General features: G+C 39.3%; 5 protein-coding genes across 16 annotated transcripts; 2 read left to right on the forward strand and 3 right to left on the reverse strand.

Moving 5' to 3' along the window:
- Positions 1–1,836: 1,836 nt before the first annotated feature.
- LOC307008769 (L-threonine 3-dehydrogenase, mitochondrial-like) lies at positions 1,837–14,551 on the forward strand. 5 transcript variants are annotated; one of them, XM_079631910.1, is made up of 11 exons: positions 1,845–1,908; positions 1,998–2,021; positions 3,150–3,181; positions 3,524–3,717; positions 3,948–3,990; positions 5,831–5,901; positions 6,100–6,249; positions 6,339–6,511; positions 6,642–6,732; positions 11,128–11,397; positions 11,995–14,548. In XM_079631910.1, exons 4-11 carry the CDS (start codon positions 3,534–3,536, stop codon positions 12,132–12,134), a joined length of 1,122 nt encoding a protein of 373 aa, XP_079488036.1. In that variant the 5' UTR covers positions 1,845–1,908; positions 1,998–2,021; positions 3,150–3,181; positions 3,524–3,533; the 3' UTR covers positions 12,135–14,548. The 5 variants fall into 5 exon arrangements, with proteins under 5 accessions (XP_079488035.1, XP_079488034.1, XP_079488036.1 ...); XM_079631909.1 differs by lacking the exon at positions 3,150–3,181 and adding an exon at positions 2,476–2,542 and having other exon boundaries at positions 1,837–2,021; positions 11,995–14,550; XM_079631911.1 differs by lacking the exon at positions 3,150–3,181 and having other exon boundaries at positions 1,862–1,908; positions 11,995–14,551.
- Positions 14,552–15,096: 545 nt separating this feature from the next.
- Positions 15,097–23,180, reverse strand: cUnh8orf74 (chromosome Un C8orf74 homolog). The gene is made up of 4 exons (XM_079631913.1): positions 23,089–23,180; positions 22,611–22,800; positions 18,061–18,458; positions 15,097–15,355 (listed from the first exon to the last, which is right to left on the reverse strand). The coding sequence occupies exons 1-4, from the start codon at positions 23,131–23,133 to the stop codon at positions 15,173–15,175; spliced, it is 816 nt and encodes a 271-aa protein (XP_079488039.1). The 5' UTR covers positions 23,134–23,180; the 3' UTR covers positions 15,097–15,172.
- Positions 22,813–41,303, forward strand: rp1l1a (rp1 like 1a). 3 transcript variants are annotated; one of them, XM_079631906.1, is made up of 4 exons: positions 22,813–22,985; positions 31,643–32,300; positions 33,345–33,522; positions 33,810–41,303. In XM_079631906.1, exons 2-4 carry the CDS (start codon positions 31,665–31,667, stop codon positions 40,604–40,606), a joined length of 7,611 nt encoding a protein of 2,536 aa, XP_079488032.1. In that variant the 5' UTR covers positions 22,813–22,985; positions 31,643–31,664; the 3' UTR covers positions 40,607–41,303. The 3 variants fall into 3 exon arrangements, with proteins under 3 accessions (XP_079488032.1, XP_079488031.1, XP_079488030.1); XM_079631905.1 differs by lacking the exon at positions 22,813–22,985 and adding an exon at positions 24,007–24,159; XM_079631904.1 differs by lacking the exon at positions 22,813–22,985 and adding an exon at positions 27,998–28,158.
- Positions 41,304–43,880: 2,577 nt separating this feature from the next.
- LOC307009291 (tyrosine-protein kinase Src42A) lies at positions 43,881–53,305 on the reverse strand (the record flags this gene model as incomplete). The annotated part of the gene is made up of 9 exons (XM_079632948.1): positions 43,881–46,886; positions 47,366–47,497; positions 47,574–47,721; positions 49,263–49,318; positions 49,468–49,623; positions 51,576–51,735; positions 51,834–52,000; positions 52,172–52,293; positions 53,019–53,305. The coding sequence occupies 9 exons, from the start codon at positions 53,303–53,305 to the stop codon at positions 46,693–46,695; spliced, it is 1,422 nt and encodes a 473-aa protein (XP_079489074.1). The 3' UTR covers positions 43,881–46,692.
- On the reverse strand, positions 53,192–69,305 carry gckr (glucokinase (hexokinase 4) regulator). Of its 6 annotated transcripts, none has more exons than XM_079632945.1 (20): positions 69,168–69,305; positions 68,865–69,020; positions 68,681–68,749; positions 65,496–65,564; positions 65,239–65,312; positions 65,090–65,156; positions 64,586–64,639; positions 61,818–61,912; positions 61,631–61,736; positions 61,365–61,483; positions 60,769–60,867; positions 60,501–60,598; positions 60,287–60,363; positions 59,950–60,046; positions 59,598–59,695; positions 57,156–57,236; positions 56,923–57,072; positions 56,514–56,625; positions 54,532–54,624; positions 53,192–53,320 (listed from the first exon to the last, which is right to left on the reverse strand). In XM_079632945.1, exons 1-20 carry the CDS (start codon positions 69,180–69,182, stop codon positions 53,286–53,288), a joined length of 1,764 nt encoding a protein of 587 aa, XP_079489071.1. In that variant the 5' UTR covers positions 69,183–69,305; the 3' UTR covers positions 53,192–53,285. The 6 variants fall into 6 exon arrangements, with proteins under 6 accessions (XP_079489071.1, XP_079489072.1, XP_079489068.1 ...); XM_079632946.1 differs by having other exon boundaries at positions 56,491–56,625; XM_079632942.1 differs by lacking the exon at positions 53,192–53,320 and having other exon boundaries at positions 53,752–54,624.
- Between the last annotated feature and the right edge of the window lie 86 nt (positions 69,306–69,391).

A 69,391-nucleotide genomic window follows, 5' to 3' on the forward strand; every position in this document is an offset into this window, starting at 1 on the left:
ACATGTTGTCTTCTTGAGTCTCTCCATCTTTGTCTGACTCCGTTTTAACATTAAAGGCAGAACAGTTTCTGTCATTTTAGTGTGTCTGCGTGAGGTAATCGCAGCTGCTAACACCCACAAGCTCTTGAAACCCCGCCCTCTGCAGCAGCTCATTTGCATTTAAAGGGCCAGGCACAAAACGGTGCGTTTTTGCGAACCCTCAAAAAGTGACAACTTTAACATGCTATATATAAATATCTGTGTGGTATTTTGTGCTAAAACTTCACACACACACACACACTCTGGCCCTGGGGATATCAGAGATTTATTTTACATCTTGTGAAAAGGGCATTTTACCACCCCTATAAAACAACACATATTCACCATATAAACATTTAGATCTATTTAAAGACGGTGCACTCATATTATGGGAGAATGTGCAACACACAAAAACTGCAGAATAAGTCACACCTTCTAAAACACTTCAAGTCAAACACACCTAGTACTACGTTTAGCTCCACTTTTAGACATACACTCACAAACTCCCCGAAGCACTTCCCCTCGGGGGAATCCCCGCCACCAATTTGAAGTGCATTAAATTTCGTCAAGTGAGCAAGGGAATTTTATTTGGATGGATCCTCGACCCCTTGCTTTTGACCAAGGGAGCGAGTCTACTCAATGGGTGTTCAGTGATCAGGGAGTCAGCCATGGGCTGTCTCGATTGCAAAATCCTTCCGGAGCACTGGAACATTTGCTTAAAGAAACAAATCCCACAACACACCGCAAAACTCAGGGAGCTTCAATGCTCACCATGCTCCCTTCCCGTAAATTACGTCACATTTCTGAAGGACGTTTCTCAATAAATAATAATAATAATCCATTACATTTATATAGCACTTTTTTGGGTACTCAAAGCTCTTTGCATGGAAGGGCGAATCTCCTCAACCACCACCAATGTGCAGCATCACCTGGATGATGCGACGGCAGCCATATTGCGCCAGAACGCCCACCACACACCAGCTTACTGGTGGAGAGGAGACAGCGATGAAGCCAATCAGTATATGGGGATGATTAAGAGGCCATGATGGACAGAGGCCACTGGGCAAATGTGGCCATTATGCCGGGGTTATACCTCCTGGGATTTTTTGTGACCAGAGAGAGTCAGGACCTCGGTTTTACGTCTCATCCGAAGGACGGTGCTCTTTGACAGTATAATGTCCCCGTCACTACACTGGGGCGTTAGCACCCACGCAGACCACAGGGTGAGCGCCCCCTTCTGGCCTCACTAACACCTCTTCCAGCAGCAACCTGGTTTTCGCCCATCCAGGTACTAACCAGTCTCAGCCCAGTGGGAGACCAGTCTTGGGCTACAGGGTGATATGGCTGCTGGCAAATAGAGCGACACGTGATAAAGAATTTGAAAAGACACTTTTAAAAAAAATCATATGTCAGCATAAACATCACTAGACAGGTAGTGAAAGAGAGAGAGAGAGAGGGGGGGGGACTATTATGGATATAATACTATTTTGAAAGCAAAAAGGTTTTGTGTTTGATCATCTGACAATAGGCCTATACATTTAGAAAAAATATGAAACTAATAAATGAATAAAATTATGAATATATAATAGTGAAAAAGTTTGTAAAATCTTTCTGTAAAATAAATATAACTTGTTTTGATTCTTTTTCATTTTGTTTATTTTTAATTTGATATTTGTGTGTAGCTTTTAAAATGTTTCGGGTCCACTGTAATTATAAAGCTAAGATAATTTGGTAATGTAAGCTTAGAATGTATACAGTGTAAAGTGGGCGTGTCTCGGGTGGACTGACCAATCACAGCAGACTCTCCATGAGACTGTCTAAGACCTGTAGCTGATGCAATACTGATGGTGGATGAACTTGAGGTGTCTGTCCGTGTCCAGTGAAAGACATGTACACCTAAGCCTGTTGAACTTTAATGTAGTTTTAGTAGCATAGTAAGCATACGGTTCCCTTACCTGTTTCTTTTCCATTTATTCCAGAGGATTAGGGCGGTGGTATAAAAGGTGAGTAAATCAAAGTTTCTCTTATCGATGGTTTCATCACGTGATCGCAAAATTCAGCATTAGACTGACGTGATTTACGGCAGGAATGTGTTTTATTGTAACGCCACGCGTTAAATGTTGATCATTCCGCCAAACTGAGACATTGCAATAATTCAAGCGATACACGTAGCAACCAAAAGTGAAATGTATCCATCATCAGATAACCGGCTGTGTGTTGTTACAATAGAAGCAGTTTGTAGATAGGCTACTGGTGTTGATTGGTAAATAGACTGTCAGTCTCCTCCCAGTTTGTGTTCATGAGGCACGTTAGGTTGCAAAGTGCACTAGTTTAAGGAAACAGAGATGTGAGTCCAAACTACAAAACTAAGTATAATTCATAAAAGTTGTGAACTGAACAAAGAAAATAAACAAAGAAGAATCTGTCCATGGATTTAAATAATGTCCTGTTTGACAGCCTCCAACAATCGCATTGCTGTGACCAACAGGCAACCTTCATGCAACGGAATTCATTTTAATTTAACGTAAGTTATTTAAAATTATTTTTTAGACTACGAAAGGGAATAATGTGACTTTTGAAGTGGTGATTATTTAAGTTTTATGAACTAAATAATAATCTAATGGATTTGACTTTGGTCTTAGTTTTTTTTTTAGGCTGTTATAGCCATGACCAGAAGGTGGCAGCACCGGTGTTTTTGATTTTGCCAAGATATATTCCTGGATCAACATATTTTGTTGATCCTAGAACAACATTCCTGTCCTAAAATTTAGTCCTAACCCTATCCCTACATCTAAACATAAACCTACTCATAGATAAAGACCCTATAATCAGAGGGAAATGATTATAACACTGATGTAGAAACACCTAACCCTGGTTGTAAGCCTAAACTTCACATAAACTGTAAATTGTCCCTCAAATCTGATTCCAACTTTTCACTTGGTGAAACCACGTTCGCCTTCTTCAGCCACAGGTGCTTTTATGCCCTTTTTATGATATTGCTTTTTAGTCAAATTAACAGCTTTGTAGGTTTTTTTTATGAAGAAGTTCACATTAAAACTATTCATTATTTATTTCTTACAATATTCAAATATCTTTTATGAATAGATGTGATTGTTGTATTCTTTTCCCAGACCCAGGCATTCAGTCTTAAACAATGAATATGGTAATTAATTACATGCTTAAAACCCGACGATCTAAGATAAATACTGTTTTTACATCTTGTATGAACATTAGCCTTATAGTTTATATATAAAAGTATGTCTGTCCCTCTCTGTATTATTTAATCATATGTTTTTAGGATGCATATCCTATAATGCAGCTGTAAAATGACCCTTAGCAAGACTATCAAGACTATTATCATAGTATTTTAAAATACTATTATCATTTTAAAAGCTTTTGAAAAATGCAAAAGGAGAAAATGCTTCAGATTCTGAACTTGACACTGATTTTGTGACTCTTTTGGATGTGCATTTCTGATGTGCTGTGTTTGTGTGTGTATTGGCAGTGAGTAGGAGATGCGGTCCTGTGTTAGAGCTGTGAGTGGGACGGCCCGGCGGCTTCACGTGGCTCCAGTCTGTGGCTTTCAGCCTCTTGCTGTTGTAGCTCGCAGTTTCAGTTTCTCTCCGTGCCAAGTCACATCCGATGCCAGTTTTCACTCAGTGTCCTCTGGATCAGACCATCCCAGAGTTCTCATTACCGGTATGAGTGCAGGAAACAAGTGGCTATTGTGTAATGTTCATTTGTTTTAAAGATTTTGTGTGTGTGACTGTGTGTGTTTAAGCTTTGAGGCCTAAATGGATGTTATATAAACCTTTAGATGTCACGTTTCCCTGGTTACCACATTCTGAAGCATGAAATGTAGTCTCCATGGTAACATATGACTAATGATGATTTTTAATCATATTTTTTCTCTCTGTTTTTGATTTTAGGAGGTCTGGGTCAGTTGGGAGTGGGTCTAGCCAAACTGCTCAGGTGAGACTGAATTAGCGCTGTCATGTTTCTCGATTAAATTCGAGTGCTCAATTTTAAAAGACCCTCCATTGCAATTTACCCGTGTCGATTAACTGGTAAAATACAGGAAGTGGTGCAGTCCACAGATGAGAATCCATGAACCGCATTATTAGACCATTTTTTTAAGGCTGCACGATATTAAAACCATTTAAATATCATAATATAGCAGAGTGCTATTGTGAAATCACAAAGACTGCGATTCGGTTAAATAAATATACATGAGTGCAGGTTATGCGTTTCTTCCCGTGTCTCAGAGCGGCTGCGTTCACAGTAAATGCTGCTCCACACACAAACTCAGTCTATTTTTAATTTATACAAATACGCAAATTGTTATTCATCATCACGATTTCAAAATAAAAGTTTACACCCTCGCGAGTTTGCATGTTTTGATGTCCACAAGTTGGCTGTAGCATTTCTATCGTAAAGGCCAAATATTAAAGATTTAAATGGACATTTGAATTAAATGTTGTTTTGCCAATAATAAACAAAGATTTGATTATGCTGTAAAGTGTAACAACAACAACAATCACCAGGTTGTTGGGCGCCCTCTGCAGGTATTTTTTTTATAATACATAATGTACATACAGTAAATTGATTTGGTTTGTATATTACATTATGTATTTTAACAGTGTTGTTCAATAAAACCATCTGATTACTTGCTTTTGATAATTCATTTTTTTTACCAATTATTATTATTGACATTTTGTTATTATATATGCTTTTTAAGCAATTTTAAAGGCTGTTGTTCACTAAGGTCTATTTTTATCACCTCAGAAAAAATAAAGAAGATCCCATTATTTAATTCACCATTAAAATGACCAATATTTACATTACCAAAATACTCATTATTGACAGCCCTAGACTGAACGCTTTCAGAAGTTTTGATAATGTTCACTAGCTTTGGTCAGAGTTGACAGATTTGTATAGAAAATCTTGTAGTGTTTGATGGGAACAGTTTGTATTAAAACATTTTTAAAAAGCTTTTAGAATGTGAGTGGGAGGAGATCATTAGTTTGTTGTTTTTATTTGTAATCTGTCTCCTAGCAAACTGTGAGTTTGTTGTGTTCGGAATGACGTTGTCTGGTAGTGTGTGACTGATCCTCAGTTGTTTAGTGTGTGATGCCCAGTTTTTCTCTCTAATAATTTTCAAAGTTTGTAAGAGTATGATGCCTAGTGTTTTAAAATGTGTCCAGATTTTAAATGTTGTGTGGTGAATTCCGGCCTTTAGATTGAGACCACCCCAGCTTCTGAAGCCTTTTAAATAAATAAAAAAATTAAATTCTCTAATTGCGCCGAGTGTCACGATTAGATCCAAGGAAGATGGAGATAATTAAAAGGTAACAAGTTTAATAAATAACTTGTAAACAACGCACAAAAAATACCGGACACTAGACAGAACACAGACAATAACTTAAATACACAATGGCGATTAACTAAACGATTAGCAGCTGTGATGAATGTGATTAGTGTCCATGGTGACTGATCGGTGGCGGGAAACACGGACAAGGAAACACGTGTGTGGAATGAAAACAAACTAAAAGTCCATGACCTGAATATAACTGAACATAATGTTGACAGCGAGGAGGGAAGAAGTTTCCTGTGGATTCACGAGTGAGGATACACAGGTGTCGCCTTCCTTCGCATCATAAGGGGGTGGAGCTAAGATGCAATGGAAGGAAGCGAGGAAAGGAAACGAGGATGCACAAATAGGAAATGAGTAGCACCCCTTGTTTACTGCACTCTTTGATTTTGGTAGTATTAAATTGTTAAATATGAGATTTTTGTTTATCTTTTGTTACAGGAAGGAGTTTGGAAAATATAATGTAATTCTGTCTGATATCAGGAAACCCCCAAATCATGTTTACCAAAGCGGTAAGGGTCAATATATTCACTTATTGTGGGTAGCATCAGTTCTTCTCCATTTTGAGTTGTATTTTAAATTTGAACACACTTTATTTTAGAAATATTTATAGATTAATATATATATATATATCAAACAAAAATCTATTATTATATTTATGTTTTTAAATAAAATGATGTTAGGCTTTTAATTGTCAATTTTGACTTCAGGTCCCTTTATATATTCCGACATTTTGGACTACAAAAACTTGCGTGAGATTGTTGTAAACAACCGCATCACTTGGTTGATACACTACAGCGCCCTTCTGAGTGCAGTCGGAGAGGCCAATGTGTCCCTCGCTCGTGACGTCAACATCACTGGTTAGTTTGACATCTGTTTTATTTGTATCATTTTCACTTTTTAGTGGTAAGGTACATAGAGGTTTCTTTTCTAACTTCCTCATCTTTAGGGTTGCACAACGTTCTTGACATTGCCGGAGAACATGGGCTCCGTCTTTTCATCCCCAGCACTATTGGAGCCTTTGGCCCCTCCTCCCCTCGTAACCCCACCCCTGATCTGTGCATCCAACGACCACGAACCATTTACGGAGTGTCCAAGGTTCACGCTGAGCTAATGGGAGAGGTCAGTACATATTTGAGAACACCTGCAAATCCTAACATTTTTTAGGGATTTTAAGTTTTGCATGATAATAATCTTTGGTTATTATTCACACTGCATTATTCAATTCACATTTCTTTATTGTATTTTCCAGTATTATCATCACAGGTTAGGTCTTGACTTCCGCTGTCTCAGATACCCAGGAATCATTTCTGCAGACTCTCAACCTGGTGGAGGAACTACTGGTGAGCGTATCTCCTTTGGAACAGTGTTGTTGTTGTTGTAAACTCACACTTTTAAATAAAGCTGACAAGGATGTAGAGTTACATTCAAGCTATTTAAAGGCATGAATACATTTTTTCAAGGAAAATAACGCTTAAATATGTCATTTTGGTGATCAAAGATAAGTTTTTAGGGATAAAATTATTGACCACAGGGGGACTTTAAAAAAATTAGAAATGTTGCCTTGGCAACTAACTGAAATAAAGTAATTACTACTAAAGTATTAAAAAAAAATTTGAAATAAAAATAAATTAAAGATCAGTAGAAATAGCCCCCAGATCCAGAGCCAAGCCAGCTGCCTTCCACACCGTGCACAGAGCCTATGCCAGAGCCCACCGCAGACAAAGAGCCAGAGCTTGCCGCCATGCCAGTGCCAGAGACAATGCCTGAGCCAATCATCGCCCTGGAGTCTGGTCCCGCCCAGCGCCAAATCTGCTGAGTCTCCATTGGTCCCGTCCAGCTTAAAGTCTCCTGCGTCTCCAATGGTCCCCCCTGGCCTCCCTCTCCCACCTCCTCTACGAAAGAGAGCCAGTCCTGCGGCCCCGCCTCTACTGGCTCCCTTCAGTCCCTCGGCTCCCCCACTGTTGACTTCATTCTGCTGCGTGGATCTGCCTCGGGTCTTCCTGTCTCCAGCTCCACCTTGGCAAGGGTATCTCCTGGCTCTGCCTTCAGCTGCCAAACTTGTCACTCCACCCCGGCTCGTCGACCAGTTGGCTCCACTTTGGCACCTCCCTCCATTGTATCTACCTGGGACCATTGTCCTTATGGCTCCCCTGGGCTCCTTTGTCCCTCCGGCTCCGCTTGGTAATTCATCACTCTGCCTGTGTCACGGACTTCCAGTCCTTCAGCTGCACTTCGTCCCTCCACCCCTTCGGCTCCGTCAGGCTCTGACTCCAACTTGGTCCTCAGTCCCACCGACTTAGTTGGGACTGAGGACCAAGCTCAGTGCCTGGCTCCGCTTCAGCATCCTGATCTATCGGTGTCACTTGGTCTCATTGGCTCTTCGGCTCCGTTTGGGCTCCCACCTCCCTCAATTCCGGTGTGGGCCTTCGTCATCTGGCTATGCTCTGCGTCCCAACCTAGATCTTCCTGCTTCTGTCTCTTTCCTGGCTCCCACAGTCTTTGTTACCTTGGTTTCTCCCGCTGTCTTATCCTCCTTAATCCTACCTGGTGCCAGCCCCTGGTCCTCCTCCAAAGCCCCCTCCCTCCACAGTTGGACTATTATTGCCGCGAGGTTGCACCTTCTGGGAGGGGGATCTACTGTAATGATCTCAGTCTTTTCAGTTTCATTGACCCTCATTTATGAAAAGTGCGTACACCAAATTTCCAGCGTGCACCTGGCGTACACCCAAAACCACGGTGACTTTGCGATTTATCAATATGGTTGTTGGCGTACGGCACGCTCAAATCCTACGCCAGCTCAGGAAGTGGTGTACATGTACGCACGTTTTGAGTTAGTGCTGAAATGCGCAGAAAAACAATTCCTAACACCACAAAACGCACTGACAAACTAAAGATATGATACATTATGACTCACTGTAAAAAACAAACAAACATAGAAATTATAAACTTCAGTTATTTATTTTTGTGAGTCCGTGAGCACGGACTGGGTTCAGTAATGAAAGGCTTTCAATGACCAAAACATAATTCAGACTGACAAAATAATTAAAATGACATTCTTCTTCTTTTAAATAATAATAATACAAATAATAATAATAACAAAGACATTCTTCTTCTAAATAACAATAATTTAATAATTTAACATTAATAATCAAAATCGTAATACTAATAAGAAGAATATTACAAATTGTCATGCAATTATTCACATCATCATCATCACTATTGTACACCCCATTACATGTGACGTCATGCGAAATTCAACGCTAATAGTTTCAAAACACGTGCTGTAAAATAATGCATTGTGATAGGTAATTTGCTCAACCAACCAGCGATTTAAACTGGATTTCCACCGGAGAAGTTTCTCCTCTTTGCCGTCTTCCGTGTGTCCATGGCGTAAAATGAGGGCGTGGGGGAGGCGGAGACGTGAATATATAGGGTTAATCTAATGACGATCGTTTTCAGCCGCGGCATTTATCAAGGGCAGGTATTGCGTACACCTGAATTTCAAAGGTACGCACAGCTTCATAAATCAGGCGGTGAGAGGAGTGTAAGCATAATCTTACGCCAACATATACGCCCGTTTCAACGCAAGATTGATAAATGAGGGCCATTGTGTTTCGGTTTAGTTTTTCCTGTCCGATTAGACTGTGTTCTTTTTGCAGCTTAGTTCCCTTAGTTACTGATTAACTGTTCATTTAGTTACCTCATTATCTCCGTATATTTAAGTTCTCAGTTTCCTCATTGTTCATTGTTCCGTGTCATTCTTAGTTTATGTGGTTGTGTTATATGCTTTATTCTTGGTAATCTCCTGCGTGTTTGGTTTTAGATTTATAATGAGAGACTTTTCTGTTTATGCTCCTACGTCATGCGCTTCATTACAGCCACACACTGGCTGCATCTGAAAACGTAGGCTGCTGGCAATGACTTGCAGGCAGCGTTTGCGCACAAAGTGACCTCACGAAACTGATTTCGGACAGACTTCTGAGGCAGCGTAATGGTTTAATGATCTACAGCAAAATAGAGCGAGCTTTGGTGAAAACTAAGAGAATATTTAATGACTGCAATAGTAATCAGTCCCTCCAGAAAAACTCCTCCAGAGTTTTTTTGTGATTGTTGCGGGCAAAAATCCTTGATTATGCGGCACGTTTTCTTAAAAAATGCAATGGAATATGCGGGGTATTTATGCAATTTTATGCAATGAAATTGTGGGAACTTGCAAAAATTGCGGTTTGATGAAGCCTATTCGCTAGGCTACTACTTTAATGTAAAGAGTAATTTCTTATTACTTCCTATGATAAGCAAGCATACTACCTCACATAAAGTGCTGGAAATATTGTTTTATATTAAAACAATGTTTTATTTCAGACCTTAATAAACACATGGCTCAAACTTACAAAACATTGATGAGTCGAACAAGTTCTGTAGCTTTACAAAATGAATATGCTACAACTTCTGTAAAAATGACAAAGTGGCAAAGTGGTTGTCCAGCGTCGACTTCCGCCTGTGGTCCAACGTGCAGTTGCACGGAGTACAAAATAATTTGCCCCCACTGTCATGTAACGCACTGGGAAACTGCTTTGCACGGCCTTTTGCGCTTATATTTGTTGGCAAATGAGAATGATTTGCGGGCTTCATCATGGTTTCATCAGAATTGCGGGGTTTGCAGCTTTTCAAAGATGTCGCGCAATTACGTCACTTCATAACGTTCCCATGGCAACAGGGCAAATGGCTGCGCTTGTGTGAAGTAAACGCAACATTTTTCAACTTTCTGCTAAGATATGTGACTTTTTGCAACGAAAATGCGGGGATTATGAAATCATGCAAGCCCGCATATTTTGCACGTGGAAATCTGCAATGTATGCGGCGAAAGTGCGGCGTATTTGAAAAAATGCGCCCCCCGCATAAATATGCGGCCTTTGGCTGATTATGCATTGAATCATGCGATCGCATAATCTTGTTTTTCTGGAGGCACTGAGTAATTTCTCGCTAGAAATTACATCGTAGGTGGAAACCGTTGATCAAAAATTTACATTTACACACAAACTGACGACCAGCCGCAACTTTCAGAAGCTATCTTTATTTTTTTAGCTCAACTCACAGAATGGAAAGCACAGGATTCTGGGATATCAAAGGCAATGAAGGATACATATATTGGTCCATTGGTCATCACTACGACACACCCCTTACGGCATTAATCCTGGCTTTTGTTGACACAGGGCGCGTTCCGGGACTGATCCCAGCAATGTTACTAGGTCCCCAACCCGGGATCGATCCCGGTATCAATCCCGGGACGTGTTTGCGTTCACACAGAAGGCATTCTGGCAATTTCGCAGCAATTTCCCGGGATCAACGCGTTGTGTGAAAGGGGCTTAACATTGCATTCGGACGTGCCTTTATGCCTTCCGACCTTGAAATGCGTCCTCAGAAGGCAGTATTTATCAATTTTCGGACACAGCCACTGTGACACCCTCATAATCTTTAATCAAAATAACTTCCCCTCCCCCTCTTGCAGCGTCTCTTCTCTGATGACAAAATCAAGTCCTGCCCTACATTTTTCTTGTTGGAGAAGCCGTTTCACTCGGATACACGTCACAATAGAAAGAAAAAATTATATCAACTTTGCTTTCATGCTGACTTATAATACATGGTATAACAGTGTATGATTAATAACACTGGTCTGGAAGACTAATGCGTCTATGTAAACCCTTCACCTCCATTTATTCTGTCTCTTCTCTCAGACTATGCTGTCCAGATCTTCCGCGATGCTGTGAAAACGGGCAAATTTGTGTGCAATTTGAGGCCTGACACAAGACTCCCCATGATGTTCATTGAGGATTGTCTGAAAGCCACACTGGAGGTTCTGGAAGCTCCTGCTGAGGTACTCGGTATGCGCACGTACAACATCAGCGCCATGAGCTTCACTCCAGAGGAACTGGTACAAGAAATCAGGAGGCACCTGCCAGACCTGCAGGTCACATATAAGATTGACCCAGTTCGACAGGCCATTGGTAAGGGTCTGACACATCAGTCGAAATCCAATTTAAAATTCTCTTAAATATCAATTGTGGTTGCATTTTTTTAAGTTTTGAATATTACCTTTCATGTAGTTTGCAAAATATAAAGGTCTACCATGTTTCAAAGAGCACGACAAATAGAGTTATTGTCTCCTAAATGAAAGAATCGATTCTGAACTGCCTGACACGAGTTGTCAGTAATTTCATTCTTACTTCCTGCATGAACCTACATAGATTTGTAACAAATTTGCATAATGCAAGCTTCATTGGCTGCCAGGAAATGAGGGGTTTAGAGAGACCACATCCTTGATTAAACCGTTTCAGACACTGAGAAAAGAGGTGATGCTGCCATGTATATTATGAGAAAGTTAAAGTGTTTTTTGACCTTGGATGCATGTAAACTTATCGTAGCAGACTTCAAAACGAAATTAGGAACATTTAAAATAGCATAATAGTGGCACTTTAAGCAAGCATTATGATATTTGGTGGACATAAAAAAACACATTCAGCAGACAATGCAATTTTGTCCCTTTTTATCTTTCCAAGCTGAACACAGGTCAGTGTGACATCTGTGTTTGTGTTTTCTTCTAGCTGATAGCTGGCCAGAGATCTTCGATGACACCAGTGCCCGCAGTGACTGGGGCTGGAAACACGACTATGGTTTGCCAGAGCTGGTTCAGGCGATGCTCAACTTCACTGGATCAGACTCCAGAATGTCTCAAGCAAACTAATCTCCATCTGCCATCATGTGTTTGAAGTTTTTGGGGCCTAATGGAAGGAATGGTAATTGGGCTCTGTAACTCACTGAGATTACTGAAAGTCAATCTGTCTGCCTTTTTTCATATGTAGAAGCATGTACCGTATTTTCCGGACTACAAGTCGCTCCGGAGTATAAGTCGCATCAGGCCAAAAATGCGTCATGACGAGAAAAAAAACATATATAAGTCGCACTGGACTATAAGTCGCATTTATTTAGAAATTTATTTGACAAAATCCAAGGCCAAGAAAAAGTTATTTAAACAGACTTTAATTTATTAAAACAGAAGGCATTTAAGTTATTCAGCTACCGGTACACAATAGCACACAGAACAACAGGCTGAATATGTGTCCGGTATGTTGTTAACGTTACACATTAACAGTTAGCTACACAATTGCATAAAGAACATACCTGAGAGGCTGAATAGGATAAATTAACATAACAAGCCAGCGAGTCCAACAGTTATCGGTAAAGCAAGTTCACCAAGCTCCCGCGATCTTATTCCACATCACTGAATCCATTGAATTCTTCATCCTCTGTGTCGCTTCTGAACAACTCCGCTAACTCCGGAGGAAGATGAAGCGCCATCTCCTCTTCTGCGGGGCTGTCGTCAGAGTCGGCATCAGTTCCGGTTATTCCAGCCTTTCTGAATCCCGACAGGATGGTTTCGGTTGTCACTGAAGTCCATGCTGTGTCGATCCATCCAAGGACTTGCTGGAAAGTTTCATGGCGCATCCTCCCGGTTGCCGTGAAGCTGTGCTCTCCATCCACCATCCACTCCTCCCACAGGCGACGCAAGACTGCCTTAAAGCTCCGGATCACTGAGATGTCGAGTGGCTGGAGTACTTTGGTTAAGCCTCCAGGGATGATGACAGGGATGGAGTTGCAAGCTTTTATTTTATCTTTGAATTGTGGAGAAAAATGACCATCGGTGGCAATTTCGATCCATCTCCACAACATGCCTGCACCACTGTGAAGTGTGATTTTTCATGACCAGTTGTCACTATATTCGCACTTTTCTGCCCTTTCTCTGCGACACTTCGGCCCATGGGGATGTCAAATGTGAGGGGGATCTCATCCATGTTGATAATATGATCCGGTGACATGTTGTGTTCAGTTACCTGCTTTTCAACGAACTCATGGAAACTGTCGATCTTAGCTTGGAAGTCTGCTGGCAGTTTCTGACACAACGTTGTCCGTGCTCTGATAGAGAGGCGGTTGCGTTGCATGAAGCGGTAACACCAAGAAGGTCCGTCTGCAAAGTAATTTATATTCATCTCCTTGGCAACTACCAGGGCGTGTTTTAACGAGTGAATTTAAACAATAATAATCTGGGGCCGTCAGCGATCCTGTGACGAGTAAATCTTGGTAATTTTTATATATAAGTCGCACCTGACTATAAGTCGCAGGACCAGCCAAGCTATGAAAAAAAGTCCGAAAATACGGTATTTGCAGTTTTCCTGGTAAAGTAAACCAAAGATTTACATGGTTCAATTATATCCTTAACCTCCCCAATCAGCTTAATAATTAAAAATCTTGCTGATCATACATATTTTATATTATTTAAGCTTTAAATTTGTTTTGTGGACTATTTGTTTTGTAGCAAGCAGTGTGAAATAATTAGCTTTGGATCTTTTATCAGGATATACTGAACTCTGGACAATACATTCTCTATTTGTACTCCTAGAATTATTTACACTACCATTTTTTTTTTTTAAAGAAATGTATACTTTTTTTCAGAAAGGACACATTTGATAAATTGTGACAGTAAAGGCTATTTAAAATAAATGCTGTTCTTTTTTAACTTTTCTAGTCTTCAAAACAATAAAATGTTTCTTGAGCATCAAATCAGCATATAAGAATGATTTCTGAAGGATCATGTGACTGAAGACTGAAAATTCAGCTTTGTATCACAGGTATAAATGACAAATATATCAAAATACCGGTAGAAAACAGTTATTGTAAATTGGAATAATATTACTGTATTTTTTATCCAATAAATGCAGTCTTGGTGAGCATAAGAGACTAGAAAACGAAGTAGTTTGTACCAACCCCAAACTTTTTGAATGGTAGTGTTATGAGATGATGTATACGTGTGTGAAAGAATGAAATGTAATTTGTAATTTCATAGTATAAAAACAACAATCCTAATTATGGTGCTATTTCTAAAAGGCATTATTAGCCTTAGTTGTATAAAAATAACCTCATCATGGTACTTATACTGTAGCTGAATTTGTTTTTTTGTTTGTTTTTTCTAGAACATTTCATTTAATTATACAGACTTGACATTTGTAACTCCAGAATATATATTTATGTATCTTTGATGGTTGGTTTTAGTTTTTAATGTTGGGCTGTAAAAGGATTAGTGATTAAATTAATTTAGTAGCATTTGAGAATCACTGTCTTCTTCATTACTATGTGATACAGTAAAGTATCAAAAAATGTTATTCCAAACCTCTATGACTTTCTTTCATTACAAAAGAAGATATTTTAAAGAACGCTGGTGTCCAAACTGACTTCTGTATGGGCAATATTTTTCTTTTGTCTTACAGAAGAAAGAAAGTCATACAGGTTTGGAAAGACATAAAGGTGCTAGACAGAATATTTCTTGTCAGGTCAACTTTTCCTTTGAGCCGTATAAAACAAATTTAGCTTGATTTTGGTCTAAAGAAATTGCACATAAAATGTTTTATTGTAGTGAAAAGTCACTGCCAAACTGTTCATATGCTTAATGAAATGCAGTCAATAAAACCAGAGCTGCCACTGGTTTTCCATGGCCACTACTTATTTCAAGGAACTCGTTTAGATGTGGGCACGAATCTCCTAATTTATCACTCCATTTGGCAAACATGAGTGAATTGGGTTGTAAAAATCAACCATATTAGCTGCACTGTGGATATGGCCTCTACAGACAGTACACACAACATATACATAAAGAAGGTATTCATCTATTTTTATTATATTTCATGAATATCTCAAAATATACAACTTTTATAGAACTATATTTCAAATTCACTTCTTCTTTGACTTTGTAGGAGTTGCCACACTGTGCTTTTCAGGGGAAACTGGTTGATTTGCGAAGTGCCTCAGTTTCATCTGCAGAAGGTTCTCGGTGAGACGGGCTTCCTTCATCAGAGACGCCATTATAATTTCTCCTTGCGACTGCAGAAAACTGCGCAGCAGCTCTTCTACCTCCTAAAAGAGAGAATATGAGTCAAAGAAAAGTTGTTTTGCGGTTAATTCTTTGAACCCATCTTTCATTTTATTCCCACTGAGTTCATTAAAGTCCCCCTGTGGTAAAAAACTAAATAAAAAACCCATCATGTGCAAGTCAAGTCAACCATGTGCAAATTCATAAGTCAACACCATCACCATTGCTGAGTATTTTCTCCTTAACTGAAGTGAACCAAAGACTGTCTCCTAATGCGGTTTGAAATCGCTGGTGTTTCTGACATCACAAACTACCTTGTAACCAATCACGTCAACGAGTGGATCTCTGAGCTGGTGTGAGTGAGTGGAGGCGGGACTAACTTGCATATTCATAGAACCGCGTATACTAAATGAGGCAAGGGTGTAGAGTTATATTCAAGATATTTTAAGGCAATGCAAAACAAATTTTCAAGGAAAAAACTTTTAAATATGTCATTTTTGTGATCAAAGATTAGTTTTAATTTTAAAATGGTTGACTACAGGGGGACTTTAAGCACTGAAGCCTCGTCTACAAAAGAAGATAATGGAACATTTGTGTAATTTGTTACTAACACTCATTTGTTATATTTAGTAGTAGCAAGGTAAGCAGTAACTCTTTATTTTTTTAACTCATATATGAACCCATTTAACCATGACTGGGGCTTCGTCCGAAATCGCATACTCTCAAGTAGGCACTTTCATTTTGACTTCTAAAAACGTTCTATATAGTATGAATGTATAATCTGTATAACTCTTAATGTATAATACTACATTTGCTTATTTCTCCGTATTACATTCTTCTTCCCTTATATTTTCTTTTTTCTTTCTCCTTTTCGCTCTTTCAATCATGAGCGCCCTCTAGCACAATTGCACAACATTGTTTTCCAGTGAGAGAATAGAGAGAAAAGTGCTGGGTCTCAGAAGTAAATATCCCATTTATTTTCTCCCCAGAGAAATTGATTTTCATCGACAGCATATAAAGCTTTCAAGGCAGACCTACCACAAGCTCTGAGGCTGTTAAGCAATGATATACGCTTCTGTAGAGGCTGCAATCTTAGTACATGTGTTCATTTTTATAAGAAAAACCAAAGCTGTTGAAAAAGTGTCCAAGGCAGTTGTGCTCAACTGGGTTAAATAACAGAGCGGTGCTCCTTTAATCCATCTTATCTGGTAACTGCTGACAGCCTGCAGCTCCTTAAGATATTAAGCAAGAAGTGATCTTCAGTATGAGGGTGATAACCATAGGACAATGCGCAACAGAAATAATCCTTTGTTACTTCTGTCAGTATGAATTATTACAGCCTTCACATTTCACATTGTGCAATAAAAGGGCAAACTTTGCAAAATAAGTTTTTTAGGTCAGTGCCGGTGGAAGCCCTGCGGATACGCATCAGAGCCGCTCGCCAATAGCTTGGAGATTTACTTTGATGGTTTCTCAAAAGGTAATAGTGTGCCAACAGCTACAGGGCAGCTTAGGATCATAATCCTGTTTTATATCACGGCTGAGCAGGAAACAACATTTCAGGTTGCTTCGGAGACACTGTCCAAACAATATGTCTACTTGATATTTATTCCTTTTGATAAACATGTCAATGAAATGTTTAGAGGCAAGATATCACCATTACTTTTCAAAGCAATCATACTTATTTTTACCTGGTGGATGAAGGCCGGTAAAAACAAAATCCCACAGAGTAACATTTCTAGAGCAATTTCTAGATACGAGAATATCTAGATATCTCCTTCATATGGAGGGCTGTTTAAACTGGCCTGCGAAGACTTCTGGAATGAAATCTTCCAGAAGATACTGTATAATATAATTTCCATCATCTCTTTGAGTTCCTCGATTTCTGCTTCTTATCATAAATCATCAGTTGTATATTATGTCAAAATCATTGATTTTAAACAATAACTTATAGGCTAAACCTTTAAAGATAGCTTTACTGTGAGCTACAAGGCTGTTAACTGATAGTACAATATTTTCTCTCCTGTTGTAGTCGTCAGCCCGCATTATTTCAACTTAGTTTTAAAATAATTGTGTTTAACAGTGGAATCCGTGGTGAAAAACTACATGACCCATGATGCTATTCAGAAAATTCCACCAATTAGAGAGTCGAAACAAGCGTAATGCACCAAAATATATCTTTAGCCCCGCCCACTCCCAGGAAACACTGTGGATGACGTAATCAAATCGCTCTCCCTACACTCTCAAAATAAATATATATGCATATTTTACAATAAACTTATAATATATTGTTTTTATATATAATCAACATTTAAAATGTTTACGTTTTATATTTCTCCATCATTTTAAATTAGATCATGCTGTTCCCTCACTAGAGCTGTAAAGTACACAGTCTTGTAAATTTGTATTTTTGTAGCTGATTGGATTGTTTCATGGCTTATAATGCTTTGACATAGACTTTTTTGGAAATCCCTATGGGAGAAATTAATGGGAAAAAATACTTCTGGAACCAATGGTGCTGAAAAGGTGGGCGGACACTTCTGCACTCTATTACTATTTGCTTTCCAAAGAAACATGCAACCATTCAAACATGTTTGCCTGGTGGATGATAAACCAGGTGGAAAAATCACAAGACTTAGAATTTCAAGATATGAGAATATAACAGAGACCAGTAATATAAAAAACCCAGTTCATAATCATTCAGAACATCCAAGCAAATTTGGGTCTTTATACTGTAAATATTTTGTACCTGTTTGCTCATCCGGCCTTCAAATGGAAGACCGTTTAAACTGGCCTGCAATGTTGCCATCATCTGGGCTTCGGCCTTCTCTTTGAGTCCCTTGATTTCTGCTTCTATTTGGGACTGAGCCAAACGCAGGTCTTTCAGAGTCCGCTGCTGTTCCCACTCCACAGCGTCTGAACCTTCACAGAGGGGCTGCGGATGAGGTGGGCTTTCAATCTCAAGCTCGCAGCTGATGTGTTTAAGACTCGTCTCGCCGTTTAAAAATGCCTGATAAAGCCACTGATGAGGAACATAAGTTTTCACAATGAAGTCCAGGAGAACAGCATGATGAGCAGTGGAGAGACGAGGCTCAATCTGTGATAAATGATCCTTGATGAGGCAAATGACATCTGATGGCTTCAAACCTAATAGAAATATTAAAAACAAAGATTATCTCATTAATTAATCAAAGACTACAAATGATAATAAACAGATCATCTTAAGAGTAGTTATTCTACAAAGCAACCTCTTTTTTTCTAAGATTAGGACGAAAATGTGTAAAAGATATATCTATCTACTGTATCTACTCATCTAACTACATACACTCCAGTATATTGACAAAAGTATTGGAGCACCCCTCCAAATAATTGATTCAGTTGAATAAAATCAAGCACATTGGCATGCAGACACTTCTACAAACATTTGTGAAAGAATGGGTCGCTCTCAGGAGCTCAGTGAATTCAAATGTGGTACCATGATAGTAAGTCCATTCGTGAAATTTCCTCACTACTAAATATTCCACGGTCCACTGTTAAGGTCCTTGGACACTGAATCCCGAAATTCGTGTCCGAAATTTTCGCACGTAAAAAAAAAAAAAATGACCTCACGTTATGTCAATCACGCTTACACACTGCCTCCGAAACTTTCCGTCCATCATAAAAACAATTCGGAACGGGTTTGATTTTATGCGTTTTTCGCATCAGTAACAAGCATTTGAATGGTGTTTTGACAATTCAGAGACACCGAATGATGGATACAAAAGGATACGCTGTTTACGGTAAAGTTTGGCGGAGGGGGGATTATGGTGTGGGGTTGTTTTTCAGGCGTTGGGCTTGGCCTCCAGTAGAAGGAACTCTTAATGCTTCAGCACAACAAGACATTTTGGACAATTTCATGCTCCCAACTTTGTGGGAACAGTTTGGGAATGGCCCGATTCCTGTTCCAACATGACTGCGCACCAGTGCACAAAGCAAGGTCCAAAAAGACTGGGATGAGCGAGCTTAGTGTGGAGGAACTTGACTGGCCGGCACAGAGTCCTGACCTCAACCCGATAGAACACCTTTGTGATGACACTGCAAGCCAGGCCTTCTCGTCCAAAATCAGTGCCTGACCTCACAAATACGCTTCTAGAAGAATGGTCAGAAATTCCCATAAACACACTCCTAAACCTTGTGTAAAAAGCCTTCTCAGAAGTGTTGAAACTGTTATACTGTAGCTGCAAAGGGTGGTTCAACTCCATATATGTATATGTAAACCCTGCGGATTAAGAATGGGATGTCATTAAAGTTCATGTGGATGTAAAGGCAGACGTCCCAAAACTTTTAACAATTTAGTGTATCACTCTCTATAAAACACTAAATCTATCAATCAATCAAACAACACACACAATCAATCAATCTATCTATCTATCTATCGATCTATCTATCTGTATATCTATCTATCTGTATATCTATCTATCTATCTATCTATCTATCTATCGATCTATCTGTATATCTATCTATCTGTATATCTATCTATCTATCGATCTATCGATCTATCTATCTATCTGTATATCTATCTATCTATCTGATTATCTATCTATCTATCTATCTATCTATCTATCTGTCATGATTAGTGTTCCCTGTCTTGTCTATTAGTTTTCCCAGGTGTCTCTTATTTTCCCACGCCCCCTTGTTATCCTGTTTAGCTCGTTTGTCTCTGATTATTTAAGACCTGTGTTTCTGTCCTGTCCTTGTGAGTTCTTGTTTAATGTTTAACGTTGATGTTGGTTGTTCTCGTTCCCGAGTCCCGTTATCCTGTTTTCTAGTGTGTTAATAAAACGTGTGCTGCATCTGGATCCTGCCTCTTCTCTGCTTCAGCCGCACCGGCGTTACAGAAGAACTCACCACAACGTGATCCAGCAGCCATGCCTTCCTGGAATCCAGACGTGCAGATTCTCCGTCTCCATCAGGAGAATCGCTCCATAGAGGAGTACGTCGCGGAGTTCATGAGACTGGCGCCTCTCGCGCAAATGAGCACCCAGTGCTTGAAGATATTCTTCCACGGGGGATTATCAGACCCACTTCGGTCACAGATGCCCGGACCTGATCCTTCCGTGACTCTGATCCAGTATGTCGAGTGGGCTCTTTCTATGAGCGGTTCGTCGTCCGCAGTGGGCTTAGCGGAGGAGGTACGGGTGCTTCACGTGGGCTACATTCAACCGGTGCTTCTCACGTGCTCGGCCAAGCCTACGCCGCGGGAGGTTCCCACCGAGTCCGCGCTGCACGTCAGCCCAGCCGAACCCGCGCTGCACGTCAGCCCAGCCGAACCCGCGCTGCACGTCAACCCAGCCGAGACCGCGCTCGACGGACCAGAGCTTTACGTCAGTCTCGACGAACCCAGTGAGTCAAGTGCATCCTGTGAGTCTACTGAGTCAAGTGCATCCTGTGAGTCTACTGAGTCAAGTGCATCCTGTGAGTCTACTGAGTCAAGTGCATCCTGTGAGTCTACTGAGTCAAGTGCATCCTGTGAGTCTACGGAGTCAAGTGCATCCTGTGAGTCTACTGAGTCAAGTGCATCCTGTGAGTCTACTGAGTCTACTGCATCCTGTGTTTCTACTGAGTCTACTGCATCCTGTAATGAATCAAGCCCAGTGAAGCGCCGTCGCAGAAGGAGGAGGAGGACTCGTTGGGCTCGCCAGGCTCCGGAGGGCGTTCCCAGGCGCCTCGCCCTGCCGGCCCCGCCTCTGCGCCTCGCCCTGCCGGCCCCGCCTCTGCGCCTCGCCCTGCCGGCCCCGCCTCTGCGCCTCGCCCTGCCGGCCCCGCCTCTGCGCCTCGCCCTGCCGGCCCCGCCTCTGCGCCTCGCCCTGCCGGCCCCGCCTCTGCGCCTCGCCCTGCCGGCCCCGCCTCTGCGCCTCGCCCTGCCGGCCCCACCTCTGCGTCTTGCCTTACCTGCGCAACTCGGGCTTCGGGAGCCTTTTCCGGTGGCGGTTCCCAGCCTGGAGGTCTTGGATTTCCCCAAGTATTTTTTGGGGGGGGGCAGGAGGTGCCCTGTGAGGGCCATGAAGGATGCTTCGCCCTGGAGGGCCATGAAGGATGCTTCGCCCTGGCCGCCGTCACGTCATGCTCCGCCCTGGCCGCCGTCACGTCATGCTCCGCCCTGGCCGCCGTCACGTCTTGCTCCGCCCTGGCCGCCGTCACGTCTTGCTCCGCCCTGGCCGCCGTCACGTCTTGCTCCGCCCTGGCCGCCGTCACGTCATGCTCCGCCCTGGCCGCCGTCACGTCTTGCTCCGCCCTGGCCGCCGTCACGTCATGCTCCGCCCTGGCCGCCGTCACGTCATGCTCCGCCCTGGCCGCCGTCACGTCATGCTCCGCCCTGGCCGCCGTCACGTCATGCTCCGCCCTGGTCTCCCACGCTCCATGGCCCAGGCCCGCCTTGCCTGTGTCCTGGTCCCGTTCCCCTGCACGGGCCTGGCCCTCCGTCCCTCCCCCAGGATCGCTTTCGCTCTGCCCCCCGCCTGGTTCGTGTTTGGAGCGTCTGGAAGCCGCTCCTTTGTGGGGGGGCTATGTCATGATTAGTGTTCCCTGTCTTGTCTATTAGTTTTCCCAGGTGTCTCTTATTTTCCCACGCCCCCTTGTTATCCTGTTTAGCTCGTTTGTCTCTGATTATTTAAGACCTGTGTTTCTGTCCTGTCCTTGTGAGTTCTTGTTTAATGTTTAACGTTGATGTTGGTTGTTCTCGTTCCCGAGTCCCGTTATCCTGTTTTCTAGTGTGTTAATAAAACGTGTGCTGCATCTGGATCCTGCCTCTTCTCTGCTTCAGCCGCACCGGCGTTACACTATCTATCTATCTATCTATCTATCTATCTATTAGGGCTGCACGGTTAATCGAAATTAAACCGAAATTTAATTATTTTTAATTAAATAAATGCACAGTGTTAGTGAACAGCAGCTCTGTGATCAGTAACTGCTGCTCCATTACTGATAACACTGCAAGTTTGAGTCACTTGATAGGATTTTTTTTTTTTCCAGTGTGCAGAATTGTACAGCAGAATAGTTTTTTAAAATATATAATAGACAACATCAAACTGAACGCAAAAGTACAGTAAATGCAAAGATATCCTAATCTCAGTAATTAATTCGAAAACATAGCAATAAATAAAAGTGTTTGCGTAATATTTAATTTATTTCACTACAAACAACAAAACATAAAATGACGCGCGCATGGACTTTTGGGCGTCCCTGTGATCACGTGATAAACAAGTAATCAATAAAAAGCATAGCAGAGGGGACCAAAAGGGACATTGTCAAATGACCCACCTTTGAGTTTCGGCAGGAGATCTTTGGTGATATTTGCCACTTGTGCTACTGTTGACCACGACAGTCCTCGTGTAATTGCTAACATAACATTCTCATACACAAACTCTTGATGTAAATACTGTCGTTTATCGTCACCATCAAACTCTGTCCAGTAAAAACAGCTGCTCAGACGTTCAAGACCGTCATCTCTCTGAAACAACACACATCAGATATGAGGTTTTAGACAACAGGTCCTGTATGTGTGTGTGTGTGTGTTAATGCGCACAATCGTCCTTCACAGTCAGTGATAGATTTAACATTACTGTATCGTGACTTCGGATGCATCACGCGCATCTGCTTCGTGTTTATCGCCTCTATCAACAAGTGCGCGCGCAGGTAAGAGCCATCGATTTTATATCGCGCTGTTTATTTTAAGAATAAATTGTGTTTATTTGTGTAAGAATGCCGTAAAGTCAAAGGCAAATAGCTGCAGGTTTACCTTCATCCTCGATATCTCCTGTAATGCGTGTATGGAGGCCATCATGAGACGACTGCTGTTGTGTTTGTTGCCAGGGAAACCCACAAGATTTATGTTCTGTTAAATAAGACACACGCGAGCTTATATGTAAACTTTAGACACAACAATATTGTGATATTAATATGAATTATTTGATAATACTGCACATATTAGACTCAATATCAAGTCATTTTGATATTGACATTGTTTAGCTATGTATAGGCTATTGTTATCAGGAATAAATTACACTGAGGTATAATATTCATAATTTAATACATGTGATTAATATATAATAATATATTTAATTTGAAATTGAATTGACATGTTTGCACCCCATAACATAAGGGCATATACAATTTAAGAATGTCATCACTGATTCACTGATTGTCATAATTTTACCATGATGATAGCCTATATATAACTCAACATATAATTGTTTTAATAATGGTTTTGTGTGTGGCAATCATGTTGTATTTGTTTTATTTAAATAATGTGGTACATTTATATTAATGTGAGTATTTTATCATAATGTAAAATAATAATTATTATTATTATTAATCATATTGTTGTTTGATATTTTGCTAAGGACAATATTTAGATTTTTTTGTAATAATGTGATTAATTGCATGCTATCTGCCTTGGTAGTTTTTTTTATAAGAAAAAATGTCTAACATGACAACGTATATTGTCAACATATGCCATGTAACTTTTTGTTGGTCAGCGCAGGCCAATAGTTTTCTATATTTGTGCATTTCTATGCCTAAACCATGAGCAACAGCTAATTTTTGGAGATCTAAGAGTTAATTCCGTTTGGCACAGATGGCCACACAGTATAATCCTCTTTCAGAGGAGTCCCACTTCTCCTCCTCCTCTCTGGATGAAGGTCTGCCTGTGATAATTAGCCTAATGGAATGAATGACTGTGAATAGACAATATGCAGCTGTGGCATGTCCGGGGTTCGTCGTCGTGGGTGAAAAGTGACTTTCTTCACAGGAGGGAACGCCATGCTTTCATCCTCACCTGCGTGAGCCGGAGGAAGGAGCGCTCCTTTTTGTAAGAAAAACTGTTGAAATTTCTAAATGGATTACTTTAAAAGTATCGACAGAGCTTGGAGGTTTGGTGTCGGAGGATTTGGCAGTCGAGGCGAATGAACCTGTGCCTACAGGGTTAAGCCAATGTATGGAATTAGGAAAGAGAATCAAGATGGCTCTATGTTTGGTTAATAAAAGCTCTGTTTTTGCTTAATGATTTTAGTGGAACATGCAAAAAAATTAGGATTTTCTTACTTAGTACTGTAGTTTTGTCATGTCTTCCAATACAAATATCCAAATGAATCAAATATACATTTACTTTAAATGAAAACTTGATTACGTCTTTTTTTTCTGAAAAATATTTTAAAATTAAGTGAGTTTATGCTTAAAACATCAAAAATATCTGCCACAGGGGTATAAGAAAAATAATTTAGTTTCCCTTTTAAATTAAAGGGTTCGTTCAACCAAAAATGTCAAAATTTACTCACCTTCATGTCGTTCCAAACCCATAAGACTTTCGATCATCTTCAGAACACAAATTAAGATCTTCTTGATGAAATCTGAGAGCTTTCTGTCCCTCCATTGACAGCTACGCAACTACCACTTTGACGCTTCAAAAAGTTCAGAGATTGTTTTGGCTTTACAGCAGCTCTAGAATACAGTTATTGTCCAGCTAAAGTTAGTTTTCATTGATTCACTTCCTCGCAACGATCATTAGTTATTAACTTAGGGGCCGCTAACACGACCCCGTTTTAACAGAAAACCTCTAATGCGATCCGGCCGCTCATTTACACAAAACAGTGCCTGGTGTCTCGAGAACGCAAACCATGAAATAGGTTCCAAGGTACAAGCCTTGAAAAATGCATAATACAGAATTATTTATCGCTTCTGCATAGATAGCGATAAATATCCCACGTGAACCGGAATTATCCCAACAATGTTTTATCTGTACAGAGGAAAAGGGAAGGGAGGGAAGGCTTCACAGGGGAGAGACTAGTTGACACTTCAGGACTGCGTTGTCGTCGTGTCCAGGCGCTGGTCCTTCATCAGATCCGGATACGGCCTAGATCCGGCGGACTGCGGTGAACCCTGGGAGTAACAGAGAGACTAATTTTAGCATAGACACCATCCTTCTTATGATGTAACAAGTACATCAGGATTTATTGGAAGTGTTCCCGGTGAACCACTGGAGTCACATGGACTATTTAGGGCACCGATGGTGAGAGGATCCTATTGGAATTGCTCCGTTTTTTTTATGTTTATGTCTTTACTACCTTTCTGGGCCTTGAAAGTGGTAATAGCATTGCAGTCGTTCTGGGGTCAGAAAGCTTTTAGATTTCATCAAAAAGATCTTCATTTGTGTAGGAATAAGGGTCTTATCTAACTAATCGATCAGTCATTTTTTAAAACAAATACAAATATATATACTTTTAACCACAAATGCTGTCTTGCATTTACGCATTACGTAATCACGTTGGAAAGGTCAGTACCTGACGTAGGCGGAAAATGTGGGGTAGGGCGAATAACTCATTTAAACTCATCTAATTTTTTCCTCCAACTTCAAAGTCGTCTGACATCGTTGTTTTACCTTTTTTTCTTTCTTTTTTTTATAAAGGGCGTTTGACTTAGTCTTTGCACATTCTCTTTGTAAACACTAGGTCGGTACTTCCGTCTACGTCACGCGTGACCTTTCAACATGATTACGTATTGTGTGACGCATCACAGCTAGTGCAAGACGAGCATTTGTGGTTAAAAAGTGTATAAATGTAATTGTCCCTTTGAAGCTGCATTGAAACTGCAATTTGGACCTTCAAATCGTGGTCATTCAACCTGTTGATAAACGTTGAAGTCCATATGGAGAAAAATCCTTGAATGTTTTCCTCAAAAACAAAAAACAAAAAAATTAACTGAAGAAAGAAAGACATGAATATCTTGGATTACGTGGGGTTGAGAAAATTATCAGGAAATTTTATTTCTGATTCTGAACTAATCCTTTATTGACATAATTTAAATTTTTGGGTGAACTAGCCCTTTAAGTTTATTTCTCTGACCCCATTTGTTCTTTTGTTAAGCTTAAACTCATTTAATTTTGAACTCAAAACAAGTGATTTAATTATAATTTTGCATCTCAAGTAAATGTACCTTGATTTAAGAATGTTTAGAAACTGTACAGGAGATTAAAAAAATACTGAAGAAGACAGTCATTTTTTTGCAGTGTGAAGTAAGAGATCTAAGCTAAAATAGGGAAATGCAATTATATGGACTACAGACTGAAGTATTATTTGTGTGAAAGCTGATAGGTTTCACAAAGATGTTACCAGCTTCATTGCTTTGAATGTCAGTAGTTACAAATGCTATGAGTGTAGGCTAGCCGTCACATTATATAAAGAATTTCTTATTATGTAGTCATATTTACAATTCACATTACAGAATTGTTTTATGTTGAAAAGTGACTAATATCTAAGCCTTTATATATTAATTAAGCGTTAACGATCTTGGTTATTATATGCCTTTTATAGGCATTATGGAAATAATTTTTTGCTAATTATTTAAATGATCCTAAACAGATCTGTTAAAGTTGTTTTTGTGTCCCCTCCTTCTTTTCCTACATATCCCATGAGACTTAAACGTGTCTCAGTAATCTGACAGCGTTGTATTGCAGGTTTCTCCCAATGGGCTGCCAAGTTCTCACTTACTAATTGTGGAAATCATGTGTAGCACTTTCAATCGTTAATTTAACCTTTAGAGATTTATAATTAGTGTAAAAAATATACACCTCTCAGAGGTGTTTTGTAATTAATTAGCTCTAAATGAGCTCTGTGCTTGGCGTGCCATTGCAAGAATTGGCAGTGTCGCAATCAAACATACGTTAAAACATCCGTATTAATGTTCCCTCGGCTTGCGCGTAATAGTGGGTCACTTAAGAGTACAGAGGATGTGCTGTCTTTTCCTGAGATTACAGTAAGCCTGTGCTTTGGCAGTACTAGAGTGAGCAACAATCACTCATGTTCTGTTATGGTCAAATTTAGTTTTTAAATTACTTTTGGCCAGTAAGCTATAGCCTGGAACACCCTAGCAACGCCTTGGTAACCACTCCGAACACCTTAGCAACTTTATAGCAATGTCTTGGCAACCATTGACAATACCGGAGTAAGAGTAAGCAGCCATAGGCACTATTTACATTCACTTTCATCTCAAGGTGTCCTTAGAAACTGAAAATAAATCAGTTCGAATTAAGTACCATGCAGTTTGATATTATTAGGAGCATTCATTTTCAAACCATGAGGAAGGTTCATCCCAAATATTCACTATGCCAATTATTCTATCAAGAGTTCAAATCTGCTATGTTGTCATTACAGATTATATATATATATATTGCCTGATTTGTATGTCATATCTGAATTTCATGAAGCATGTTAAGAACATATCAGGGTATATTTCGCCCCCAAATATAATAAAAGAAAATTTAAAATATAATTATATAATTTAGTGCTGTCAAAGCGATTAATCGCATCTAACATAAAAGTTTGTAAATAATGCATGTGTGCGTGTCTGTGTATATGTACGATTGTTTCACATGAATATACTAACAGGAGTGACATGTTATGCCAGTCATCAGATATAAGCAGTAGAGAAGTGAATTTGACAGCAGATGTATTTTCCACCTCTGTGTTTGTGGAATAAAACAGCCTGCCATCTGGGGGTCAAAAAGCAGACGTCTCGTTGGTCTGCGCATCTCTGTTTATGCAATCCTGGTGTCGCTGTCATGTGTCTTACACTCCCCTATGAGTTCAGTGAAATCTCAAGATGATTAAAGAAGCTTTTCGTTCTATCCTTAGCTGCCAAAGGCCCTGATTAGTGGCCAGACTGTTTGTGGGAGGGCTTGTGAACTTGTGTCACTGTAGCAGTCGTGTGCTTGGATGCTACCTGGAACGCTGCTCTGTATAGTCAGATTTTATTGTTATTTTTAATTTTTTATACAGTTTTTTTAGCATCAGATATGATAATGTATTCTATAAATGTAAGTATATTGTTCATATTAATATACATTTCATATACTATACTTTTTTTAGATTGAGCTGGGCTACAGAACTAATGCTATTTTAATCGTCTAAATTGCAGAAATATATCTAAATATGCCTAAATATATATATATATATATATATATATATATATATATATATATATATATATATATATATATATATATATATATATATATATATATATATATATTATTGATAAACCTAATTCTTTAGTGAAAACATGAGCTTGTGGCAGTATGTCATGGCGTTTGTGGTCAAATATAGATAAATGATCTATGTTTTATACTTAAAACATAGAATATGTCAAGAATCAAGATACTGTCATTAAATGTTTTTTTTTCCTCCAGGTACACTTTTTATTTTATTTTTATTTTGTTATAAGAAATCTGGTAAAACTCTCTTTGCTCTCAGTTTGATACACAAACTTTGCTCAGAGATGATGCGCTTGAACTTCTTTAAATGTTGGATTAAAGTTGCCTGTTAAGGACTAAGTACTAAATGCAATTTAAGATAGTCTGTAACTGTTTCTCAACGTGCATGAGATTAACCTCTGAACTGGGGCCTAGTTTTACTGTTGCTTAAACTACATAACATCACATGTCATCTAAAGTGTAATAGTTTAATACAAGTTTGACTGCGTCCTCATGGCATGACTGGATGTATCACAATATCTGTGTTTTCTGTAATACCATTGTGTTCTTTGGTATTTTGGAGTACAATGATAATGCCATGGTTCATTGTATGAATATGCTAATCATACAGTACCATGCTACTCCCACATTATTTTGTGATGCTGATGTCTTTAGGATGGTTCTTTGCCTCCACATCGTGCTGTAAAGTCATTTAATGTACAGTTAGCCGTGGATTATCCAATACTTAAACTATCCAATAGTGACATTTTATCAACTATATTTCTGAATGAGAGATTGAAGACTGAATACCTGTCTTAGCTTGAGATACCCGACATATTTTAATGTCCTTTCACACCAAAGATAACTATAATGATAACAATAAAGACAGTAAGACACTGTTCAAAAAAAAAAATCTAAAAAATAATAGAATAGCAGAGTTCACACCACAACTTTAATGATTACAGAAAAGAGAAATGATATTGTTGAAATCCCTTTCAGAAAGATTTTTTTCAGCTGATGAACGATATAAACATAACAGCCAATCAGAATCCACCAGACTTCAAAGAACTTAAGCATTTAAAGCAGAAGAGGACGCTTAAGTTATAATAAACTGAATGATAGGACGCTAATATAGTTATCTGCTAACACTTTATTTTAGGGTCCAATTCTCACTATTAACTAGTTGCTTATTTGTATGCATATTATAGGGTATTGGGTGTTTATTAGTACTTATAAAGCACATATTAATACCTTATTCATGACCATATTCAACATCCCTAATCCTACCCAATACCTAAAATTAAACAACTACCATACTAACTATTAATAAGCAGTATTTAGGAGTTTGAGGCAAAAGTCGTAGTTAATAGTTAGATAATTGTGAGAATTGTACCCCTGCCCTAAGCTAAAGTGTGACCACGACCAGTTATCATTATAGTTAGCATTCTTAGTGTGAACGGTGCTTTAGGTTTGATCTTGGTGTTCTGTTCCTAGAAGAGTTCTCAATTGACCTTTCGCAATGACCCGCCTCCCTTAGTTACTGTCGCTATGTCCGACAAGCTACGCCGCTCTCATGCCACACCATGTTCTCACGCAGTGAAAAATACATCGCAGAGCAGAGAGGAGACTGACAACACACTGACAGACAGGACAGACCAGGTTACTTCTTGGTTACTTTTGACATTAAACGTATTAAACAAAGTCTCACCTTTCAAATTTGGTCATTTTTTTAAAGAAATTTAAACAATAAATACCGTTTTGTCGCTCTTTAATGTGTCTGACAGATCGCTGTAGAGCATCAGTTAAAGCTGTTCGTGAACCGATCATCTCTTCCTTCTAGTTAATTTATAGCATCAAATAAACATGAATGAACATAAGAAGGAATGTTGTTTTAACCGCGGAAAGGCGTCCGTACACTGCGTTTTTCAAGTTCAAATCCTCCCATGTTAATCTAACTAACTCTCCTGTCTGCTTTGTCTGACAAAATGGCGGATGGCGATGTATGATTGGTCAGATCACCTGTCAGTCAAGCTCCCTGCGAAGGTTCAATTATGTTTAATTCACTTTGTCTCACGTTTCTCCTATTCCTTGGCAGAATAGATTTTAGAATCAAATAGAATAGAGGCATTGAGTCATTGTTGACATATGGCAAGACTAGAGCCATGAAATTAATGTGGATTTGGTCTTGGAAGATTTTGATGAGAAATGTTTGAGTTTAGATTAAATATTCTGATTACAGACTGGTTTCTTGGCAAATCTGAGCACAATTTAAAGTCCCACTCCGATCATATTTTGAGCTATTTTTAAACATTCCCAGTGGTCTTTAAATTATGATTATGCCATTTTTAGCCAAAATCTCAAAACCTGTGCCGTTTTCTGGGACTTCGCTTCAGCAGAGCGGCAGTAGCTCATTAGCAATTCGCCTCTGCGTTGTGGGCGGAGCCGTTGGCACGGAGAAGCATTACAGTATTATATATACACGTTAATTATTATTATCCGAAGTTAATCAAAGTTATCACCGATCACCGATCATTATTTCACTCCGAGACGTCGCGGTAAAAAACAGCTCGACTTCGTCTCAATATTTCATCCCTCCCACAGTGATCAATCAGGACACATTTAGTATCAGTGGATTGCTCGGAATTTCGGTATTATTATGATGCTAATGTCACCGCTATATCTGAAAAACTGACTGAATCTCTCACGAGTGATGGGCTTGACACACGAGAGGACAAACGACTGCGACAGGCGAAACTCGTCGCCACCCGGCGTGTGCAAGTCTACTTGGACGAGCGCGGAATTTCACATGCACGAATGTCGCCTGTTGCTTGGCTGGAGGAGGCTGGCTGCCCTCTCTCTTTATGTAATGATGTAATTACTGACGGTATCAGTCTGTGCTCTCCAAACTTTAGTTTTGACGATTGATAGACGGTGAAAAGTGACTTATTTGTGACAGTATGTGTTCCAATTTGAGTATGAGCTCGTGGCCCCGCCCAGTGGAGTTACTACGTCATAACTCCAGTCTATTTTAAACGGCATTTTAGCGTCTGCTACTGATTCACAGACATTTGAATGTAGAAATACTCAGAAATACAACTTTGAGCTTATTTTTCTCAAGATATGTCCTCTAACATCAGAAAAATGCCACAAGAACATGTTAACACCTAGAAAAACATGATTTTCATCGGAGTGGGTCTTTAAGACATTGTTGAAACCTCTTCTCAAACCCTACAACAGATTTAATCAAATTTCTTTCTAAATGTATGGGCTTGAATTTGATTGTGAGTTACAGATAATTTCATTCACATTTCCAAACTCTTCCCCACAGCTTGAACTGACGTGGAGAAGAGATGCAGAGGGTGGCCCCAGGCTCCTTCGACGCCGATAGCCATTTTCAGAATGAACAGTTTCCTCATCCTCCAGCGTCGTCTTTTGGCTCCAGCGTGAAATTGGCCAGCCCAGCCAAGAGAATTACCTTCTACAAGAGTGGCGACGCTCAGTTCAAAGGGGTCAAGATGGCCATCCATAAACGCAGCTTCAAATGCTTTGATGCCTTATTGGATGACCTTTCGCAAAAGGTTCCTCTGCCTTTTGGTGTGCGTACAATCACGACCCCCAGGGGCACCCACAGCATTAAACATTTAGAGCAGTTTGAGGACGGAGGCTGTTACTTGTGCTCTGACCGCCGCTACGTCAAGCCAATCAACATAGAAGCTGCAGGGAAAAGGCCTGCAGTCTGGCACCACCACAGCCACCCACATAATACTCGCCGGAAGCCCTCCCGACCTGAGGAACCCCCCTCGGGACATCAACAGCACCATCGGCACCCCAAAAGGATTGTTCTAGTGAAAAACAATGACCCTGCTATTAGGCGATCCATCATTCTGAGCAGAAGAACTGCTCGAAGTCTTCGCGTCTTCATGGACGAGATTTCAGAGCTAATGCAGTGTCACGTCAAGAAACTTTACACTCTGGAGGGACACAAGGTCAGGGAGGATTTCATTTCTTCAGCCATTCTTTAATTAGCCGGGTCAAGTATTTTAGGAGGCAGGTGTCAGGTCAGGACAGACCTGCATGCCCTGGGAAAAGTTGTTCTAGCTACTTACAGTATCTAAATGTATCTTTAAGGGGTAGTTCACCCAAACAAAATATTTGTGAACTCTCATTTTGTTTCCCACACATATGCTTTTCTTTCTTCTGTGAAACACAAAAGGAGAAATTAAAGTATGTTTACATTGTTCTTCCATATAGTGACATTCGGCGCTATAAAAGATAAAAACGATCCTTAAGACTTGTTTGCTAGTGTTCTGAGGAACGGACCAACATTTTATTAAAAAGTCATTATTTACTGAAAAACTTGCCCTCCACCATAGCTCTAAAATCTTTTTCATGCATGCACATATTCTGTATTGATGGCAATGACACCAGTTGCCAGTGGTTTTTGCGTGTCTCATAACCAAACGTTTGAATGTGTGTATGCACTATTTGAGCACTACAGGGCAAGAGTTTCAGCGAATAATAAATGTTTATAACAAATTTCGCTATAGTTGTCCTTTTTGGAGTTTGACAACCCCATGCAATGCTCATGTACATCAGTAAAATAACTTTCTGCAAAGCATCTCCCTTTTGTGTTCCATGGAAGCCATACAGGTTTGAACAAATATTAAGAAGATGAGTAAATGACACCAGAGTTCTCATTATTGGTCGAACTATTTCCTATACCATTTAAAATCAGCATTTTGTGTTTAATTGGTTAATTTACATATTTACATAAATTAATATGCTGCTATTGTCATTGAAGAGTACCATTATGTTTGAGTTTTTATGATTGAAGGTTCACAGTTCTAAAATGAATCTATTAGTGAAACCGTGTTAAGCATTTTAGATCAGTCACAAATAAGGTTACATTTCAGATAAAATGTTGATGTTAGTAGGTAGATGCCTATGTAGACAGTGATAGTAAGTATTTGTCTCCAAGTGGATTTGACTCATATGTATTTTGTCTTATGTTTATTCACTGCTCTCCATAGATTGACAGTATTCAGAGTCTGATGCAGTGTCCTAGTGTGCTGGTTTGTGTGGGTCGAGAACCCTTCAGACCGTTGCTTATGGATAGCTTGAAGAAGCTCTCAGATGAAAAGCTTCCAGGAATGCGCACAAGGTCTCACTCTAGTATCTGCAGCGAAGGTCATGAAAGCAAAAAGAATGGTAAATATTTTCTCTTATTGTGTACACAGTTCGGGATAACTATCGTTTATATTTATTTGCTTTAGGTGAATCATCATAGTGATTAACAACCCATCTGCCCATGCACGTCTAATAATAGACTGAAGGTGAAACCGCCATCCACCACCAACTCAAATGCAGTTAATGTATTATCAGCGCTGGTGAATCAAGAGCATGTTTCAAATATGCGTCGGTATAGTTGCTTGTTGTTGAAAAGATGTGATTATTCTTCATTTATTAATATTTGTTCTTTTATTTTGTTTTAACAGTTAACTTTGGCCTGGAGACAAAGAAAAGCATTATCCATCCAAGATCCGACTCCAGTAATAGATCTACAAGATTCTCACTTTCTTCAGAAAAGTCATATCAGAATGGATTATGCATGACACCAGGACAGTCCGGCTGTGTCAGCACCTGTCCTTACGTTAAAGAAGCCATAGTGAATGATGACATTGAGAAGAGAGTGCTTGTTAACAAAGACGGCAGCCTTTCTGTGGAGATGAAGGTTCGCTTTCGGCTTTTCAATGATGAGACTCTCCAGTGGTCCACCGAGATCAAGAAGTCATCAAAAAAAGGGAATGACTCTGGCTTTGTAAAAGACGGCGATTATCTTCAAGCTAAAGCTGAGTATTCAGACCCAGACTCCATCTCTGCATCTGAGGAGACTGATGAAGCCTTTGCAACAAAGCTGCATCAGAAGCATCTCGAGGAGTCACTTCGTCAGAACTGTTGCAACCACTGCCAAGAGTACGACATCTGGAAAAACCCCATGCACAAAGACCCGGGGGCCTACAAATCACCCAGTTCCAGTGGATCAACTCATAGAGTTGTAAGCAAAAAGTCATCGGTGGATAGTACGCACACAATTTCTCGCTCCAGTGAGGAATACACTGAGCATGTGGTGGAAAAGGCCTTGTGCTTTCAGCAGACAATGGAGGAAGGGGACACCAGAGTAGAATACTGTGCTGTGAGTCATTGCTGCAATCGAAGTGAAGTATCATGTGCTGGAATCACATCAAAGAGCAAGAGATCTTGTGAGGACAGCTGTGAAAGTCACATTAAAAGTAGATGTTCTCATACAGAGCCTGAAATCTCTCCTATGCCACATTGTGCTGTCACTAAAGTCATGGAAGAGCGTCCGATTTCTGCAGTCAGCAATTCGTCCAAAGTGCTTGAGTCTTTGAAAGAAGATCAGAATGATGATGATTATGATGAGCTGCCTCCAAGTATCTCGAGAGTATCACACTGGTCTCAAAGTGACCATCTTGAGAGTGATGATCAACCCAATTGCGTTCATTGTTGTGGCCACCAGACTTTACCAAGATCTTATTTATCCCCCAGACCTCCTAGTAAAGAATCAAGCAGTGTTGGTCACTCACTGAAGCTCAAAAAGTATAAAACCACTTTTGCAGCACCAGTAGAGCAAGACGGGATGAGTACAACATCTCCAGTTTCAAAAGTCTCCTCCAGATCCCATCCAAGTCACTGTGGAGCCATAACCCCAAGTTCAGTTTCATCTGCTTGCCAGCACAGGCCTGAGGGGAGGGCTTGTAGTTCAATTTCTAGACATAGCCAAGCATCTTGTAAATCTAGAGACAAAACAAACAACCCTGAATCCAATACATCAGATCCTCTGGAGGTATGTGATGGTGACGCTGAAAACAGATCTTTAAGTGCCACGTCAGGTGTGTCGAGAAGATCTGGCAAGTCAGCTGTATGTTCATGCTGTGGTGTGAATAAAATACTGACTGAGAATCCAGAGGGGAGTGAACCAGAGAAAGCTGATTCCATATTGTTGAAGTCAAACAAATCTGCTGCATCAATTTCAAATGTTAATGAAAACTGTGAACCTGTTAATAATACATTGGAAGTGGAAGTCACACGGGAACGCTCTGAGTCTGCACTGTCTAAAAATTCAAATGTCTCTTCTACTTCAAAAACCTCCAAAAGGTCCAACCGCTCTGCTCATGAAATGTGTTCTGTTGGGAAATCATTGAAATATGAACATAATGAAACAGAAAGTGTTGAAGAAAGAACCAAAAGTGCCATGTCAGCAATGTCAGCCAGGTCAGACTTTATTATTTCCGAGAGAGAGCCCACACCAGCCTTGGTCCTGACAGAAAGCGATGAAGCTGGTGAAAAAAGCCAAGAAAGAGCTGTCAGTCCAATGTCTGCTCATTCAAATTTATCAGTTGCATCGAAAACATCCCACAAATCAAAATCTGCACATTCAGAGAAAGCTAAAACGCCTAAATCTTGTAGTCCAAATGATTTAGAGGAAGTGCCATCAAAGTTACTTAATTCTCAGGGTGATAAATTAGAAAGTGCTGCTACTCAAAATCATACTATGTCAGATAATCATTGTGAACAAGACACAGAGTTTCTTCAACAAGTGAGATCAACTAGTGCCATGTCTAACAAATCAGACCGATCTTCTGAACATCCATCACATACATCAGAGCAAACAACTAGGTCTGTCAAATCTTGTTGCGACTTACAAGACAAAGCCACTCCGAAGTCCATCAGTTGTGATATTCAGTGTGAGCCGGAGACTGAAGTAACCACAGAGGAAAGACTATGCAGTTCACTGTCCAAATGCTCAAAAATTTCTGTAAAGTCAAATGCATCCTCAAAGCATTCACACACAGAGTCTAAATCTAAAGAAAGAGTTAACAGTGCAATGTCTTGTAAGTCCTGCAAATCAAACCACAACTCTTCAGAAAACACAGTTCCCTCTGTACCAAATCATGTAACACCTGATGAATGTGCAGCTCCAAAAAGTGAGTCAAGGAGAGCTACCAGCACAATGTCTCAGACCTCAGAAAAGTCTAATGCCTGCTCTGAAAGATCCGTTAAATCCGGCGCAAAGAGCCCTGCCTTCCAGGAAGTGGATAATGGCAAAAGCATGACACAAAATGCCTTAACTGTGAGCACTCCATTGCCTAGGACAAAGAGGTCTCCATCTCCTAGATCAAACCATGACACTAAAATTAAGACTAATAGCCGAGCAACAAGTGGGATGTCAGTAAGCTCTAATGTATCCTCGCAATCCCAAAGATCCAGTAAATGTAATTGTCACAGCTCCTCGAGTTGTAATTTGAGAGAGACAAATCCTGAGAAGCAAAAAGAGGATGCCAAAGATGAGAGCTTGTCAGGAAAATCAAAACTGTCAGCTAATTCTCTTATCAATAACATTAAGTCTTCAGGCAACCAGTTTGATGAACCTCTAAGCCCAACATCAACAGCGTCTGTTTCTATCGAACTAGGAGAAGAGCACAAGGGTGATGACTTTGATGAACGATCAAACAGTGGCATGTCAGCCATCACAGAGGACAGTGGACATAAGATAGAGAATGTAAATGGAGTGGATGCTGAGGAAAGGCCAAATACAGAAGTGTCTGTGAATTCTGCAATTTCAGATAGACCCAAAAAGTCCCATCACATGAATTATAAGACTTCTGTTCAAGCCCTCTCGCCTGTCTCAGCTGAAAGTATTATGTCAGCAGAACTGAAGAAAAGCAAGTCTGGAAGCCAGTTAAATGAAAACAACATCAGAGTGCCCTCCACTTTGTCACTGTCATCTTCACAAAGTAAGACACCCTCCAGAGTTTCACAAGGAAGTGCTAAAAATACAGTTATGAAAGGAAGAGATTGTGAAGCTCTCAACAACACCAATCATGCAGAAAGGACTAAAACATCCTCAAAACATGACCAAATTGAAACAGCATCTGGAAAAGCTACACCAGCAAGTGACTGTTTACATTCTTCAAAAGCCTCTGAACATTCAATGAAGTCTAAAAATGGCCAAAGTACTAGAGAGAATGAAAAAAGATCTAAATGTTCTTCCCAATATTTGGAAATAAATGGACTGAATATAAAATATAACTGCAATAATGATAGGGGCATGGTTAAGTCTCTTAAAACATCATCATCAGACAGAAGATCTGTGAAAAATGATACATCCAGGCCAAATTCAGCGGTAATGTCTGATATTTCCCAAAATTGTATAAGTCTACCACAAGAGATTCCAAACAAGAAAAAAACATCAGTCAAGCATCCTGATTTCTCAAGCAACAGTGATTTATCTCAGGCACTTTCAGCAGCAGATTTGTTGAGAGATATTATTGGTATTGAAAGACCAGTGAGTAGAGGATCAAAGTCAGTTGCCTCCAGCAGAAATGTTGACAAGGTAGAAAATAAAAGCCAAAAAAGCAGCAGGAGCAAGCATGAGGAAGTCAGCATCTCATTGGAGTGCAACAACAAGGAACTGATGGCGTCATTCTTACCGAACGCTTCCCCTACAGAAGTTGTGAATGACTGGCTTAGGAAGATTCCCATTGAAGGCCATGTTTATGAAATGGATGTCGAACTTACTGAATATATGAACCTGGCTCAAGCTGACGAGGACACTTATCAAAGGGAAAAAAATGATGCACCAGAAAGCATAATTGAGGTTGAGGAACCTCAGGAGGACCAAGCAGGTGAGAATTATATTCAGCAGGAGACCAACAACAGTTGCGGTGAAAAAGCACAATTGGAAACTCATGAAATGGATCCCGACCCTGAAGCATTAACCAAACAAGGCAGTTTACAAAAGCAGTGCCATTCTTCTGTTCAGGTCATGAAGGTTTTACTGGGTCCAAAACTAGACAGATCCAGTAGTTTACCTGAAGTCTCCCCTGTTTATGGCAGAAAATTAAGCCAGTCTGCTCAAGGGCTGTTGGACTGCCTTGCAAATTTACGATTAATTGACTCCGACTCTAAGAATGAAAAGCAACGTAAATATAATGAAATCATGATGATCCTACAGTCGCTCTGGCTCCAAAAGCCCTCTGAGGATGAACAGACAAAGCAGAACACAAAGGAACATCACTTCGCAGAGGATGAATTTAACCCACGGTCTTCATCTGGGGTTGATGTTGGCAGCGGCTCCACCGGCTCTGTTAAAGGTAGCATGAATGGCATAGTAGGAAAAATAGAGACCACTCAAGGCACAATACCACCAATTGCCGAACAAGAGGCATCAGTGGAAGATAAAGATGAAGAAGAAAATGAGGAAAAGTCTACATCTCCTGTATGTGAATGTTTAGATCCATCCAAAGTTCTCTCAGATCCAGTAACTCCAGACATTGCAGAGCGAGTACTGGGGAGTCCAGTAAATACACAACTACATGATGACAAAGAAAATGGCATATTGCACGAAGAAGATGTTGAAAGCAGTGATGATAAGAAAGAATCAGATGAAACACCACAAACAAGCTCCGGGAATGAGAGTAACACAATGAAATCTCAAGAAAATACAAGCTCAGGAACTCCACCGTCTGTTCAGAGAGCTCCGCTTATTAAAAGAGTTTCACAGGACCCAGATCCTGTTTGGGTACTGAACTTATTAAAAAAGCTAGAAAAGCAGTTCATGTTACATTATGCAGATGCCATGGCAGAGTTCAAAGTGAGGTGGGATTTGGATGACAACGAGATGCTCAATACAATGATCAGCGAACTGAAAGAGGAAGTACACAAACGGATTCAATCGAGTATTCACAGAGAATTGCAAAAAATCCAAAGTCGGGCTGGTAGGGGTCCGAGACCTCCAGGAAATACTCTATCGAGAGAGTCTACGGTCCAGACTGACCAGCGACGCAAGCGTCTTCGGGTCATGCGCAATAAGTCCATCACCATGTCTAGGAGTGAGGAAAACTACACTGCATCTGGTACTGAAAACAGTGATCAACGCAGTGACGATGAATACTGCCCATGCGATGCATGCATGAAAAAGAAAATGGCGGCAAGGCAAGCAAGCTTGCAGCAAGCTCAGGCTTTGACTTTGGCTCCAGTTATGATGGAATTTGATCTGCGGAAAATTTTACAAATGAAAAAGGATCCAGCCAAACCTTTAGAATTGAAGCTGGAAGAACAACGCACAACCAACTTGACTGAAGAAAACAACTTAGAAGTGGTTCATGAAGAGGTAGAAGATACGAATGATGATACCAGAGGCCATGATGTTGAGACGGCAGATCAAGAAGAGCCAGATGGTGATCTCATTGCAGTAGATGGTGAAAACACAAACAACATAAAATATGTTTCTTTAGACTCTGAGAAAGGAGATCAAATTGAAGCGGAAACAAATGACAATAGAGAGTCTGATGATGTGGAAGGTGGTGAAGATGAGGAGGAGAAAGAAGGTGAGCATGCGAAAGAAGTGGTAAATGGTGACACTGAGGGGAAAGAGGAAGTAGAGTTTGTTGAGGAAGTGACTGAAAAAGGAGATACAGAAGAGGATGGTGAGGAGAAAGACAGTCTTAAAGGAGATGCAGTAAATTCAGAAAACAGTGATATGGATGCGGAGGTGGAAAAAGAGAATGAGATGACAGAAACTGGTGAGGAAACCGAATCAGGTGACAACGGAGCAGAAACTGAGACTGGGGAAGAGAGTACAGAAGACAAGTCTGCAGAAGATGGTACTGATTCAAATAAAGATAATACTCCTGAAACTACTGAAGGTGAAAAGTCAGATGAGACACCAAATGAAGAGTCTGACAGTGAGAAGAATGCTGAGGGAAGCCAAGATGGATCTGCAAAGGACGATGCCGAGGAAGATGGGACATCAAACACAGGACAGGACGAGGATCAGCCTGAGGAAAAAGCCAATGTGCCAAAGGTAAAGATCGAGGTTGAGGTCGAAGGAGACACAGAAAATGAAATGGACAAATGTAGCTCTGTTGAGGAAGATTTGAAAAATGATGATCAAACTGATGAAACTGTTGCTGTTATCTGTGAGAGCACACTAGCAAAACAGGCAACAAGAACATCAATGGAATCTCAACCAGGATCCGTGGAGAACTGCACAAATCAGACAGCGCAAGCTAAACTGAAAGATCTCCAGAGTTTCATGGAGAGTGTTGAAAGTCAAGGAGACAACATGGTTGTGATTACTAAACAACCACCATACAAAGAGTCACATGGACAAGGAAACCTAAAGAACATGTGCAATGGCTTGACTGAATGGCAAGTGTCTCCTAAAATAAGCAACAGGGCCAATAAACAAAAGAATACGAAGGATTGACAATGATGTTATGGCGAACCATAAAGAATATTAATATTTAATTTGATAAACCCTCAAATAAAGCACTTTATTTTGTATTGCTAATGTTCCTTTAGATGGGACTTAAAGGGCACCTATTATGACATTTAAAATGTTCCTAATGTTGTTTAGGGAGTCCCCAACAACAGTTTTACATGCATGCAATGACAAAAAACACTTTTGTTTTCGTATAATATGCATTTATTTTTACCTGATTTGCTCACTGACTCCCAAATGAATCGTTCAACGACTCGTTTTTCAAACCCCTCCTTTGCGCGACGCTAATCTGCGTTGATTGGTCAGATGACCAGCAGTGTTTACATAGATAATACTTATTGTTTAACACGGAGTACAATGATGCTTTTATCAATTAAATTGTGTTATAATAATTATTATAGTCCACTGCTTTGTAGTTTGTAGTAAAAAACTAAAAATAAGATAAAGAATGTAATGTTATGTTAGCGAGCATAGCAGAGTTCATATTGTAAAAGCACAATCAGTCTTTGTTTGCGTTAGCCCGATGCATAAACATAACGTTTTTACAAAAATAAAAAAAATAAAATGCAGTTACGTTACTACGAAGTATTACTCTATTCTTTAAGACAACTCCGAAAACAACGACAAACACTTCACATATCTCAATACAATTGTCATTGAAGACCTAGAAGCTAAACGGTGCTTACACAACAAACAAAATAATTATTAAGCATGCTACATAAAACATAAAAGCAACAATTATTAATAACACTTACAGGTTGTGATACGGAGGAGGAAGCTGATGCAAATACACTTGGAACTGAACCTTCCTTCAATATCAGCCGCCTCGCGAATCCAAGTTTGATTGCATTTAAGTTGGTAAAGCAATCGTCTTGAAAATGGCGCGAGCAAAGCACAAGGCTCGGACTATACTTCTGTGGTATAGTTGTATATATGAATTGTAGCCACTTAGTCTTCAAATGCTCCTCCTTGGGCAGATCGCACTTCAGAACGCAGCTTGTGTGTGTGTGTGCGCGCGCGCGCGTGTGTGTGTGTAGCGTCTTGTCGCCGTGATGTTTTCAAGTTTGCCTTGGAGCGCAATAAGTGGGCGTATCGTATTCAAATAACTTGACAAGTTGACGTCATCTAGTAAGAGAAAAAGCTTCGGTCTTCTAACGATTCATAAAAATGACTCAGAGTCGACTCTCACTTTTGAAAGACAATAACTTTATATACGGTGCACTTTCATATTTCAAACTTTGCAGGATGTTTTTGTTCACTTAGATCTATGTTACACACTACATGAAAGGTAAATTTCAAAATTCCATAATAGGTGCCCTTTAATATTTAAGATGATTAATCTGTCTTCAAATACATCTAAACAGCTAAAGAGAAACTTTGAAGAGATATCAATTCTATTTATTGTATATTTCCATGTAGTCAAGGTATTTTATTGACTTCTATTTAACTTATGGAATCATATACACAGGCAGTGAAATACTTTATAAACAGAGTCTTACAGGCACAAAAGATTATACTGATACATTTTGAATTCACAGGGTACTGAATGTTAAAAGTATAATTATTTACATGCATTGTTCAATCAAACCTCAACCAGTGTTAGCATTGCATTACATTTATTCCATATGCTAAATGGCACAATTATATTTCAAAATATATAATTGCAGATGTAAGAATGGGCTATTACCCAAATTAGTATGAGAGACGTTCAGTTTAGCAGCAACCATGACTGTATATTTCGAAATGATTTATTTATTCATGAAGTGAAAAGATTTTCTAATGCTGCTAAGTGGTGCTTAATGCTGCATTTTACATCGTAAAACATCTTGACAGATGTGGTACTTAAAGCATCCTTGACCAAGGTTTGTTGTATGCTGCTATTGTATTGTATCATTTAATAAATGCTCAATTCTGAGAATGTCATTTGTTGTTTTCATAACAGGCCAATGTCGACAGTAAACTAAACAAGCAGTATAATGTTATTGGTGCACATGTTTAGGGTTAGGGGTTTATTCTAAACTCCCATCCATAAGGCCAGAAATATGCTCAGTATTTTAATGCAGAATGCTTGAACAATTGTGTTACAAAACTCAATGTCACCAAACGTCATTAAACTGCTCACGTTGCTTCAGGTATTTGGCTATGAACATGTCAACAGTAAAACTAACTTTTAACTGACTTGCTCAGCAAGATTCTCTTCATTGATCCTCTGGCAGTTTTTTAACTGAAAGCGTGGTGGAAAATTTGTTCAGATTTGTGTCGCTAAAAGTGTTTGTATCTACATGTACTTGAGTACATTATGTTTCAGGCATAATTTATCCTACCTCTTTGTGCTCCAAACACAATTAATTCCACAAAACAGACTTAAAGGGATCCCCCGGTATGAAGACATGTATAGCTTAATATAACGTAAACGATGTCTCTTCTTTAAATATGTTGTAGAAAACCCATGAAAATGTATGTTATTTAAAAAAATCAACATTGTTTTTGGACTATGGGGGGCGCCATTTGTTATGTACACAGTATACTCTGTGTCGATGACGTCAAATGGTTGCACTCGGTGAGCTACTGGCGCTTATTTCTATAGTTTCTGGCTTTTTACTGCAACACAACTCCGAATACACAACTCAGAAAAAAAAATACTGATACGATACCACATTGTGTGGCTTTTGGTTGTCATTTTCAGTCAAAAGGCAACAAGAGAAGCAATGTAAGATTGCTTTCCTAGTAGGCCTAATAATAGGATGAGAAAAGCATGAAGATACCTGTGGACGAAAAAACGTTATAAAAACCCACTTCTTTTTTCTCTCCACTTTAGCCTTGATGCCTTTGAGTCTTTAATAGACCACAGCTACTCAAATAGCTTACAAACGGGTGAAACAAGAAACGTTAGATGCCATCTGTTAAGATGTCAACATGCCGACGCTAATCATGACTCGCGGCCGCTAGAGAAGTTCCTTAGCGCGGATTTACCTGGAAAAAATCATGGTACAGCATTTGGTTTAAACCTATACTTATATCCATCGCCACCTGTAAGCTCTTTCAGTAGCTGTGGTCATCATATCAGTATTTTATTTTCAGAGTTGTCTAATTCGAGATGTATTGTGGTAAAAATAGCAACAGAGCGCTAGTAGCTCACAGAGTGCAACCATTTTACGTCAGAATAATGGCGCCTCTTATACTTCAAAATATGTATAAAATGATGTGATTTTTTCAAATGAAATGCATCTTTGACGGGGTTTTCTACTACATATTTCAGTAAGAGGCATCATTTTCGTTATTTTAAGCCATGCATGACTTAATCCCTTTAAAGATTTTTACCTTGCAGATGATTAACATGCGAGTTTTGCACTGGTAAGCCCCACTCAAACATGTTTTTAAATAATTTTTTATTTTATTATTATGATGATGTTCTTCATTGTCAAATGTGCTTCCTCATCGGTGGGTACACACACTAGAGCACAAATACTTGCTGCTGAGTTTGAGTCCAGCAGCTTGAATAGTTCTTGCGTCATTCTAATCTCATTGCATTTGCATTGGGAGTATCTTTAGCTGAGTGAGAGGATTGAGGTTGACTTACATCGGTCATTAATCTAGTACAGCTATTAGTCAATAGCGTGTAAATATAGGCTATAATTCAGCAGTGTCCATAGGCTGTCACACTGGCCTGCACTTTACAGTAAATTTACAGGAAACTTTTAATCTCACATAGCATATGTGTGTATATCCACTTAATTCCCAATGTAACTCCCCCTTGTGTTGGAAACATCCACGTGGAGTGTCAGTTTGGAATAGTTAAGGTGTTTTTTGAAAAAGTCCTTATGCTTACCAAGGCTGAATTAATTTGATAAAAATACAGTAAAATACAGTAAACCATTAAAGGGTTAGTTCACCCAAAAAATTTAAATTCTGTCATTAATTACTCAACTTCATGTCGTTTCAAACCCGTAAGACTTTCATTCATCTTTGGAACACAAATGAAGATCTTTTTGGAGTTTTTTTTTTTTTTTTAGCAAACAAAGCACACACATCGCTTAATAAAATCGAGGTTAAACCACATTCATTTTATGATGTCTTTACGGTATCTTTCTGGGGCTTGAAAGTGGCGATTGACGGAGGGACAGAAAGCTGTCAGATTTCATTAAAAAGATCTTCATTTGTGTTCCAACTATTTTTTTGGCAGAACCAACCCTTTAATATTGTGAATTTTACTATTAACTATTTTCTATTTTACTATTTTTTATAATGTAATTTATTCCTGTGATGCAAAGCTGAATTTTCATCATCATTACTCCAGTCTTCAGTGTCACATGATCCTTCAGAATTCATTTTAATATGCTGAACATTACTAAAATAGTGTATACTATACTTAGAATAACTAATACTATAAATCATGTAAAGCTTCTGTAATAGTCACCGTGTGGAATTCCTGATTAGGAATCGGTCAATGAAGTGTTTAGAGCATTTAAAACATTAAAGCATTATTTAAAACATTTTAGAAATGTAAAAGTCATATGAAATGTTCTCAAAAGGAAGAAGGAAACCTGCCTTTAAAAAAGTATATTTACAGTAATAGCAACAGCTCAGGCATTTTAAAAATTCACATTATCACAATCAAATGTTCTTTATCAGATCACAGAATATACATGCTCCAACAATAGTTTACGGAGTCAACAAAGGTTTAAAAATCGAACATTAATTTGCAAAGGCTCTGCTGTCACCAAATGTTGAAAGCTGACATGCAATTTCACAACATCAAAACAGACATTATTTTTTAGTTCAACAACATCGGTTAAAAAATGTCAGTCAGCAATGAAATACTGAAACTAAGAAACTTCATAATCACCTTTAGTAATACTAATAAGCAATACTACTAGTTACTAGTAATAGTCATTCATATTTATGTGCATGAGAGATTTATGTAACAGTCTTGATATAGTGTATGGGTGAATCTCATGAAACCTGTCAAGATGTCACATCACCCCAAAATGAAAAAATATTGGTTTTGCATTGTGAAAATAAGAACATTAAGAACATTGTAATACACATGTAAATTTGTGACTTAAATGTTTTTAATTTTCATAAAATAGTGTCACAATGCAAAAAAGTTTTTTTTTATATAATACTCAAATTATATATATACCGGTAGCCTATATATGTATGTATATATTTGAGTATTTACAAATCAATACATGACTTCTTGTACTGTCTTTATGTTGATTTAAATTTTGATTGTAATGCTTTATAATGCATTTCAATAGAAAAAAAAATGTGCGATCGTGTTGGTTACATACTCTATTCAATGTTAGGCTGCATAGATTAGGTCAGCCGGAACTGGGAACACTTCCCTTAAATCCTGATGTACTCGTTACATTATAAGAAGAATGGCATCTACGCTAATTTTAGTGTCTTTGTTTATCCCGAGGTTTTCCCACAGCGTGCCGGATCCAGGCCGTATCCAGATCTGACGAAGGACCTTCGCCTGGACCCGATGTCAACGCAGTGCTGAAGTGCCAACTAGTCTCTCCCTATGGAGGATCCCTGTACCACTCTACAGATAAAGCAGTGTGGGAAAATTCGGTTCACGTATAGGCTATCTACCCCGAAGTGATAAAATAAAATAAAATTCTGTATCAAAATGTATAGGCAAGACAAGTATTTTGTTTAGGCATGGTTTGTAGAGAATTACAAACCTGCGCACATATTCAAACGCACATAACTTAATTCTTGATGCGCACGTGAGCGCCATCAGCGTTTATCACAGGTTCGCGTTTAAAGTCCGTTTAGAGAGAACGAACGGTGTCGTCTTAGCGGCCCCTAATTTAATATCAAATTATCATTTCGTCGGAAGTGAATCAATCAAAACTAACTTTAGCTGGAAAATAACATTATTCAAGAACCGCTATAAAGCCGAAACAATCTCTGTTACCTTAAATTATACGTTTATCTCTGTAAAGCTGCTTTGAAACAATCTACATTGTTAAAAGCGCTATATAAATGAAGATGACTTGACTTGACTGTATAAGCTATACATGCTCAAAAGATTCTCAACTCTCTCATATCTACAGAGTCTACTCCAGTTCAGTGACAGGCTCGTGTATGAGAGCCATCAGCTTCTCCTGCAGCTCAGTAAATGTTGGCCTCTCTTCAGGGTTTGGCCTCCAGCACAGCAGCATAATGTCGTAGAGCGCTTCGGGGCAGCCAGGCGGTCGCTGCATACGATCTCCTCTCTGAATGGCTCGAACGCATGTCATTTTGTCTTGACCTGAGATTGTAGAAGGAAGAAATATACCAGAGTTGGGTGAGATGCAATCCCATTAAACAGGGAGTGATCTCGGAACATTGGCTAACGTCCTGGCAAGGTTCTCTCAATGTTATGAACAAACGTTTGGTCGGTAACATTAAGAGAATATTCTTGGTTTTTAATACCATTTGCAGAACATTAGCACAAAAATGTTATTTAAACATCACTAACGTAACTTTTGAATGTTCTCTGAATGTTCTGAAACTAAAACGTTTCAGAACATTCAGAGAACATTCAAAAGTTACGTTCCCACGTTTGCAAAATGATAAAATGGAACGTTCCCTTAATGTTTTCTTTAATGTTCACATAACCAAGAAAAAAATGGTTTTAAAAACTGGACGTTTTTGAACCAAACTAATGTTTTCATAACCTAATGGGAGCATTAGCTAAGCATTCTTAGAACATTTATGTATTATGTTTAGGGTGTGAAGCATGTTTACCAGGGTACGGGTCATCTCCATACGTGACAATTTCAGTTAAAAGGATGCCAAAAGACCAGACGTCACTTTTGCTTGTGTACTCCTGGTAATCGAAAATCTCAGGGGCCATCCATTTTACAGGGACCCTAACCTCTGCAGGCACATGAGAAAGAACTGTTGTAGTTTTTGTTTCATTTGTTTGCATGAACGTACGTATCAAATAGCTCACCTGATGAAATCCTGCTTCCTGGTAGATTAATTTGTGCGAGACCAAAATCGGCTATTTTGCAGCATTGCATGTCGGTGAGCAGAATGTTCTCCGCTCTCAAATCCCTGTGAACTATTTTGTTCTCAATGTAAGCCATTCCTTCTGTAATCTGAGAGATTCAGCAAAATAAAGACTTACAGTAGTTTACTACAGTAGTTAATCACCATAGACATTGAGGGGAGAATTTCGTGTACTTGCCAATATTTGGCAAAAAGTTTTAAAAGTCAAATTTTTAGTTGGTTTTACAGTACTCGTCAATGTCAAAATTATTAAGAGTATTGTAGTATTTATGCCCCAGTAATCTTTCATTAAAATAATTTCTCTTCCCTCTTGCAGCGAATTCTCTTCTGTGATGATTTATTGGCCTGAGGGCGGGGCCACCTGTCACTCACATGAGATCCACCAATAGCAAACCACAACCATCCAATCAAAATCAAGTCCCACCCAACATCTTTTCTTGCTTTAGAAGCTCTCCTAAGGTGTAAAGACATACTGTAGGCATGGCCTTGGTTTAGTATCAACTACGAAAAAAAAGAAATGCCTTTTTTCCTGATGAAAAAAGAGACTAGGCTGATAGTCTTTGTGCTGCTGTTTTTTATCTTGTTATGGTTAAATCAGCCTTTATAAAGCAAGGTGCACTGCTGTCGTTGTGCCAGATGTGAATAAGCGTTAACAAATGTGTACGATGAGGTTTCCTCTTTCCTCGTTCCTCACCTCCATAAGTGCATTTAGAGAATTGATATGTCCTTCATGATGATCGATTTTCGGGTCATGGGTTGAAGGACAGAGGAGCGAGGAAATGAGGAAACATCAATATGAATATTGAGAAGCAGCCAATCTTGCATGACAGCCGCACCGAACCGAATTGCAAAAATAATGAACACGCCGTCTCTCTCCCTAACATCAATATCAATGTTGCTGTGTTGGGCCGCCTAAAAAAACAGAGCAACAAGTTTATGAACTGCTTACTTATAGAAATACAAATATATTATATATTAGATCTGCCATCCCCACACCTTTTAAACAAATCCGATTGTGGGATTTTCCTGTCAAGCTTTAATTGTTTTTAAAGGGGTAGTTCACCCCAAAATGAAAATTCTGTCATTAATCACTAACCCTCATGCTGTTCTAAACCTGTATGACTTGCGTTGATCTTCGGAACACAAATGAAGATCTATTTGAAATCTAAGCCAGTTTTGTACTCTCCATTGACAGCTACACAACTACCACTTTGATGCTTCAAAAGTTCATTTAAGCATTGATCAGCGAACATAAACAGAAGTTTAACAGAACCTTCTTGACATACTAGAAGAAACCTTTTTGAGGAAGCTCAAACGTGCTGCGTAACACTAGAATTAACCTCATTGGTTCTTGCTGAAGCTCAAACGTGCTGCGTAACACGAGAATGAAGTGGTAGTTGCGTAGCTGTCAATGGAGGGACAGAAAGCTCTCAGGTTTACATTTGTGTTCTGAGGATCAATGAAAGACTTATTAAGGGTTGGAACTATTAGAGTGAGTAATTAATGACAGAATTAAACATTTTGGTTCACAATCCCTCTAAGGAAAACTGGTCATATGATTTTTTATATTTGATATTTGCCTTGGTCTAAAAATCCCCCAGATCTCAATTACTCTCAAAGAAATCGTTACCTGGACAGCAAAATCCATCATGAGCGAAAACTCCAGATCGTGTTTCTCTTTGTGGCCTGGGGAAAGATATAAGCATATGTGAATATTTAAATTGTATCTTTTTTTTCTGTAAAAGAAATGTGTCAATTAAGATTAACATCAAGATTAAGGTAAAGGTATCTGTGGTGTTTATTATCTCCATACAAGTTCATATTAGTTCACTTACTGGTCAGAAATGACTTTAAAGAGCCATTTTGCATGAGCTCTGTCACTAAACAGACGGGTTTACTAGTGGTGCACACAGCATAGAGCCTCAGCAAACGCTCATGATGCAGCTCTTTCATGATGTCAATCTCTGTTTTGATATATGGATAATCCACAACTGCAAGTAAAATTGTACAGACAAAAAGTTGCATCATAAAACAAACCAAGAAAAATTATTTATGAGCCAAAACATTATGACCAGTCACAGATTAAGCAAATATTATTAATCATCTCCTAACAAGACCACATGTTAAGGTCTGGGTAGAGTAAATTGTAAGCAAACAATCAGTTCTCATAATCAATGTGTTGATGCAGGAGAAATGGGCAGGAATAAAGATCTGAGCGACTTTGACAAGAGACAAATTGTTATTGCAAGGTGAATGGGTCAGAGTATCTCTGAAACGGCAAGGCTTGTGTGTTGCTCCCGGTCAGCAGTGGTGAGAATATACCAACTGTTATCCAAGGAGGTACAAACTAATAAACCAGTTACAGGTGTGTTGGGAGCCCAGAGCTCATGGACGAAGGCTATCCCATCCGGTCCGAGCCAACAGAATGTCTACTGTGGTCACACAAAATGTAAATGATGGTTACGGGAGGAATGCCACAACACAGTGCATCATTCTTCTGTGTAGACGCAGACCTATCAGAGTGCCTATGATGACCCCTGTCCACCGTCGAAAGAGCCTACAATGGGCACGCGACCGTCGGAACTGGAACTTGGTGAGGTGGAAGAAGATCGCCTGGTCCGATGAGTCCTGCTTTCTTTTACATCATGTGGATGGCCGTGTACGTGTGCGTCGTTTACCAGGAGAAGTGACGACGACAAGCCGGTGGAGGGAGTGTGATGCTCTGGGCAATGTTCTGCTGGGAAACCATGGGTCCGGCCATTCATGTGGATTTCACTTTGAGAGGTGCGACTGATCTTAAACATTGTTGCAGATCAGGTACATAATACCTTCATGACAATAGTGGCCTCTTTCAGAAGGATAATGCACCTGCCACACTGCACACATTGTTCAGGAATGGTTTGAGGAAGATGATGAATAACTCAAGGTGTTTCCCTGGTCTAAAAATTCCCCAGATCTCAATCCATTCGTGCATATGTGGGATGTGCTGGACCAACAAGTTCAATCCACGGCGGCTCCACCTCATAACCTACAGGACTTGGAGGATCTGCTGGTAACATCTTGGTGCTAGATACTACAGGACACATTCAGGGTTCTTGTATAGTCCATGCCTTGGTGAGTTGGCGCTGATTTGGCCGCATGCAGAGGACCAACAGTATATGAGGCAGGTGATCCCACCAGTAGTTTCTTTCTTCTTTTGAACACAAAAGAAGTTCTATCATGACAACTCCCTGAAGATTTTTAGCATGGTAATGGATATGACTAATGTATTTGGTCTTGGCTGCTGAATTGCTGCTGTTGTTGTAGATTATTGCTGCTGAACAAGTACAGTACAGGAACTTGCGACTGCCAACACATATCCGATACGCTGCTGTACAAATAGCATATTACCCCTAGCAGATCTTTACAGGTGGAGCTGGGGAAGGTGAAGGGTTTTAGACGAACTCTGAAAGCACGCAGCAAACTGCTATCGTGAATGATAACCAGCCATTTAAATTTTGAGCAACAAGCTCATTGGCTGCAGATGCGACATGAACCAATCAGCTTACGTTAAGGACCCATCAGCCGGCGCCATATAGAGTTTCATGACAGAACTAGGCATATAGTATCCTTACAATGGTAGTCAATTGGTGCAATCTTTGAAATATCTTCTTTTGTGTTCAACAGAAGAAAGAAACTCAAACAGGTTTGAAACAACTTGAGGATAAGTAATGACATAATTAAATGTGTTGTATGAAATATCCCTTTAAGCAGATTATTTATTTACCCCTTACAGATTAATGTAAAGGGTAAAAAAAAATATTGCATTTCAGGTTCATGTCTAGCCAAGTTGTGCATTTTGTATGATAAACACCATTGGGTCGCCACTCAATATCCAACGTAAAATATGGAACCTGAAGTAAAACCCATCGAGAGCCACTGAATTAACCGATTTATGAATTACCTTTGAACTCTTTGATGGCCACATCTGTTGTGTTGTTCCAGAGCCCCTGCCACACATCGGCAAACTCCCCACTGCCGAGCTTCTTTATTCTGACTAGTGAACTTCTGTCTACCTCCCATTTGGAGTCAAACGACAGAGTCAGAGTAGCTGGCTGGTCGAGCTAGAAGAGTAATGAACAGATTGGAAGTGAGCTGAAAAACGTATTTATAGGATGCTGCCCTGCTTTCAATAATCTGTAGGTTGAAACTCTTTACTGACCTTCACACAGGGTTCATGAAGCTTTGTGCAGAGTCCGCCTTCATTTTTAGAGTAAAACTCTACCAGCTCATGCAAGCTCTGGAAAGTTGTATGATGAACAAGGAAAAACTGCTTTTCGTTTTCCCTCCACTTGATCCGGTAATGTCGTACATTAGGTCCATTCCTCACTTTAAAATAAATCATTACAGAAAATGTTATTCAGCTGCTCTGAAAGTTAAGATTAAGGCTGGTTCATTTTTAATTTATCTTTTTTCAATGTAGTTAGAGTGCAAAAAAAATACAGTTAAATGAAAAGCAGTAGAGGCTTGAGACATGATGTGTGTGTGAATCACATGTACCTGATAAGTAGTAATTGTTATTCTCATAAGACTTCCAGATGAGAAATGCACCCTCATGATTCTGGGGTCTCAGCAGACATCTCCTGGCCTCTATACGCATTTTAACATTCCCAAAATACCATCTGAAAATCGATTGATACTAGTTTTTATGATGTTCATTTTTATTTGTGTCCAATGTATGTGGTGTAACAACATTGTACTACCACAGATTAACAATAAATAAAACAATATAATGGATGAATCTCAAAGAAAACACTGATATACATGTACAATTTTATTTAGGCCTATGCAAATTTATTTATATATAGGCATATACAGTTATAGATAAATAAAACTGAAAAGTTAATGTACTATTTATTTATTATTAAATGTATTGATTTTCAAAGTATAATTCGAAGTATACTTAACTGTAATATTTATGCAGATTTTTTATTGTATTTTAATTATTGTGTCTGGACAGGTTGGGAAAATAAAAACATTTTCAACATTATAAATTAAAATATGGAGGAAATGTGTTTATTTTATGTGAAAATAATGTTTCATGATCTTTATTTTATTATTTCTTACTTGTCTCATGACAGTTTTCATGAGATTCATCCTAATAGCATATATCTTAGTAATTTCCAAACACCATCTCTGTGATCATTCTCATGAGACATTTCTACAGAGAAACACAAACTGAGCAGTAACAGTAGCTGTAGCTTTTTCACCAAAACTTGTGAAACTGGAAAGATGGGATTCCAGTTTCATTCAGGGCAGTGATTCGAAACACAAAGCGTGAGATGACTCTGTATACATTATTCATTCGTAAGCTCAAAATGATCCAAAGAATAACTCAAGGACTTACAACTCGGCCTCTACGCTACCCAGCGGCTTGACGAACTCTTTAGGCACATATCCATGTTCCTCCACAAAGCGTGTAGGTCTGCCATCCTTAGCTGTTTTTCTCCTCACGAACAACCAGTAGTCAGTCTCTGATATCACTTCCAGAACATCTCCTTTCTTCAGATTTAGATCCAATATTGTGCGTGAGGGATAGTCGTGGATTGACTTGACCCTGTTACGGTTGATGGACGGCTGTTCTTTCTTCGTTTGGCAACACCGGCAGCAGCGTTTACAGGAAGAATTCCCCATGTTCACCAGTCATATCTTCTCATGCCGTGTGCATGTGCAGAATGATGACATGACAAGCTCACTTTGATACCAACTCACTGTAGCCAGACAAGTTCCTATTGGTTACAGTTAGGTCAAGGAAGTATTTGGCGAAAAAATTATCAGAATTTCCCAGATGTCATCCAGTTGGTTTTACTTAAGCAAAAACAAAAGGCTGTAGCACCCATGCATAGCTTTTCATTTGTATGGTGTTGTTGTGTGTTGTTGTAGATACTTTAGTTACAAGGTAAAACTTTACAATAAGGTTCATTTGTTAACATTAGTATTATTTAGCATGAACTAATAACGAACTGCACTAATACAGCATTTATTAATCTTTGTTAATGTTAATGTTAATTTCAACATTTACCAATACTTTATTAAAATCTTGTTAAAACTGGATTCCGTAACTTTTTGGGGTTAAAAATTATCCAAAATAAATGTTTGAGCAAGAACATAACTAGCCAGGGTTCAAAACTATCTGCTTGCCTTAGCTCGATTCAAAACGGTAAGCATAATGTTTTTAATTCAAGTACTGGTGGATTTCCGTGGGAAATTCGAGCATGTCTTTGCGTCATTACGTCACATCTTCTGTACACATAAAGGTGTCTCGGCTAGTAGGCTATATTGCGTGTGAGGATGTTGGAGGTGGAGATTTATAGCCTTTTCTCACAGCATTGTGATTCTGAATGACAGTATCCACACCGGCGCGGCGACTGACAGCCGCACATTCTCCTCTAAACATTGGATTCATCCGCGCTCTGCAATTGCAGATTTCGAACAGAGATGGCGACCAAGAGGAAAAACTATGGACTGCAGCTTTAATACACTGTGAACAACATGAACAAACAATGAACAGCTATATTTTTATTAACTAACATTAACAAAGATTAACAAATACAGTAATAACTGTATTGCTCATGGTTAGCTCATGTTAGTTAATACATTAACTAATGTTAACTAATGAACCTCATTGTAAAGTGTTATAGTTACTGTATCTTAAAAAATGGCCATTCATTGTGAGAATGTATCATTTCGAAAGTAAACAATTGTATAGGTAAACCTCACAGAATTTTATTTAAATGTGTTATTAGTAAATTCGCACACATGCAAAGTATAAATTAAACCATACATAATTGTAACATTTATGCATAATTTTATCGTGTGTTCAGTGCTCTTGTTTTTGAGGAGTTGAGGCAGGCGCTCACTGCATCTCGGATCACAGGATGACAGTCCAAATGACGCTGTGCTTGAGCATGAGTGCAGCCACTCTGGAGCATCACCAGTGCAGTCGGGACCACCTGCCAGTTCAGGTAACAGTTCAATCTGCCTTTATAAATCACACTTTGTGTTTATAATAATAACTTTATAATAATCTATATTCTCCTATCATTTAATATGCAAAGACAACTAAACCATTCAGAGCAAAAGAGTAAACAATGTGGTGCCATCAAACTCTGCTCAACTCAACCAGTGGTGTACGTTTGGGGCGGGGCTATTTGTTTGTCTGGCAATGGCAAACCTGTTTGAAAACAATTTTTCACATTTTTTGCAACTCTGCATGGTGACTCTTGTGAATTTAATCTTAAATCACACCATGTTGATGTATTGTTGTTTGTTTGTACCCAGACAGCAACAGTGTCGGCTCAGACCCGGCCCACATCTACACGTGGATTCCACACGGCCCGGATGTGAGCCGGGTCGGGGCCGACACTATGTTGCTATATATGTTTACTGTATACTGTGTAATGAAAAATTTTGATTTTCATTGATCTTTAGTAGATATTACAAAGTAGTGTGAGTCACATGTTTCTATTGTTCGTATTGTGGAGTGTGAACGGGTAAATATATGCATGTTTGGGTACGTGGCTGAGTGTGACACTTTAGGAGCATATGGGACAGGACCTTTGACCTTAGTATTGACTTTATGTGACAACTAAGTGATAAACAGAAACTTATATAACAATGGGTCTCTTATCTATAGAGGGCATGGCAGAAAGAAACCTGCTGGAGAAAGACCTTGAATATGGTATAAAGGCTGCCCATTGCTTCCTGTCTAATGTCTCACTCACTCCACAGCGTAGCAACTGTGTGGCGACTGAACCTTCTTCAAGAATAAATACTTTTTAAAAGACTGTTTGATTCAGAATGTCTCTTACGCAGTGATGATGTTTAATGAGATTTTTTGCCACAACCACTGTATGCAGTTTCTTCAAGGTCACTGAAATTACTGAAAAAAAATCATAATTTGAGTGTCGGACACCAGTGACCGATTCCAAAGTTACCCTATTTACTTTATCAGTGCACATTACTTCTCTAGTGGTGAACAATTAACCTCTGCAAGTTCATACACAGAAAAAAAATGTGTGTCGTGATAAATCAAAATCTGCTCTGGAATGGTTTTCCTTCTCTGATGATGTCAGTTTGACAGCTTGGGTTGAGGGATAGCTCACCCAAAAATGAAAATTAACCAATGATTTACTCAAGTCATCCTAGGTGTATATGACATTCTTCTTTCAGACGAATACAATCGGATGAATAAAAAATGTCCTGGCTCTTCCAAGCTGTAATGGCTTTTCTTACACAAACGCATTGCTTTGCTTCAGAAGGCCTTTATTAACCCCCCGGAGCCGTGTGGAGCACTTTTATGGACTTCAAAACAGAAACAGCAATTCACTCACCCTTTATCACTCACTCATTCATTATAAAGTTTGGAAGAGCCAGGACATTTTTCAATATAACTCCGATTGTATTCATCTGAAAGAAGAATGTCATATACACCTAGGATGTCTTGAGGGTGAGTAAATCATGGGGTGATTATCATTTTTGGGTGAACTATCCTTTAACCACTCCCCTCCAACCGTCAGTCTACCATGAGCGAGGGATGGAGGAGCGCTAAAGTAAAACCCGCGCTCTATTCAATATTATTTTTCACTTGGAAATACGTCACAAAACTGAAGTAAATCCAGTAGAAACTTCTGTTTCACGTGGACTTTAACGTTAGCAAATGTTAACTAATAGGACTTTATTGTAAAATGTTACCTACAATTCTTTGTTTGTATAAAAATAAATAAAAAAAAAACGTAAAATGTAACCTGGCAGTTTTTTAATCTTTAAAACTTCTGCCTGCCTCCACAGATGTTCAAGATAAATAAACCAGTTCTTACTCGCTCCCGTGTGTTCGCTGCACCTGTGTGTGTGTGGACATCTGCAGCTGTCATGTCTTCAGTCAGATCATCTGTGCTGTAGACGGCTCTCAGTAGAGCACTTTCACACTCGGTTTTGGAGCAGCCTGTGAACCGCTGACAGTGATGGCGTATAATTAAATGACCACGCAGAAAGCATACAAAGGGGTCATGTTACAGTTCCAGCTCAATTACTTTTCAAAATTGAAAGCTAGAATTCGCCAGTCAAATGATCAGAAGAAAATATGATCGGCCTTTGCCCATGCATAACTCTCCATGTCAGGGTTTTGGTATGTGGTTACCAAGGTAGTTTCCAGGTAATTAGTTTTAGCATGTTGCATTGTGGTTGCTTGGGCATGGCATTCAATATATCGTTTCTTTAAGAGATCAGTACAGAAAATGCATTACTGATACCTGTAAAATGTTGATGGCTCTCCTGTACAACTTGCTGTTAGTTACTCTGAGATCTATCATGTAGTTCATGTAGACTTTTCCCTTCAGTACATGAGCTCCTGTGCTGATCGCATTAAGACACAGTTTGGTTGAAAGCTCCCAGTGCTGTCTCTGTTAAATTAAAGAAGGATTTACATTTTTACTTATACAGCTATGGTTTTACAATATTAGTATGTAAACTAAATATTACTTACCATTACAACTGAGTTGTCCTTCGCTGAAGAAAAAGGCCATGTGATATTCAGGACTGTTTCAAACATGTGGAAAACTGTTTCCTGAAACAATAAATGTAAGTACATGTCAAACAAGGAAATTAATTGTATTAAAAGGGCAAAAAAAAGCCACTGTTGAGTAGCAAACAGGTATTTGAAGCTGGCGTCTCAAGAACCTCTTCATGCAGGCTGGCAGTTGTACATATACAGTTGCATTTCATGCACACAAAGAGAAACGTTTACAGTGGGTGTAGAAATACATGAAGACTCATTTTTAATTAGTTGTATTTACTGACTAAGGCTGTGCTGCAATGGATGGTCAGGATGGATGGATTTCTGGATGGTTGGTGAATGGTCACCCTATTCCAACAAGACTGACGTCAAGAAAGAGGTGACGGGTGATGATTTGGGCTGGAATATTGGGAAGGTCCCCCTTTGGGGTCCCTGAGGGTGTCAAAATTACTTGCAAGATGCAAGATACGTGGAGTTCATAACTGACCATTTTCTGGTATAAAAAGAAGGATAGCGCCTTGTGAAATAAAACGTTTTTTATGCAGGACAACGGACCATGTAGAGGTTCTTGAGACTCCAGCAGCTTCAAATACCTGTTACCTCTTTTTTATAGCTGTCCATTTAATACAATTAATTTGTTTGACAGAAACTTTCCTTAATAAGCCTTTATCTGACCGAGTTCCTCTGTGCTCTATATCACTCACAAATCTTTTGACACTTCTTTACTGTATAAAGTATACACAATATATATATATTCTCCTACAGATCCTACTTTGTGTATATATATATTTTATATATATATATATATATATATATATATATATATATATATATATATTGTGTACATTGTGTGTGTGTATATATTCCAACCTTTATTACTAAGTTTATATATATATATATATATATATATATATATATATATATATATATATATATATATATAAATATATATTGTTTATACTTTATATAATATATGGGTGCTGGTCATATAATTAGAATATCATCAAAAAGTTGATTTATTTCAAGAATTCAACTTAACAGGTGAAACTAATATATTATATAGACTCATTACATGCAAAGTGAGATATTTCAAGCCTTTATTTGTTATAATTTTGATGATTATGGCTTACAGCTTATGAAACCCACGAAATCAAAATCCCAGAACATTAGAATATTACATGAAATCACACAGTAATTACACAGTAATAGCGTGGTCATTGAACCAGGTTATGGTTCTTTTGGCAGTGTGGGCTGGTGCAAATCCTGCTGGAAAATGAAGGAAGCATGAAGTGCTCTGAAAATGTCCTGGTAGACAACTGTGTTGACTCTGCATTTAATAAAGCACAGTGGACTAAAGTCCTCTTTTCTGATGAGAGCAAATTTCTCATTTGGAAATCGCGGTCCCATAGTCTGGAGGAAGAGAGGAGAGGCACAGAATCCACGTTGCTTGAAGTCCAGTGTAAAGTTTCCACAGTCAGTGATGGTTTGGGGTGCCATGTCATCTGCTGGTGTTGGTCCACTGTGTTTTCTGAGGTCCAAGGTAAACGCAGCCGTCTACCAGGAAGTTTTAGAGCACTTCATGCTTCCTGCTGCTGACCAACTTTATGGAGATGCATATTTCATTTTCCAACAGGACTTGGCACCTGCACACAGTGCAAAGATACCAGTACCTGGTTTAAGGACCATAGTATCCCTGTTCTTAATTGGCCAGCAAACGCGCCTGACCTTAACCCTATATAAGATCTATGGGGTATTGTGAAGAGGAAGATGCGACGCGCCAGATCCAATAATCCAGAAGAGCTGAAGGCCACTATCAGAGCAACCTGGGCTCTCATAACACCTGAGCAGTGCCACAGACTGACCGACTCCATCACGCCGCATTGCTGCAGTAATTCAGGCAAAACGAGCCCCAACTAAGTATTGAGTGCTGTACATGCTCATACCTTTCATGTTCATACTTTTCAGTTGGCCAGCATTTCTAAAAATCCTTTTTTTGTATTGGTCTTAAATAATATTCAAATTTTCTGAGATTCTGAATTTGGGATTTTCATTAGTTGTCAGTTATAATCATCGAAATTAAAAGAAATAAACATTTGAAATATATCAGTCTGTGTGTAATGAAGAATATAATATACAAGTTTTACTTTTTGAATGGAATTACTGAATTAAATCAACTTTTTCATGATATTCTAATTATATGACCAGCACCCGTATACAGTATATATATTCCAACCTTTATTACTAAGTTTTTTTATTTAGTTTTGCACTCAAAAATAAAATGCAAAGTATGTGCAAATATTACCTGATTGCATAAACAGCCTTATGCAATTGTACGAAATGTAGTAGAAGGGAATTTTGTTAAGAAGTGAGTTTTTGCTACAGGCAAAATTCCAGCTCGCTCATTTTACTCACAGGAATGGTGAATTTCTCAAGGTCATGAGCGATTGCATGCAAATTAGATGTCCTTTGCCTCAGTTGATTGGCCAGCGCCGTCACCTCGTGTACGTCATCTCGAGAGAGAGAGAGAGAGAGAGAGGAGAGAGAGAGAGAGAGAGAGAGAGAGAGAGAGAGAGAGAGAGAGAGAGAGGAGAGAGAGAGAGAGAGAGAGCGAGAGAGAGAGAGAGAGAGAGAGAGAGAGAGAGAGAGAGAGAGAGAGAGAGAGAGAGAGAGAGAGAGAGAGAGAGAGAGAAATATATTTAAAACATATTTAAGGAGCTGCTCATATTCCAATTGTCGAATGCGTAATTGATTCATGTTTGCTCACCATTCACTGTAAACAGAAATAAGATCATGTCATTTTGACTCAGGCTATGTAGGATGGTGTCCACAAAATCCTTGTGACCAATTATGAATTCTGGTCCCTAAAAATAACTGTTATTATATTAATAGATATTAATAAATGTTTTTATAATAAATTTTCATATAATATATTACCAATGTTGTCCGATTACAGCAATTGTTTCACCTTTAAAGGGTTTTGCAATATGCATGCAAAAATGCATACAGATTTGAAACGTCATGAGAATGAGTAAATTATGGAAAAAAATTTTTTTTGCACAATCTATCCCTTTAAATTGTTTTATCAATTGCTTTGAGCTCACCAAACATGATAGATCTCCTTCTTTGTTTTTCATTTCGCTGAAACCGTTGTTGATGAAACCTCTGATGTCACCAAAATCTGAAAAATTTAATGTGGTTCTGGGTTAAATCATTTTCCAATAAAAGTATGCCTGCGCTGTTATTAATTTGACCCATTTGTCAAATGAACAAATTGAAATGACGTAGCATATAATAAAATGACACTGTAAACAGCACCTGCTCCATATGTTGGGATACATTCACTGGCATCAGTCATTCCTATAATGCCAAGAGTTTCCCATCCAAGATAGTACACATGTGCTTTCATTTGAAGACTGTTGAAACATTTACAGAAATAAATCATACGTGAGCCTTTCATTATGATGAAACCTTCATGATTGAGATAAATGCTACACTTTTCGCCACATGCACCTGAAGTTCAGCCTATTCATGTGGGAAAACTCCAGGGTTTATATTTTAGAAAGCAATGAAATGTTGGTTCTACCTCTCTCCTGCTTTGTGAATAAGGGCTGCAAGTTCATCACTGCGTGAGTAAGTAGTGTCATAAACCATCTCACTCGCTGTGATCCAGGCAGACATATATCTGGATGACACATTTAATTGTAGTACATTACTCATGAGGGGTATGTACACACACACACACACACATACATGTGAAACTCGAAATTTGAATATCGTGCAAAAGTTCATTTATTTCAGTAATTCAACTTAAAAGGTGAAACTAATATATTAGACTCATTACATGCAAAGTGAGATGTTTCCCTTTTTACATTTCCAAAGTAACCTTCCTAACACTGAATGTATGTGAGATTCAACACATTCTTTCTGTTGTGTGATTGTGTGGAATTTATTTGAATTGCCATGAATGTAATTCCTCTTCCTGTAATTCAAATTCAACGTCCCGTGGGGCGGAGTCAATTCAATTCAAATTCCAATTCATGAATTGAATGGAGGCCAATTCTGAAATTCAGAATTTTGCACAAGCCTGATACAAAACAAAATAATACTGTACATATTCTAATATTTTAAATATATATATGTGTACATTAAATTAAAACATAACTGAAATTGAAAACATACTCAGGTGTCATCATCTTGTCTCTAAATGCAGCTTCATATCCGGCCAGAAGAACAGTTTCCAGAATGATTTTTGTTGCACTGCCTCCTTTCATCCGGGACGATCCACTGATGGCCTCAGCCTAAAGAGAAACCAGAGGTTCTTCAACTACGACAACAGCATCATTACTGCTTATGACAGGCGGACGCTCCTTAAACAGCAGTAAGAACATTGATATTTATTGTTTATGTGTTCATTTAAATAATTATGTCAATGCAATTTCTCAAACCCCCAATACAGGATTTAGCACGAATGCTTTTTTATGTCTCTGCTCTGCAGCCATCCTCTCTGCAACATCTTTAAAGTGAAATGAACAGTCCTGCATTAGCTCACTCCTGTAAGGATGGCATGAGTGTTAGCAATCTGTTGTTGTTATTGATAAAAAAGGCATTTGTTTTTGTCTTGATTAGCCTTACCTCGCCATATGTACGGGATTGAATCCCAGAAGCACTGGGGTGAAGATGTCTAAGTGGTTCAGACAAAAATCCAGTTGCCCAGCAAAAAATGGTGCCTTTGAAAGAGAAGAGTATCATGAAGCACACTCACAGGTCACCTACAAGTAACCTATGAGCATGTGTTTTATGCAGGGTTGGGTATTGTTTTAAATTTAGCAATCAATTCCAATTCTTATCAATTCCTAGTTTTGATTCCAATAAGTAAAAAATAATCATTCACATTTATTCTAAGTCTTTTTGCAAAACAAATAAACAAAGCAGCAATAGCACAAACAAATGAAATAAACTGTGTTTTGGGATTTTTAGGTAGGTCTAGGCCTATTCGGGTACAGAAATGTAAAATAACACTACACTTTATAAATAAAATATTCATTACAAATATAAGCCGCGTTTCCACCGAAATTACCCGAAACAATTTGTCCCAGGAACTTTTTTTGCCCCACACCGGTTGCTTTCTGCGTTTACACCACGGTCTAAAGTATCGGGAAGATTATAAACTGCGCGCGACGGCTCCTCCCAGTCTGCGACGGACAGTAATCAGTTTTGAGCGCCACATTTATAATAAGTATGGAGGAGATTCAAACTGTGCTGCAGTTGTTTGTGATGTATTGGTTTACTAACGAGGAAATTAACAAAACGGCAGAAAAGAGACGAGCACTGATACTAAAGCGCGTTCAGAAAGCTCGTAATGCTATAAAATTAGACGATGCGGACATTGACCGTGAGATGGCTGGGACGAACGCGCAGAAAATTTCCTGTTACACAAATACGCTTAATAAAGCCTGAACCTCGTCGTCGGTCCAGCTGTGTGTTTAAAAAAAATGTAATTCCATATTTGCAGACGGAAAACTCTTACTGCATGAAGCCACGAACCGCAATAGATTTTTAAAAATGCCGGTTAAATTCAATCAAAATGCGGCGTGAACACAACCAATCAGCACGTTCAGCGCACAAGTCCCGCCCCCGAAAGTTCCTGAACTTTGAAAAAGTACTACCTCGCCAGCAGGGACTTTCGGAGGGGGAAATATTTACCCGGAACTTCATTTAGACCCTAGTTCCTGCGGTGTAAACACACCGAGTACCACCCCAAAGTTCCTAGTTCCTGGGGAAAGTTCCCGCGGTGGAAACGCGGCTATAGTAACAAACGCTGTTCAGTCAAGAGCAGAGAACCTCCCCTTCGGGCTGTCCCCGTCTCCTCGCGTCTTTACGAAGGTCGCAGCCCTTGATAAAGCATCAACTACCTTGATGCTCGACCTATCTAGTAGGTCTATCACCACAATCTTGATTTTCAACACATGCACTCCACTGTACCTAGGTGAGCGCCTGAAGAATTGAATTGTGAACAGGCCCCCTTTGGTGATGGGGGCATTTAGAAAGTGCACTTTCTCTGAATCCCACATCTCCGCAAGGTTGAGCCAAGAGTGGCGCTCCTGGACCAGTAACAGGGACATCGGCCAACCAAGGGCCTGCACCGTCACCTTCGTAGCCCGGAGGGCATAGTCGGTGGCCGAACATAGTTCCTGCATTACCTCTGGATCAGGACTACCCTTGTGCAGGACTTTCAACACATTTTGGCCTCGTAGACTTGCAAAATAGCCAAAGCTTGCTAGGCGGAGGCGGCCTGGCCGGCGGGATTGTAAGCCCTCGCCTTGAGAGACGAGGTAAACTTACAAGCTTTGGACAAGAAGCTCGGCCGATTCCACCAGATGGTGAAGTTTTGCAGGTATAGATGCAGTGCAATCGCACGCTCCACCTGTGGAACGTCCTAGTACCCCATACGCCGCCGCCATCGAGGGTAGTGAGGACGGGGGAGCCTGCGAAGTGTGATCTGGTAGAGAAAAGTGCCTTCCACGACTTCGAGATCTCCTCATGCACTTCTGGGGAAAAGGAACCGGGGAAGAGCGTCGCGCAACGTCACATTATAACCCCAAGAACCAACCGTCCAGCCTAAGGACTTCGGACTGGAGGAGACCACACTAGCCCACTGCTCATGCCTGCCAACTCTGCCTCAGACTCAAAGGCGGCAGCACAGAGGAGTTATCCACGTCAGAAGGCATAAGCCCGCCCCCGATGCTGCAAGGGACACTTCATCTTCCTCTTGAGCCCCGAATGAGAAATTAAGCTTGCCCGAGGGCGAGCAGCAAAACTCATCCAAAAGCTCGACCGAGGGGACTGATCGCGCTGAGGAATGAGAGGCTCGCGGGTACTGGCCCGGCGGCAGCTCTCTCACTGTAGCCCTCAGATCGCTCTCAGCGCCCACCACTGAGGCCTTTTACCCAGAGGACAGGAGTCAGCTCGTACTCTCAGCCTCTTGAAGAAGTGCGAGAGCCGTGACCAAAATGTTTTAGAATTAAATCTTTATTGGGTAACACTTTACTTTACAGTGTCCATGTTACATATGTTACATGTACTTACCATAGTAATAACAGTAAATTACGCATAATTACATGCAACTAACCCTCAATCAAATCCTAATCCTACCCTATCCCTATAGTAAGTAGCCTACATGTAGTTCATTAACATTACTCAGTGCTTAAATGTATTATTACATTGTAACAATCACACCTTAAAATAAAGTGTAACCCTTTATTGTTATCATTAGTTATCTTTTTGTAGCTATAATTCATTCAATGAATCTACAAATGGTGAGATTGTTAATTTGAATTTCTATTGTCATGACTATTGTCTTTTACTGCTAAATGGAATGTGATTTGAGAAAACAGACTTACCGACATGCCACAGGATATTCCAATGAACAGCACCTCCTTCTTTCCAGCACAAACCTGTTTAGAGAATTTAGAAAAATTTCCAGAAGTATGTTTAATTGTGTCATATTGTTTTTGGCAAGCATCACTATTGTGTTAATATCATTATTCAAATATAAATACAAATGATTTAATATCTAAAAGTAGCGTACCTCACTAACCTTTATAATCGATTAGACTTGATTTTCAACTAACAGATTGTGATCAGTGTGTGAAAAAATAAAGACTTTCATTTTGACTTAAGACTTAAGCAATTTTGACTTGAGTCTACAAGCAACACCCGAGCAGCAAACGCACAACATTGTTAATAACCACTTTAGTAATCACTCTGGCATTGCGATGAGGTGCCGCTCACATGTTCTTCTGAAAATGTGAAAGATAGTCCATTGTCTCACCACAGGGAAACTGATGTATTACTATGGTACAGCTGCATTGCACTGTTTGTGTTCCCTCTGCTCCTGCGCTCACCTTCTCCAGCATGCGAGCTCCAAGCCCCGGGTCGTCCTCTGGAGCCTCCTGGGATGTCAGCAGGGCCCTTTAAAAACAGAGAGTTGAAATACTGCAGTGTCACACTGGAGTCTCATCTCATGCATCAAACAGACAGACGGTTTATTCACCTGTCACCTCCAGCTATGATGTAGGAACAGATCTGTTTCTGTCTTTGGGCATTCAACATCTCATTAAAGGACGTCTGTGGTGATTATGACGAATATAAAGAAGTGATTTAACACAGTGAGGAAAATGTCAGATTGGTTTCTAATTATTTATATATACATATATATATATTATATATATATTATTCAAATTACTATGTGTATGTATATTTTTTAATTATAATTTATTTAAATCAATAAATCTTTCTTAAACTCTATACCACCAAAAGAAATGCAATACGGCCTGATGTTCCACAGCCACTTAATACAATCAAACTCTCCTCTGGGTCCTGCAAAGACAAATCAGTTGTGATGTTTTAATATTTTTAAAGAAAGTTTCTAAAATTAATTCAAAGAAAAAAACTAAAATTATTAAAAATGAAAAATAAAATGTGAAATATATACAGTGCCTTTTGAAAGTATTGGTACCCCTTCATTTTCCCCATTTTATGTTGCCTTACGTTAAACTGCTTTAAATTACTTTTTTTTCACATTTTTTACACTCCATATCCCATAATGAAGAAAAAAAGGATTTGTGACAACTTTGCCAAAAAAAAAAAAAAAAATGAAACAAGTACATTGCATAAGTATTAAAACCCTTAACTAAGTACTTAGTTAAAGTACCTTTACAGCCTCAAATCTTTTTGGGTATATGCGACAAGCTTTCTCCATTTAGGGATTTTCTGCCATTCTTCTACAGATCCTCTCAAGCTCTGTCAGGTTGGATGGGGACCGTCGGTGGACAGAGATTTTCAGGATTCTCCAGAGATGTTCGATTGGGTTCAAGCCCAGACTCTGGCTGGGTCACTCAAGGACATTAACCGAGTTGTCCATATGCCTAACATTGTCTTAGCTGTGTGCTAAGGGTCATTGTCCTGTTAGAAGGTGAACCTTCTGCCGAGTCCGAGGATCTGAATGCTCTGGACCAGCTTTTCATTTAGGATATCTCTATAGTTTGCTTGGAACTGAGCTTCAGCAGACCTTTTGGTGCTTATTTGCAAATTTCCAGTGGGTTGTCAAGTGTCTTCACTGAAGACAGGCTTGAGTCTGGCCACTCTGCTATAGAGAGTGTTGCGATGTACTTCTCCAAGTTTCTTTCGTCTGCATATATGATCATGGAGCACTACCAAAGTGACCCTCAGCTTCTTGGTCACCACCCTAACCAAAGCCCTTCTCAATTGCTCAGTTTGCAATATGTTGATTTGCTCAGCTCTAGGAAAAGTCCTGGTTGTTCAAAACCTCTTCCATTAAGGATTATGGAGAATACATGCTTTTGTGAACCTTCAATGCAGCAGATTTTTTTTTTTTTTTTGTAGTCTTCCCCAGATCCGTCTTGACACAATCCTGTCTCTGAGCTCTACAGGCAGTTCTTTTGACCTCGTGGCTTGGTTTTTGCTCTTATATACAGTTTCAGCTGTTAGTCATTTTATTGAGAGGTGGGTGGCTTTCCATATCATACCCATTCAATTGAATTTGCCACAGATTACGGTAACTCACTCAAAGAGTAATGTCACGAACTGCTCCAAGACACGAAGGTGGAGAATCCAAATGCAGCTTTTATTAAGGGGTAATCCAAAGAACAGGAAGGGTCAAACACAGGCAGGCAGTCCATACAAACAAACACACAAAACAGGCAGGGGTCAGAGGCAAAAGAGTAATCCAGGGAACAGGGCAAGAAATCCAAGAGACATGAAAACCTGGAGAATGCTCAGAATTGCGGTGTGACACTAAAACAAGACTTCGCAGGGAATTCTTCTTCTTCTTTTTACATTTATTGGCGGTTGGCATACCAATTTGGTGCATTACCGCCACCAACAGTTTGGGGTGTGGAGCTTCAATGCGGATTTATATACTAACATAATATAATTATATATATATATATATATATATATATATATATACACACATAGCCTATAATGATAAAAATAAAAAATAAAATAAAAATAATACTAATAAAAAATGATATATATTGTATATTCTTGGTTGTTCTTAAATTCGATCAAATATACCTGTTTCTTTTAAGTATCTCATGAGAGCTGGCCATGCTGATGGTTTTGATGTAGAAAAAGAAAGTAAACCCTCTATTGATAATTGTGTATAACCTAGTTCTTTGACTTGTTCTAACATTATGGTTCTCTCTGTGCTGTATGCTTCACACTCTAGTAATACATGCTCTACAGTTTCTCTCTTGTCACAGTTAATACATAGTCCTGTTGCGTGTTTCCCTAAACGACTGAGATTATGATTGAGACCTGTATGTCCAATTCTTAACCTTGTGATCACAGTTTCTCCCCTTCGCTTCCAACCACCCTGCCTCCTTGTTGTCACTTGCTTCTGTACTTTATATAAAAATCGACCTTTGGTCTCCTTTTCCCATTGTCTTTGCCATAACCTATTGATTCCTGTTTTAATGACACTTTTCATTTCCATTTTACTCAATGGAACTATCCATTGCAGGTCTGACTTAAGAGTCTTTTTAGCCAAACGATCTGCTGCTTCATTACCCTCTATTTCAACGTGAGATGGGACCCACATAAAACACACTATAATATTAAGATTTTGTAATCTATATAAACTATGAAAGATTTCATAAATCAAGTCAGGCCTACAAACAGATTTACAATTTGCAATACTTATTAATGATGCCATTGAGTCTGAACAGATGATATATTGGTTAGGCCCAACCTCCTCTATCCACGTGAGTGCTAGTAAAATAGCTAAAAGTTCCACAGTGTAAACTACTAAATGGTCTGAAGTTCTTTTTAGTATTGATATCTGAAAATGTGGTATATATACTGCTGCTCCCGTCTTTCCAGTATTTGGGTCTTTTCGCAGGGAATTAATGAGTGTACATGGTATAAATAGGCTGATACTAACAAGGTAATGAAATACAGGTGAATGCAATCAGTGATGAGTCCAGGCAGTGAGTTCTGGGAAATGTAGTTTGTGAGAATGACAATAGTCTGGGATGGAGTGCCCTCTGGTGGCTCTCAAGAGCACTCCACCTGGTAACCGTTACAAGTAACATCTCAAAGATGATCCAGTGAAATTGCAGCTAAATTTCAAGTGTCCCCGAAAAGGGTATGAATACTTATGCAATAGAACAATTTAACTTTTTTATTTTTATCACAGTTAAAAAGTTATCACAAATCTTTTTTTTTTTAGCTTTGACATCATGGTGTTTGGAGTGTAGATGTAGAAAATGTAAAGCAGTTTTTAGGATATATTGTGGGGGTGAAATGAAGGGGTGCGAATACTTTTGCAAGTCACTGTACATAAATATTAGTGCTGGCGGACGATTAATCGCATCCAAAATAAAAGTTTATGTTTACATAATATACTGTATGTGTGTGCTGCGTATAATTATTTTGTAAAAATACAAACACAAAAATAAATAAATACTGACCCTCAAAATCATTTCAACCCTCTTTGCAACATCCACCATCGTTTGGATGACAGGTGAACTACACAGTCTCTAAATAACAAAATGCACAGGTCAGCATTGTATGGGAAACTCTTGTTAGGAGCGTAACAACTTAAGAAAACACAATTATTCCTCTCATATCCTGTTTACACTAAATAGGCCAAACCTGATAAAATGGGTCATGATTTATTTTTTTCTCAAAAATCTCGGCGTCGCATCGTTTCAGTATTTGCACCATCTGTTTGCTGTGCGCTCTGTCAATATCTCTGCTGATGGGGTTGCTTTTCTCTGTCACAGGTAGAGAGAGCTCGTAACACGACTGCTGTGTTAGACAGAAAACCAGCATCACTCAAGAGCTTCTTTAATCACATTTAGGCTTACAAGGGAAGAAGATTTGTTGGTCTATTACCAGCTAAAGGACATTTGAAATGAAAGCACAGGCAGTTAACAGTGCTCAGTTTTCACTCACCTTCAAGTGATCCATTATCAGACAGAATGAGGACTTCAGCGTTTCAGCGCAAACAATGCACAGTAGCCTATAAAAGCATGAAAGTCAATGCACTGAGAGGAAAAGCCCTGACAGAGAATAAAGTGAGCATAACAAAGTCCACCAAATGAACTTTGACTCATCAGCTGTAAAAAAAAGAAAGAAAAAAAAAGAAAAAAAAAGATTCCCCTCTAAAAGACAGACAT

This window comes from Phoxinus phoxinus (genome assembly GCF_949152265.1).
Source record: "Phoxinus phoxinus genome assembly, chromosome: 13".
NCBI classification, from domain to species: Eukaryota; Metazoa; Chordata; class Actinopteri; order Cypriniformes; family Leuciscidae; genus Phoxinus; species Phoxinus phoxinus.

What these genes read in the sequence shown, in the direction of transcription:
- LOC307008769 (XM_079631909.1), top strand. Translation starts at nt 3,534, where the DNA reads ATGCGGTCCTGTGTTAGAGCTGTGAGTGGGACGGCCCGGCGGCTTCAC. An exon ending in TCCCAGAGTTCTCATTACCG is followed by an intron (nt 3,718 to 3,947) that starts GTATGAGTGCAG and finishes TTTTGATTTTAG; the next exon opens with GAGGTCTGGGTCAGTTGGGA. An exon ending in TCGTGACGTCAACATCACTG is followed by an intron (nt 6,250 to 6,338) that starts GTTAGTTTGACA and finishes CCTCATCTTTAG; the next exon opens with GGTTGCACAACGTTCTTGAC.
- cUnh8orf74 (XM_079631913.1), bottom strand. Translation starts at nt 23,133, where the DNA reads ATGATGGCCTCCATACACGCATTACAGGAGATATCGAGGATGAAG. An exon ending in TCTCCTGCCGAAACTCAAAG is followed by an intron (nt 18,459 to 22,610) that starts GTGGGTCATTTG and finishes TATTTCTATTAG; the next exon opens with GTTTGAAGCCATCAGATGTC. An exon ending in AAGGCCGGATGAGCAAACAG is followed by an intron (nt 15,356 to 18,060) that starts GTACAAAATATT and finishes TCTCTCTTTTAG; the next exon opens with GAGGTAGAAGAGCTGCTGCG.
- rp1l1a (XM_079631906.1), top strand. Translation starts at nt 31,665, where the DNA reads ATGCAGAGGGTGGCCCCAGGCTCCTTCGACGCCGATAGCCATTTTCAG. An exon ending in ACACTCTGGAGGGACACAAG is followed by an intron (nt 32,301 to 33,344) that starts GTCAGGGAGGAT and finishes TGCTCTCCATAG; the next exon opens with ATTGACAGTATTCAGAGTCT. An exon ending in TCATGAAAGCAAAAAGAATG is followed by an intron (nt 33,523 to 33,809) that starts GTAAATATTTTC and finishes TTGTTTTAACAG; the next exon opens with TTAACTTTGGCCTGGAGACA.
- gckr (XM_079632942.1), bottom strand. An exon ending in TGCTAAATCCTGTATTGGGG is followed by an intron (nt 61,484 to 61,630) that starts GTTTGAGAAATT and finishes GTTTCTCTTTAG; the next exon opens with GCTGAGGCCATCAGTGGATC. An exon ending in AGATGTCCACACACACACAG is followed by an intron (nt 54,625 to 56,513) that starts GTGCAGCGAACA and finishes CTGAACTGGCAG; the next exon opens with GTGGTCCCGACTGCACTGGT.